The following is a 60,948-nucleotide window of genomic DNA, read 5'->3' as shown; positions in this document are numbered from 1 at the left end:
AATTTCAATATTGCAATCCGATTGGATAAAGCAACGTCATTTCACAACTGATTTCCAAATAACAGCTATTCTTTTATAGAAACGTATGTTGTGAGTTACATTTCTTTCAGAACAAATACTCAATTGATGGAGAAACTGCTATGTTTTAATCGAAATGAAAATTTCAATATTGATTTTTGATGCGTTTATGCTGTATAAACGCAGTAGGGCAATCAAGCAAACAACCAAGAAGCACAAGCGCGCTTCATGGCTTTGTTCTCGAGTACTCTACTGCGTTCATACATCATAAACGTAAGAGCAAGTATGATCAATCCTGAAATAATGCAATCAGAAGAAACTCTGGCATAGATGCACTTTCATACAAGCTTTATATTTTTAGATGTTAATATATTACTTAAAATACTTCCCAAAGTCACTGCCGAAAAGAATAGGATCGTGGTTTTTCATTTGGTTTTCAAAATGTCAATATGGTCGATTATTGTTTTTCACGTTATGTTATTTGGGGAAATCTCGAATAAAACATTTGGGCTGTGACAAAAGATAACGAAAGTTCATTGCCTAAATAGTGCTACCTGTAAGAACGAAATATGTATACAGAATTTCTAAACTTCTTGGAATAGACTTAAAACTTATTACAGATTTATATCTGGTTAATCAAGACTTTTCATCAAAAGAACAGACTGTTAATTCGAATTTTGTTTTCTATTTAATTTTCCTTTCTCCTTAACCATTCACATGCTACCACATCAAACGATATAAAACATAACAATGACTTGTAACAAATGCCTTGATGTCATTTATGAAATAACGCAACTTGTTTACAAGTCAACAAAGAATTGCCACACGCGGCGCATACCTGACGTATTGGGATCAGCAGCGAACTTCCAAGTCCCAACCCGGCAAATACCATTCTCGCTCTCCGGAAGGTCAGATCTGCCTTCCGCTAGCAGTGTTCCTGAACCATTTGTTATTAATATGGAAGAGTTACTGGCAGAAGTCTTTGTTACAAAGATTGAAAGAGTAGAAGTCGAGGGTTTCATTGCTGCATGGTCTCCATAACTTGTTGTTGATTGTATTTTAGATGATGGAGTTGTGGGTAATTTGTCAGTTAGTAAGATAGCAGATGAATGTTGAGTCAGTTTTTTTGCTGGCTGTCGCGATGCTGGTGTATTTTTCCTTGTGTGGAAAGTCGCGTTTTGTTTTCCAATAAGCGTGTTAGTATATGTATTAATAGTGGAGATTCTAGCTGTTGCCGTTTTAGGATTTCTACTAATAACGCTTATCGATGGCTTTATCATTTTAGATATTGTCGTAGACTTCGTGGTTGTGGGGCGTGTTGAAGAGTTCATGGTTGGATTGCTTCTGGTAGATTTTCTAGTTGTAGTACTTGTCGTAGGTTTCCTCGTACTTGTGCTTGCTGTAGGTTTTCTGGCTGTAGTGCGTGTCGTAATTTTCCTGGTTGATGTCCTTGTCGTTGTCTTCCTCGTACTAATGATTGTTGTAGGTTTTCTGGCTGTAGAGCTTGTCGTCGGTTTCTTGGTTGTAGTCCTTGTCGTTGTCTTAATCGTACTAGTGATTGCTGTAGGTGTTCTGGTTGTTGAGCTTGTCGTTGGATTCTTGGTTGTAGTTCTTGTCGTGCGTTTCCATGATGTAATGCTTGACCTAGGTGTCCTTGTTGTAGTGCTTGACGAAAAATGCCTTATTGTCGTGTTTGTCGTAGGTTTTTTGGTTGTAGTATTTGTAGATCTTTTTGTTGTAGCTTTTGTCGCAGGTGTCCTGGTTGCTGTAGATTTGGTCGTAGTAGATGTCGAGGTTGTTGTGTTTTCAATTCGAACAGGTTGTGGACAAAAACTGGGTAACACTGGTGTAACCCTGCATACTTTTCTACAATCCGTTTGTTCATTACAATCTTCTAACGTCAAATTACAAGTTTTCAGGCATTCGGCTACGTCTTCATCTGGGTTACAGCATACAGATTTCTGTCGCTTAGACCATTGAATGTATCCCGGCTTTTCAGGCCCTCCGCAGCAAATGCAGTTCCATGGCAACCATTTACTGAAACAATACCCTTCTCTTTTGCATTCATCCGTTATAGCTTCCACCTGCGCTACAAACACTAGCATGCTTGCAATTACAGCTACTTTCAGAATATTCACTTTGAAACACATGCTAATCATTGCTTTATATTTCTATAATATTGCTTCTCCTACTTTGATATATTCAGTTATGATTATATCGACGAATTGCTTCTGGGGTAAAACTCAGTATGAGAAATGTACAAATATTTAAATAATGATCAGGCTATTTAATTTCTATATCTCTAAAATGCTTAGTAAGCCTCTTATTCAGATAAAATAAGGAAATCAGTCAACTCTGGGATTATTGTCTAACCGCGTTGAGCTCTTCAACAGAGTGAAGTTAATAAAATATTTATTAATTTAACAAGGGAACTTATTAAACAGACGGCGTTATCACTGATCAGTGGTATGCTAACCGTGTTAGGAGTAGACCGTTGTTTATTAATTTTAGTCTGAACGACGTTTAATAATCCTCGGCACCCCAGTGTCAGTGTGTGTTTACCACGTGATAAATTGCGTCATAACAGCTACGTCGGAAGGCAACATTTTGCTTCGAATGAAGACTTTAAACAAAGATAACTTTCCTATTTTATCACCATTTTAAATGAAACATAGCGCAGTCTACGCGGCTTAAGGAGTCCCACATTCGGTCTTTTACCAGAATTCGATTGAGCGTTTGGTTTCTTAAAACTCTTCGACAAACCTTTCACAATACGGCCGTCTGGCGGAGCACTGTCAAAAGCATTATTTTGGAAACATATTTGTCGAAGTGTTTGTTGAAACTTATCACCTAATCAAACTCCGGTAATAAAACGAAGGAGGGGCTCTTTAAGCGGCATAGACTGCCCTTTGTTTCATTTAAAATGGTATAGTAAAAGAAAATCTTTGATCAAGTCTTTATTTTAAGCAAAATGTTGCCTTCCGACGTAGCATATATGATGTAATTTAACACGTGGTATACACACACTGAGTGTACCTATATGATGTAGGTTATAATTCACTGAGGTGCCGAGGATGCGTTTAATATACGCTCGATTTTGTTTTTGAAATATAAGAGAGTGTTACTTGATTTATTATATATAAGTGATAAATTAATATCCTATAAATAGGTCGACAAGAAGCAAACGCTTTTTTAAGACATTGATTGCTAATTCCATTTTACGGATTTTTGTCATTCTTAAAGTCGAGGTAAACTCAATACAGGAATACATGCAAAACCAATACTTGAACATGTATGTGGAAATGTAACATTACAAATACTTTTGTTATGGATAGCAAGCTAACGATAGTTTCTGGTATAGGGTTCCGCCTCTCACCCAAGATGTTGTTGGTTCGATTTCGCTGATCAAGAAATTACTAAAAACTATCGAGCCATTAACAAGGCCCGATTTTGAAACACTACGTTAGTATTAACTATGGTTTAAGTCATAATTCTCTTAAACATGCACCATTACTCCCCGATAAGATTTACCACAATTAATAATTTTGTTTTAATATTCCAACAATGATGAATACAATGTCAAAATCAATGTTACTTATGAAGGGTACCGAGTTTAATTTAAAAGAAGTGAGCATGAAACACGGTTTTTCTACCTTAATAGACTATAGTAGCCCACAGTAAATCTTTTAGCATTCACCAATCATTTAATATTTTTGCGCTTTTTGCTATTAAATACACGGTTACAATCGTGTTATCAGTAATATGTTTTCCATACATGCATTATTCAGTGTATTTTATGGTTTATCAATTGATAAAATTGATGTTTGTTATACAAGTGTATGTATTGATTTTGAAAAAGAGTGTCACTTCAAATCACGAGAAGAAAACAATAAGTATGTTATTTATTGATATTATAAGACATTCATAGTCGAAAACATAACATAACTATTCACTGAATCAGAAGCATATTTGCCATAATCACTAACTAAATCGTTAGTTCAAATAACAGTGTGGACCCGTTATAAGATGAAAAAATAAAATACAAAACCTAAAAACAAAAGCATCCAATGTACATATGTGTACCTAAATATATACATACTATATTTAAGGAATGAATTGCGGGCTTGATGTCATTATCGGGGTATGAAAGCAATTGGGCTGGTCAAAGTGTGTGGAATCCGAAGGACTCCACGAGTACTTTGACCAGCCCAATTGCGTTCATATCCCCGATAATGACATCAAGCCCCCAATTCATTACTTATATTTACACTAAAAGTTCATTATTTAATTCAAGAATTGTTAAAAAAACTTAATTTCATTTAAAAAAACACCCTTTTCAGTAACCCATTCCTACCCATTCTGTAAATAAAACGACCCCGAGCATTTTTTTCAAATGGCGTCACAATATCGCGGGTAAAGATCAACCACTTGAAATCACTTTTAAACGTAAAATTCAAACAGTTATGGCAACTACACATTTAAAATTTAAAAAACTAACACTTTCTAAAATGTTGATTTATATTTCACGGGACCTTCTGACACAATACAAACAATAACAAGATAAATATTTTTCATGTATATTGTTATGCAATGAATTGCGATCCGAACATATCCGAAGATGTTGCGTTCATCGATTGATGAACGCAATTGCCGAAATGACGTTCATCTAAGGAATGGAAGTTGAGGCGTAAATATATAATTATGTTAAATACGTTTTCTTTGTTTATTGTGTTAACTTGTTCTATATTGCGCATTGTTAGAGCACTTTATAAGTTGTAAATATATTTGCATATATCTTCTGTATAGGTGGAAATAAAGATTTGATTGATTGATTGACATACATTTTCGTCCTTCATTATGCTCCTGAAGGTTAAACCGAGTTCAACATTGTTATCTTACAGCATTCTTTATTCGTCACTTGTATTTCAGGTTAAGTAACTTAATGTTTTACTCACCATGTGATGCATAACAGAACACTGATTATAAAATAAATGGTTTGGAAGAAAATAAAATACAGTTTTAAATTGTTCTTCAATGTCTTGGAAGATAAAAAAATGCGACATTAAAGTAAAGACGCCATTTCAGTCGGGTAGGAAATATCAGAATCATGCAACCAACCGGCCATTTTCATCTCGCCGTACAACTGAATATTGTTAAACGATGGTAGTGTTTGTAAACAGAAAGCAAATTGTATTTAAGGTGGAACGCGACTATGAACGAATTTTCGAGTTACTGTCTAAAAAATTGGTGTACGAGTAGAAGAGCATATGCCCAGTTGTATTTAAAAAAATAAAAAAAATAAACGCGCAGCTTTTTTCAAGAATTAAAGAAAGGCGCACTTTTTTCAGCGAAACACGACGCCGTTTTCCCGCGAAAAATGACGCTATAGACGAATTTAAAATAAATGTAAAACAAGGGAAATAAACTATATGTGCATAAACGTTTTCACAAGACGCACTTGGAGTTGAAATTCCATAGCGGTAAAGGAAGAATTGATGAAAATATCGGTTATTGTAGCTGGAATGCAAAAATATGACAGACGTCTCAAAATTGATGTCAGTGACATATTTTGAAGACTCGTAGATTCCAAACTGTTTCGAATATTGAAAAAGTAAAAACAGTCCCTAACTGGCCATATGCTCTTCTATTCGCATACCAATTTTCAGACATTAACTCGAAAATTCGTTCATAGTCGCGTTCAACCTTAATCGTTAACCACTTTCATTAACGATTTTTAAATAAGTGGTTTAACGTCATTAAGGGTCATTGGTTATCATCACTTACTTTCAATAGAAACGGAAGCAAGGGAAATGGATACGATTGGATTTTGAATAAACCTTTATTTAAATAAAATCATAGAAACTGAAGTAATAACAAATATGACTTTACAACTAATAACTATTAAAGTTAGTCTGTTAGCGGTTTCACCAATTTAAAAGTATGTTTCTTGCTGAATTGAAGATAACATACTGGAACTGTATAAATTGTGGTATTTAAATGACATACAATTAAAGTAAATCATATATTGAAATGATTTCGAGTACATCTGGAGTAAGGATTAGCAGCAGAGATGCTCTATTTGGAAAAAATCCGCTTGCTTTTATCATCAACAACAACAACAAACTGACATTTACTGGATATAACGGCGAATATTATAACGCAACAATCACGAGAACAGTATCAGATAATGCACCGGTTAATTGTAACCACGGCTCTTCCAGGTGTGGGGAATAGCGGGAACTTTGACTTTCGGTCCAGCCAAACCCGGGTAAAACCCCCGCCCTGTGGGGACGAACGGATGGTAAAATCCACGCCAAAAGCAACCGCACCCCAGGGACCTTAAGTAAGGCACATTTCCCCGCTATATTTGGCGCGAAAACAAACCCACCACATTCACCCGGCACTGCGGGGCTACCGGGAAAGTAAAAATCACGGCCCATTTCCCCGGCTATTCACTCTCTGCCCCCGGACCTTAGGGGACCGTGGTAAAAATTGACTGGTGCATAGCATTGTATATACAGATTATATCAAGTCCATTAAGTCATATTCACAGAAAGCTTTTCTTGTGCTGGAGTCCCAAATTTGTTGGTTCGACCTTTGCCTTGCATTTTCCTTTTTTCCTCTTAAAAACCACAAACCATATAATGATGCAACAGAAAGCAATTATTCCAAGCCCGAAAAAAGTCAGAGTTGCGATAATGATGTCACATATTGTCGCTGAATTGAAAAGAACAGAAATGCATTGTAGGAAACGAAATTTAAATAATAAAGCTGATTAGTTTTAACCCATCAATCATTTGTATAGACAATTATTATACAGGCTATTTATATATGTATATATTAAAGTATATTCATTTCACAGCAGACAACATATTTATGAACATTTAAAATAATAGAGCCCGACAAAAGAAATATATTTTTTGATCTTGTGCCGATAAGTTCTTTTTAACGAGATACGAAGGTCATGTAAACGAATCTTTATTTCAAATGTCAACAAAATATTGCCACATGCGGCGCATACCTGAATAATTGGGATCAGCGGCAAACTTCCAACTTCCGGCCCTGCACATACCGATGTTGCTATCAGAAATGTTATGTTTAGTCATCGGTTTCCTTGTTGTAGTGATTGTCGTAAATTTTCTGGTTGTAGTGCGTGTCGTAGGTTTCCTGGTTGTCGTAGGTTTCCTAGTTGTAGTGCTTGTCGTAGGTTTCCTGGTTGTAGTGCTTGCCGTTAATATCCTGGCTGTTGTGAATGTGGTTGAAGTCGATGTTGTAGATATCTGAATTCGAACTGGTTGAGGACACCTTGAGGGTAGGACTGGCATTACCTGGCACACCTTTCTACAGTCCGTTTGTTCATTACAATCTGCCAATGTCAAATTGCAACTCTTCAGGCATTGGGGTACGTTTTGTTGTGGGTTGCAGCATACAGACTTCGATCGCTTAGCTAACTGAATGTATCCCGGTTTCTCAGGCCCTCCGCAACACTTGCAGTCCCATGACAACCATTTACTGAAACAAAACCCTTCTCTTGCGCATTCTTGCGATATTGCTTCCACCTGTGCTGTGAACATTAACATGCATACAATTACACATACTTGCTGCAGAATATTCACGTTTGCACACGAGTTAGTCATCTTATTGCTGCTGTTTTTGAAATATTATTTCATTTAAATATATATTCGTGTATGATTAGATCAGCGCGTTTTGAGGGTAAACTATAAATGAGAAGAATACTTATAGATTAGTATATCACAATGTCCATATCGTTCCCACTCTAAATCAGACGAGAGCTAAAGCGCAAGGGCTGATAGAGGTTGAAAAGATAATAAGGGGACGATATGAAATATACCATCGTGTTTAGTTATCATCTAATTTAAAGATTCAACAGTGTAAAATAAATATGTTTCAGTGTCCAGGTCATTTTTTATACCAAATAGTTCCACTTATAATATACAATCATGTTCTATGACATTAATAAAGAAAATTAAACGTCTTGAAAAGGGGGTGTGTACTAAGTGTTAACCTCAAACATTTTATCTTTTGATCAGTCAAACCAACTACTGCACTTTTGAGGTCCCTAAGTACCCAAAACGATTATTTTTATTTAATGCATAATTGAAATAATTTGACTTTAATGATATAAAGCGTATGATTTGGTACAGATAAAGAAATAACAGTGAAAAAGGCGCCAAAATATCGCTATATTTTTTTCGGTACCTAGATTATACGCAGATTTTTGGTTTTTATTTTAAAAGTCAAATGACAAATAAGAATATGTAATTTAATTAGAATTATATTTTTGTATCTTTCTATATTGCGAGCTTTTAAGAACAAGTAAGCATACCCCACCCTCTTCTCAGTTCCCATAAATGACTAACCATACACTTTGCTTTGCTAGTTTCTAAGTTACTGTACAAGTTAACAGAATCTTGTTGTTAATACTATGTTGATAAAAAAATGTCGATAAAAATGACTCTTCATCTTTAGTATGCGTTTTGTTTAAAATAAGCACACACTTTAGTGATCATTATTGTATTTTGATCAACGAGAAAGAAGTATTTCCCAAGATTTTCAATACATTTATTTCAGTAAATAAGCCTTTATTGATTTTAATCAGTTGAAGCGGTAGACATAAACAATCACCGGTCCAGTTAGTGATTAGATTACATAAAAAAAAACGTTGACTACAAGTCTCAAGTATTTTTTCTTAATAGTTAGTTCATTAAAACAGATAGAAGCTGCATCCCATCCGTTTTATTGCAAATATACATAGCTAAGCTTAGTGAAACGATGATCTTAGATATCTAACAAACTCTTATGGCAAGCAAATTAAAAAAGCCACTACGTCGAATTATTTGCTTACTTGAAGGTTTTAAACTAAGATGTTTTATTAATACGGCACCATAACTTATTTTAAGTTAACAACGTGATTAACGACATTATTTTAAAATAGTTGATGTGTTCAAAGAGTGACAAATATCAAGTACAGCTAAACAGTTGTCACAAATCTTGTTAGGCATACTGCAGATCACAAGTATGTCGATTAAACATCCACAGTTTTGTTGTAAAGTTTGAAAAATCAACAATGATAATGTCAGCAACGTCGTTTACTTTACAAAATTCTATCAGATCGACCAACGGTAAAACATTCAAAAGAAACGTGTGATAGTACTGCAAACAATGGACATACTATACCTCCGTCGAACAAAACAGAAAACTCTCCAAATGGTCTGTGGACGACCATAATGTTAACTTTCCACACATGATTTTAACTAAGCATCTGATTAAGAAATAAACTCGTTACTAACAAAACTAATGGGGCAGATGAAAAATGTCTTATTTAATATAAATTTAAGCATTATTTTCACTGTTGACATTTCAACTTGTTTCATTAAACATTGTGTAAATCCGACAAATTTTCCATTGACTGATTTAATTGACGTATTAGGTAATGGGCCTTATGTTGGAAATGTAGGTAGATTCTTTATCATTTACTTTTTTGGTATGCACTTTAACAACGGCTGTCATTTTCCCATTTGTTTGATTATCATGCTGTGTCAAAGAATCACCATCCAATAAAATATGATTCAATCAAAACGCTGCTGCTATTCGCAGGCATTTCAACATTTTCGGCAATGTTGCAGATGCTCTTTTTAAATTGATACTTTGTGATTTAAAATTAAGCATTAGGAAAAGCACAATACCATGATATTAACCCTTTAGCAAGTACTCAAAAGTATCAAATATCAAAACCCTCTCCATATTATACCAGAAATGATTTATTAAAGTTTTGCGCATGCAAACCGTCTTGAATAAACATAGACATGTATGTGACTAAAAGTCCAGTGTCATTTTCAGTTTTGAAATAGTTCAGCGATGTGTTAAGCAATGCCAATTCGTAATTCTAATTAAATACATAGCTATACGTAGCTATACAAAATGTTGTAAATGGTTAAAGGCGATTTAATAAGGATGACCATTGCTTCACACGTGTTTCCAGTATGGTATTATACTTGTTAAGCAAAGTGCGGTTTACAGAATATCATTAAAATAAAACAGCGATAACGTATGTTATTAAGTATTAATATAAGAATGTTTGTGATAGGATTAGAAAGTCCACGCGTTGGTACAATGTACTCAACAATTGTTCTTACTATACCTGACAAGACGGCCTTTTGTTTAAAAAATAAATTACGTGGTACTAAAACATATAAAGATAACAGATAGACGCCATAAAGGCAAAACAGTTGATGAACATTTTTTTAATTTGCACAAATAAAACTTTAAGCGGCTGATTTCTATCAAATTATGGCGTAAGGTGAACGTGTGCGTCTTTTAAAAACACATGCATTAAATGTGTAGTTGAAAAACATAGTAGGTAAGGCAAGGAAAGTACATTCAACATAAAAATAATGACATGCCACCTTGTTAAGGAGAAATAGAGTCAACATGAACTTAAGACCTTTAATTGTGACCTTGCCCTCCAGTCAACGGGTCTTGAGTTTGGGTTGTGCACGTCTTCTCGATGTGTTAAATATTTGTCCCCAGTATCATGAAAATCCTTCAAGGGATTTAAAGGATACGGAGCGAGACGACAATGTGACAAACAGACGGATATACTGGGGAACGGACGGATGAACGGACATTAGCGCGAAAACAATATGTCCAGCTTTGCAAAGCATTGGTGGATCAATAAATAAGAAATAACATGTGAAATGAAGAACAACTGGTATAAAATCTTGCATTATATTTCACCAATACCAATGTTGTATAAATGTTTGCATTCATTAACGAATGCATCATAAACCATAAACAGATTTAAATAATTTTCATAAAAAGCAAAACATATATGAAATATATCTCGAGTACTGTTCTAAAGTTCAACTATTCACTCTGAATTGATTTAGCAGCGGGTGAGCTGCGTCCGAAAAATTAATCCGTTTGTTATCAAAACGAATTTATGTTCATTAAGCCTACTTTTCGCGCAGCAAAGCTTTCATTGGCTGGAGTTCCAACATGTTTTGGTTCCACTTTCCTCTTGCGCTTTTTTAAGTTCCTCTTTAGAACCAGGAACCATATAATCATGCAACAAGAGGTGGTCATTCCAAACCCGATAACAGCCAGTGTCACGATAATGATGTCACATATTGACCCTGAAAAAAGAACTGATATATTACTCATTCCAATTAGGCAAATCGGATATATATTAACAAATGAGCGCACGCACGAACAGTACATAGCCATGCTGTTAAGCAACATTTTGTCTATAACTAAATCGGTTACATATTTGAAAGTAAAAGTTTTATACTGCAGTCAACATTTATTTAAACAATGTTAATAACGCCCAACTAAAAATTATGTTTCCACCAATAAAAAATAAGAGACAATATAAGTCGCAAAGCAAAATATGTCAAAATATAGCTATATTAGTAATTAACATCGAATAAAAGCCATCGTATCTTATCGAAGGACGCACCAGATATTACGGGTATTATTTCAGAAAATGACGCGATATCAAACACGTTAATTAAATTAGTTTTAATATATGGCATGATTTATAGAAAATGTGACAAAATTGTTAATGCAATATACAAGATTCAACATCTGATAAAATTTATCGGGGCTTTCATTTCGATTTCAAGACATACTTGTGTGATGAAATTTGAGTAAAAATATTAATTTGCGAAGTTTTATCGCTTTTATCGCTTGCACGAGTAATCAAAGGGTTGGATTGTCGATTATTATAACAATGTTCCACTTTATATTAGTTGGGGGAAATCTAGACTAGAAAGAAACGTGTCGAACAGAAAAAAATACAAGTAGATCGTGCTTCATTTGAGAACGTTAAATATACACAAGAAAGGTTTCATTTATTCTAAATTTATGGAATAAACAATATAATCGTACAACTGTCTCTTTGCGTCTATGTAAGCCGCATTTGAGGTCCTATGTCAAACTAAGTTGATCTTTGTATATATAACTTAAGGATTATTTCACGAACAATACGATATAGATTTTAAGTATAACTAGTGATGAAACGATTATCAAGTAGAATCGATAAATCGTCGATGACAATGCTATGTCGGCGACAATCAATAGTGGTTGTCCAAACTCGATGTCGCTAATGTTACTTCCGGTAACTACGTATTTTTTTGTTTTGTGGTAAAAGTCGAGTAAATGTAAATATTTCTTTCAGATAAATTCTCGTTGAGTTCTTTTAAACAAGGGAGATGTAGGTCCGGTCTTATCTGCAAATACCGGGGATCCCGGCTCGATGCATTCTGTTTTTGAAACCGTTTTTGGTTTCATTTGTAATTAACTAATTTACTTTTTTGTTAAAAGTTTTATGAAAATAAGATGTTCTAATCAAATGTCAAATTGAACATGTTCACAAATATATAATATGCTTTTACATGGATAAAATTCTAAGATAACTTTACATGATCCAGTGTGCATCATTCTGCAATTAATGTGCAATTATAAAGTATGTGTTGTGTTGAAATGTTTTTCGTTTAGTTGTTAAAAGACAGTTAGGGATTATGGAAATTTACTTTCTGTTGCAAAAAGCATGTCTATAGCATCACACGTACTGAATACAGGTTTAACTATGTATAAATTATGTATTCCTTACTGATATTATGAACTCTCGATTATTGTCCGATAGTAAATCGAAATGCTTGATCCGATTCGGTGCGATTATCGATAGCAAATGGTGTCCGATTTTCAAACACTGATTATAACAATTACTTAATATGATACTGTCATTTATAAAATATTTTTATTTAAAATTTAATCAAAATACTGGCAAACGCAACGCATACCTGATACATTTGGATCACCGGCAAACGTCGAAGTTCCTACCCGGCAAATACCGTTGTTGCTCTCCGGAAAGTCAGATCTGCCTCCCGCCAACAGTGTCCCTGAACCCTTAGCTTCTGACATAGACGGGTTGGTAGCGATTTTATTTTCACTCTTCGTCAGCATGTAGTTTGATTCTGTGTTTGGATTTCTTGAAGAGGTTGGTATAAGAGACGCAGATGGCTTTGTTACAAAGATTGAATGAGTAGAAAAAGTGGGCTTTAATCCAATGTGATCTCCGTAGCTTTCTGTTGCCTGCATTCTGTGTAATAGAAAGGTTGTAAGTTTGTTAGTTATTGTGGTAGATGACGTCTGTTTATTCAGGTTTATTTCTAATTGTCGCGAGGCTGGTGTGCTCCTCCTTGTATAGACTTGGGTGTTTGGTTGAGTCATCAGTTTGTGTGTGTGTGCATTTGGTGTAGATCTTATGGCTGTTACCGTAACCTTTGGATTGCCATTTGTTACTCTCATCGATGGCATTATAGGCGAAGTTATTGTCATGGGTTTCTTGGATGTAGTGCTTGTACTAGGTTTGCTGGTTTTTGTACTTATCGTAAATTTCCTAGTTGTTGTGTCTGTCGTAGGTTTCCGATTTGTGGTGCTTGTCGCAGATTTCCAGGAAGTGCTTGCCGTAGGTTTTTTGGTTGTAGTGCTTGTCCTAGGTTTCCTGTCTGTTGTGTTTATCGAAGGTTTCCTAGTTGTAGAGCTTGTTGTAGGTTTACTGGTTTTAGTTGTGGTCGTAGTGTTTCTGGCTTCAGTGTTTGTCTTGGGTGTCGTGGTTTTAGTGCTTATTGCAGGTGTCCTGGTTAAAGTGCTTCTGAAAGGTTTCAAAATTGCATTGGTTGTAAAAGTTTTCCTGATTGTGGTGTTCGCCGTAGGTTTCCTGGCTGTTGTGATTGTCTTAGGTATTCTGGTTGTAGTGCGTGTCGTAGGTTTTCTGGTTGTAGTGAGTGTCGTAGGTTTTCTGGTTGTAGTGCGTATCGTAGGTTTTCTTGTTGAAGTGCGTGTCGTAGGTTTTCTGGTTGTTGTGCGTGTCGTAGGTTTTCTGGTTGTAGTGCGTGTGGTAGGTTTTCTGGCTGTAGTGCGTGTCGTAGGTTTCCTGGTTGTAGTGGTTGTCGTAGGTTTCCTGGTTGTAGTGCTTGTCGTAGGTTTTCTGGTTGTAGTGCGTGTCGTGGGTTTTCTTGTTGTTGTATGCGTGGTTAAAGTTGATGTCGGTGTTGCAGTCTGTATTCGAACTGGTTGAGGACAACCGGTGGGTAGCACTGGCATTACCTGGCATACCTTTCTACAGTCCGTTTGTTCATTACAATCTGCCAATGTCAAATTGCAACTATTCAGGCATTGGTCTACGTTTTGTTGTGGATTGCAGCATACAGACTTCTGTCGCTTAGCTAATTGAATGTATCCTGGTTGCTCAGGCCCTCCGCAACACTTGCAATCCCATGACAACCATTTACTGAAACAAAACCCTTCTCTTGCGCATTCTTGCGATATTGATTCCACCTGTACTGCAAACGATAACATGCATACGATTCCAACTAGTTGCAGAAAATTCATTTTGAAACACATTTTATTCATTATTTTCGAATCAGCCAAGTAACGCTTCTTCCATTTTGTATTATTCATTTATGGTTATATCAACGTGTTGCGACTGAAGTTGAACTCAGTATGAGAATGACATGTTTGAATACTGTTTTATCTTTAATAATATAATACAATTTCATTTCTGTATCAATTAAATGCCCAGAAAGCCAGTTCTTATGAGAAAATAAGGAAGTCATTCAACTTAAGGATTATTGTCTTTCCGCGTTTAGGCCTTTAATATCCTGAAGTATATGAATGATTATTAATAAATTTAATTTAATTTATAACTTGGAAGAGGTATTTCAAACGTTTTTGTTTCTTTTTGCTTTTCTTTTGTTTTGTTTTTTATCTTGTCTTATTTAAATTTAACGAATGCACGATATTTTGTTTGTTTTATGATCTGACTTCCCTTAGAAAAGAATCCACCTTTTTCAGAGATATTGTTAAAGAGAACAATTGCATTAACACTCAAGATTGTTATCAATTGTTGCTATGCAAGATCTGTTTTCTTTATTTACAAAGTACATTTAATATATACAAACGTTTTGTTCTTGTTTAAAAAAAACTGTTAAAATATTATCGAATGAATTACGCTAGCTGATTATATTCCTATCATAGTTTTCATATAATCGTCGTAACTATGTCAATAATTTTATGATTGTCTTTTATTATAAGAGCAAGTGTATGTAATATTTTCATGTTGGCTCATACATGAATTAAATAACTATTTCTACTAATTTATTTAATCATGCTAGTATTTATTATATTGTGTTCGAATATCCCATGCGGAGGATATTCTGAAATAAAAAAAAATGAATGGAAGAACATTCATATAGCATTTACAAATATTTAATTCAATATTATGAAAACTTAACAAAATGTCAGGGTGTCTTTACAGAATTTAGTAATTATATGGAATTCATCATGCTTGGAGTTCTATCATAATATGTAGGAATTTTTGGAATAATATTTGAATGCCGTGTTTCATTATACCTTGAACTTACTAAAACAAAATGAAATTCATCTTCAGTATCAGTGCTCAACATAATGTATTGTTCAATGATGAGGCGGTATTTTCGAATTTGACAATGCATTTATTGCACTAAACCAGGAGTTAGCCGTTATTAAATGTAAGCAAGTTAGAGAGGAGCCACTAACGATGCATTTTCTATTTTTCTTAAATATATTATATAAAGCATGTGCAAACATCCAAAATATGTATTACGAAAGTAAACGAACATTCCTCGGTAAGGAAAATAATATTCCTGTCCCCTTTTCATCGACGAGCAAAATATATACAATTCCATTTAACAAGTCGAAGTATCATCAAAAAGAACAAACATTCACACAGTTTTAATATTAAAATTATATATAATATGCAATATCATAACAATCTGCATTTTTCAGGCACTTTTCGTAAGCTCTCAGTCTTTCCGCAGAAAGCGTCATTTCCTCTAATTAGTCATACCATGCGATAATTCTACCAAATGGTTTATTAAAAAAGCGTGACACCCGACTCCAATATAATCTAAAACGGAAGTGTCAGCAAATGAAAAGCAAAACCATTTTATGTACAAGCTTTGATTGATATAACATCTGCATAGTATTTATTATTAAAAACGCAGAGAATAGCTATCACCTAATTTATATTTTTGAGATTTATTGAAAGAAGCGTAAATTAATGCTATAAAGGAAGAAGGCGGAAAAGACCGTGGTTTACACATCAATATTGGGCTGTTTCAATTATTTTATTATCCAAACGTTTCTTACCTTCACAGAGGTTCACACGTAAAATACCAAACAGTTTTACTGACTGACAGAAATGAATTTGGAAGATACACGTGAAGGTGTTCCGGATGTGGTTTGTTGCTATTGGGTTTGTCATAATGGATATATTGATGTCAAGATGATACTATTTTACCTTCTGCGTTCGAAGGTGTTTTTGTGGCCATGAGGAATGAGTCAATATCCGTGGTCCAGGCCGCAGTTATAAATCAATGTTAACCGAATATTGCGCATTTACTTGTTATAATGAATATTTTAATATCTATACAATAACAATATTTATTTAGTAAAGCTCAATGAGTTGTTTTATTTTTGTCTTATTTATCTTTGAACAGGCAAACCTGGTTTAAAAACTTCTGCGGAGTTGCAGATAGCAGATTTGAATTTTTAAACAGCTGTTCACCTTTCTCATTGTGATACAGCAAGTTTGTAAATCCACTAGATATAGCATGCAGAGATATAGCATTAACGCTTCTTTCATTAATTCCCCAAGATATATAGGGATATAAAGTTAGGGGATAGCTTTTGTGTGCATTTTTAATAAATAATGTACAGATGTTATATTAAGAAAAAGTTATTGTTACATTAAATGTTTTGTTTGTTTTTCATTTGTTGACCTTTCCGTCTTGGAGTCGGGTGTCATGCGGTTTTTTAATGCCAGGATTTTCTGTACAGTTTACAATAAACAAGCAAAATACCCTCTTATTCTCACAGAAAGCTGACATTGAATAAACTGAAGACGATTTGTTATGCTTTAACATGCTTGTTATTTTGCATCTGTGTTATTGGCAATATATCAAGAGCATTGGTATTAGAGACTATTTATCATGTCCCCTTTTTTTTCACTTAGAGGTCTTTTTTTCAAAGGGGATTATTTAAAATCCTCTTAACTTGATTGAGATATGTAAAAAATGAGACAAAATAGTTTGGCTGAAAAAGTCACAATATGTTTATTTCAATTTGCAAGTTGAAATCTAAGTTCGATTTTTGACACTCGTCTAGTATTGCACTGACGATATTTTGTCATACACTTTGTTGGTGAGATGTTCCCTTGATTCCCTTGATTCTTGTGGCGTTCAACTAGACTTAGTTTAAACTAGTGATGAAACGATTATCGAGTACAATCAATAAATCGTCGCTAGCAATCGATAGTGGTTGTCAATAATCGATGTCGCTAATGTGGTAAAAGTCGAGTTAATGTCATTTTTTCTTTCAGGTAAATTCTCGTTGAGTTCATTTTAACAAGGGAGGTCACTGTCTAACACAAATGCGGTGAATGTAAACATTTTTGCTTAAAAACTCTCAAAATTACAAATTGGTTATATATTCAATAAAACCTCCTTCTATAACTTGTTTCTATATGGTGTAGTGGGTCCGGTCTAACCTGCAAATACCGCGAATCCCGGCTCGATGCATTCTCTTTTTGAAACCTTTTTGGTATCGTTTGTAATTACAAGGGTAGTAATGTCAGGTGCGTCCAGATTTCCTGGTTCGTTGTTTGGGGTGAAAAACGTCCTTGACACGGTGAGTATAACCATTGTTATCTTTATGATAAAACTGCATTTTTAGAAACGATCATATGCACCGAATGAAGAGCAATAAATTATTGCTAATCTACGATGAGGCTTGTTTTAGATGAAAAGCATGACCGTATTAAAACATCTCGTGTAAACAACGCACGTTTGTAATAGGCTTACCGACTCATTCAATGCACTTTATTCTTCAAAACAACGATTTTATTCCGTTCTCTTTCGTATAATTCTAATCTGATACCGTGATATGGTCGATCAAGGTATTGTTACTAATTTTCGGAGGCAGATCGCAAGTTTTTGGAAAAAGATGAGCACATTTAAGAAAATGCTTACTGGTTCACTCTGGTGATTTTAAGAACCCAGGTTCGTCCCAAATCGATGGCACACTTGATAAAACGATGAAAAGGCGTCGATTGTCTTTCCTTATACATGTATGTGTACTGTAACACGCGGAAGAAGGGTCCATCTTTAGCAAGGAAGCCGTGATTCACACATAATAACACGAAAGCGTGATTCACCAACGATAACGAAGAAGCCGTGATTCACCTTAGATAACGATAAAGCCATGATTCAGCTATGATAGCGATGAAGCCATAATTAACCTTCTATAACGAGGTAGCCGTGATTCACCTAAAATACTTCAGAAGACGTGATTCACCTACGATAACGCAGAAGTCGTGAATTACCTAAGATAGCGCGGTAGACGTGCTTCTGAAGACGTGATTCAACATCAATAACGAGAAAGCCGAGGAAGACGTCATTCACCTACGATAACGCAGAAGCCGTGATTCATCAACAATCACGAGGAAGCCATGATTCATATACGATCACGAGGAAGTCGTGATTCATCTACGATCACGACGAAGCCATGATTCATCTACGATAATGAGGAAGCCGTGTTTACCTACGATAGCGCAGAAGCCGTGAATCACCTAAAATAGCGCGGTAGACGTGCTTCTTCAGACGTGATTCACCTGCAATAACGAGAAAGCCGAGGAAGACGTGATTTACCTACGATAGCACAGAAGCCGTGATTCACCTACGATAACGAGGAAGCCATGATTCACCTACGATAATGAGATAACCGTGATTCACCTGCGAAAACGAGGAAGCCGTGCTTTTCCAGGGTTGCCACCGAAGTCTTGCAGACTAGATCATCACAAAATTCAGGCTCAGCGAGCCTGGTAACCTTTTGCAAGGTAGGATTGTATACAGGAATGGCCGGAGTTTTACACAACTAGTTTATGTTATAGAGACTGCTAGATATGAAGTGAAATAAAAGTCACAATTTTACCTTCACATTTCGAATCATAATAAACTTAGGTATTTCTATACAAATATAGTTTCCTTTTTCCTGTTATGATGCATTTTCTGCATTAGGCTAAGCAAATTAATTGTTAAGTTTCTCGGCCACTATATTTCATTTTCATTTCCTTCATGTTTGTATCAATATTTGCCCAAAACTTTATCAACTATTTGCTTAAAACAGTCAATAATAAATAAACGAACATTTTTATACGGTGTTTAAGTATTTCAAATGGTGCTTTATGCGGGGCACAAATGGTGCTTTATGCGGGGCACCGTTACGCGACCTAAATGCAGTGATATGTCTGCCTCATACGGTATGCGGCGGCGTGGTGCCTCCATGTCGCACTGTATATGGCAATGTTTCAAAACTCTTCATGTTTCAAGTGTTTATCTATTATTTTTTTCTGTCAGTATACAACGTACAGTAATATTTTCATTCATGGCCATATTTTCGCACCTTTTATTGTGATGGCCAAAGGCGTTACTGTATATCATTGTTGTTAAAATAATACACTTATTTATAGAATATTTAATAATAATATAAATACACTAAATAAGCAATAAACGGAAGGCATAAAAATAATACTAAATAGCTAAAATAAGGCAATTTACTTATTTTTGAAGAATGGTCATTCCAGTTTAAAGCTCTTAAAATATAATATTATAACATGTAGTGTTTTTTTTCGTACCACTCTATGAATTTATACAAATAACATTTCCACGGAAATGTAATATAAATCTGCCATTTAAACCTTCAAGTTTTGTATTATAATAAAATCCCAGGGTTTCAAATCTTGGATGAATTTGTACGGGAACTAGCGGTGCTAGTTCTCGAGCCTGGCTCGCAGAGTCACCGCTCGTACGTGTGGTCGTGCATGGTACGAGATCTGTCTCCTCTCTTCTGTTTTTCCTTCTGGCTCTATGAGCCACCATCGTACATGTGTATGTGGTCGCACATGTTTCGAGATCTATCAAATCTTGATTACTTTCTTATCTTTGCCTCCCTTCCCCACACTTTATCTTCCCATTACACTACATCCCCTCTTTCTTCTTAAATCTCAAAAACATTCTTATGCGCTTTCCCCCTCTTTCCCTCCTCTCTTTCTCTTCCTTCTCTTTTCCACCCTCTTTTAATGTGATGGAAATTTACTTACTGTTGCAAAAAACATGACTTAAGTATCACACGTACTGATTCCAGGTTTAACCATTTAAATCATCATCATATGTATAAAGAATATATTCCTTACTGATATTATGAACTTTCGATTATTGTCCGATAGTTAATCGAAATGCTTGGTTCGATTCGATTCGATTATCGATAGCAAATATAGTCCGATTTTCAAACACTATGTTGCCGTAGTTTCTCGTTATTCCATTCAATATTTTGGAAAAAATAAACAAAATGAGGAGATGTTTCATTTGGGAAATCATAGTGTTAAAGTTGATATCTTTGCTAAACTCGACAAGTATTGATGAAGTCCATAATGTTGCTATTTATATACAAATTGCTTTTACAATATAACCAGTAAATAAACAATTATAGGATGTCTCTTTCACCGATTTCTAGGATGCGTAGGAGACGGTTAAGGCACCGTAAAATATCTCTGAAATAAGATTTCATGACATTTCGTAATGTGATCATCGTTATCGATGTTTTTTGTCATATAATCATATTGTGATTACTATTCAAAGGTTAACTTGAGCAACAAATTGGCTTCCAAATATGGCCAGTGGGATTTAGGGCCAGACATGTTATTGTAGTTAAACGAGAGATGTTGTGACTGGTTTTAGACAATGTCATATTGTGTTTTTTTATCCGAAACGATTATAAATAAGGCATCATTTCTTGTTTCACGAGTATATCCGTTATAATATTAAAATAGTTATCATCGTGCTTTCAATTTAAACAGCAACAACAGCATCATCATCAACAGCAGCAACGAAACCGGCAACGACCATATTCCAGTCGAAATAAAACAAGCAATGTCCATAAACCTCGTCATTGGATGTCACATTGCTTCAAATATAAAGAATAAATAATTTTTTCTATTCAGCCGAAGATTACATATTAAGGGGATGAACTTTTGCAATACTTGTCATTGTCATTTTTTGTTTACGCATTTTCAGAAACAAGCAACACTGTCCTATCTTAAATAAGTGTGTGATCCATTATTTTCACAATGACTTACAAATATTAACAATTGTCATGTATGAGAGTGAACCTTTAATGTAAACGAAAATGGAAATTTCAAGGTGATTTTTTCAAGACCTTTTATTGTTAAGTGATGCTAAAATATGATAATTACGTAAAATTATTATGATTATTTTGAAGGGACTAGACACCAGATGATACATTTGCAAACAAAATAGCACATTATAAGAAAAACTTATATATCTATATGATATCTTTGTTTTCAACTTATTGACTCTTACTTACTTATCATATCGCTTGCAAATAATGAAGGTTTACAGATAAAATGTTATAATAACCGAATGGGTAGGCGGTGTTATCTCACTGAGTGTATTTATATGCAAAGTAGCCGAACAGTATCATTTTGGTCGATGGATCGATTTCATTGTAATTTAAACGCATCTTTTATTGGGTGACAATAACGATATGAATGATTACGTCAACCTTTCTATATACATGTATAATGTTTTATGGACAAATATTGCACATTTTTGGTTTTCATCTGAAATTCAGCTCTGTATAAGAAATTTGATGTATTTACTTCACATAAGGGGACACCCTTCCTACATTACCACTGCAGCAACCCAAAAGTTTACAGTGTTCTTTTGCAACAGGTACAAAACAACGTGAATATAACTGTTTTTCCCGAGAGCATGAACACATAAAACATATCATCCGCGAAGAATACTATTAGACGTTAGAAACTATCTGATTTGAGGCTAATGTTTGTTTCAGTATGGTAATAAATCGGGTGTTAGAAGGTCCTTTCTATTGTTCTTTGATGTCTCCTTTACCAAGGTTTAGCGCACCTTGATGCATCTTGGATTAAAACAAACGGGCGTAAAATAGCCCGGACCAACCTACCCAGCCCTGCACGTCAATGATTTAATAAGTCTTTAAGATACAAATCGAAATCCGGCCTATTTCATATAACTTGGTACCAACCTTTGTCAAAACATAGGACATTGAAAGGGCATATGTTTTATATGATTGTTGATATCGGATAAGCTCAGATCAAAAAATAAAAATGTAAACATATCAGCGCAGTGAGAAACATGGTATTGTTAGAGGTCGACATAAAGTTGTCAGTAAAGACGTAAGTGAGTCCTTTAAAAATAAAGTACACTATTGAAACTCATGTCCGTCAAAAATATCAAATACCAAGACAGTTATTTAGTGGTTTTACCTGTTTAAATGTTACCATTACATCGATTGGAAATCAGTATGACACACCAAAATAATACTTTTTCATGTCAATTTTATTAAAATTGAATGGGCTTAATTGTATGATTGTAATAAATTGGCACCGAAAAATGTTTTTGTTACATCGATTTAAAAACAATATGAATACTATAAAACACTTATCTCAGTGAGTGCATTCATAGTGTTTCTAAGCGAAACATTGATGCAAGGAATATAATGGTACTTGTTCCATCCATACATCCTATGTTGCATTTTTATATACTATTATATTTTTACCCAATCATTCCACATTAGCTTTCCTCGATAAAATCAACGGATGGCAAATCCTTACTTATAGTTAATATTTAATTAAAACCCGTAATTTAGATGTAATAATATTGGGCCCATATGTTTAATGATTTAAACGAAAACCTGAATATTTGAGCAATCGGTAGTACATTTCAAAACAGTTGTAAAAAACAAAACAATCAAAGGTATTCGAAAATAAATCGGGAAGTTTAAAATTAATGAGGCTGCGCCTGAGAAACTAAACAGTTTTTTCTTCCTTTCTTTAATAAACCTATTTTAACTATTTAAACAACTGTCTGATACCAGAACATTATAAATAGCATTGATATTCTACGCAAAAGTTGCCTCGTGGTTGTTTTGTGTGCTGTCATCAGTCAGTTAACATAATCAATTCTTGAGTATTAAATAAAAAGGCATGTGATAGCGAACATCTTTATTTATTTTAATGGATCAGGGCCAAAAGGAAGGGTAATAGTTTATTGAACCGTTTAATATATATATTATGAGAGAGAGAGAGAGAGAGAGAGAGAGAGGGAGAGAGAGAGAGAGAGAGAGAGATCTGTAACCAAGATCTGATCCAACTGACGCACGCAGTTTAATTATATTGACCCAATCCTCTTTTTTCTTACATAACAATCACTGTTACAAACGATCTCATTTCGCATATACTATAGTAGGAGTTCTTTTTAATTGTCCCATAGGAAATCAAAATATCGCTACCAACAACGTATTGCCCTGAAATAGAAAACAATTAAATAACATCGCTTTCCCCGGAAGCGAAATGTGACGAGCTATATGGTTATCGAAACATTAATGCTGGCATTGAAACAAATAATGTGTTAAATAATTGATATTGGATATTTATCTAATGTCTAAATATATCGAGACCCTCTATGAAAACGAATTTCACCTGAATCTGTAAATCTCTTCCAGTATTGGACTGGCTCTACCAACAGTTGGACGTCATTATAGCAGTAGGCGGATAAAGGGGCGTTTGTTACTGGTTCATTTGGAAAGTGTGAATATATGTCGAGGTAAGTTGTTTATAACTAACAGAATATTTAATTTAAAACACATTTTCTGGATATATTTGTTTTATGTATATAACAATGTCCCTGAAACACAGAGAAATACGATAAAATTGAAACGTTCCTTCGGATATTTTTTTACAATTTAAAATATGTCAGCAAGACATTAATAAATCACCTTTACATAAACATGTTATTTTTAAATTTTGACAATATAATAACCAAATCTGTTTCAGATATCTTTCGGAAAAAACTTGTTTTCGTGAAACGTCTGTAAAAGCAATATCTTTTAATTATAGAGTAGGTTTCCTGGAGACTTCTCGAGAAGTTCAAGGGCAATGGGGGAATACAGCTTGGAATTTGCACAGAGAATTGGGATTTATTTGCATATGTGAGGTGAAATATATTTGGTGCAACGTAGTAAGAAACCTGTAGCATTTGGCAACGGTCAAGGTGCAATTCACTAACATAAATTGATAAATTACCACTGCCTTTCTTTTTCAGCCAGGAATCATGAACGTATCCAATACCAACAACAATATTTCGGACCTCACAAATGTGACAACAAACGTCAAGAACATTAACGCTGTTGGTGCAACAATAATCTCACCTACGTTAATGTTCCTTGCCGGTGTCGGCAGCAACATACTGGCACTCACGATATTATACCGCCGGCGGTGTGATCTCAGAACTGTAAAGTTCTATAACTTGGCCAAGGGCCTGGTTTGGACAGATTTGCTCGGTATAATATTTACGACACCATCTGTTGTAGCTGCGTACGTTAATAGAGGATGGACAGGTGGACACGTTCATTGTAGCTTCCATGGCTTCACTATGACATGTTTTGGACTTGCAACGCCATTAATAATTTGTGCAATGGCGATTGAACGCTTTATGGCTGTCAAGTGTGTTTTCTTCTATTCAAGTCGATGTAAGAATGAAATAGCAAAAAGATGCATTGTTCTTATCTGGGTGTTTGTAATTGGCTTTGGTATGTTGCCCTTTATTGGATTCGGTCAGTTTACAAAACAATATCCGGGAACGTGGTGTTTTCTTGACTTCCATTCACATAACATATTTGGGAAAATATACGCCTTTCTTTATGCATGTATAAACGTTATCCTCATACTACTGATGATATTTTGCAATACGTTTGTTGTGTGCTGCTTAGCACAAAGAAGATTTGTGCGGAAACAAAAACGGAGGAGATTTGTCAGTACAATGGCATCCATGACAACGATGGAAAATGAGGCGCTTACCACATCGAGCCAGCAACGACAGAAAAAACGTTCCATGGACGTGGAGATCTATAGTATTATCTTCCTGTTTGCTCTTAGCCTAGTATTCGCTATATGCTGGGGACCATTCATGGTAATACCATTGCTATATTAATCATTTTACATGAAAAGTATATCACACTTTTTTGGTTAAAATCATGTTTATTAAATGTATTCTTTTAATGTTTATTTCAGTCATTTTAGCTTTAAAGAATATTGATGGAATATCAGAACGTATTCACCATTTCTATTATTTATTTCATTTTTCTTAATGGTACTTTATTATCAATAGCTACTTAATCGAAAACTAAACTATTTCTATGAACTATTATTGTGAATCTCCGTTGGATTCATTTATTTGTAGGTGATGTTTATATCTAGTCGTTTAGTACTTGAAGATATTGCATTAGTTTATACTATACTTTATTGTCCGATTAGGCTTATATTATAAATTTGCATTCAAAAATCTTGCTGCAAGTGTGAGATTGAGTAATCATGAACATCATGTAGTTTAAACCCCTGGTGTATTTCTGTTTAACTGAACGCCCCGGTAACGCCATCAGTTGCTAATACGTCCCTTCAGAGGTATGTGTGTACTATATCGGATGTTTTGTGTGTCCCGTCTAGTGCCCGGTCAAGGGCTTTGACCTTGTGCATTTAAACAGTGACATCGTAAATTGTTTGGCTACCGAGCTTGTTCCTGTAGTTTCATTGTATTATTTAGGTAATCTATCTATTTATCAACAAAGGTCAGCTACTTTCACAACTATCTTTATAAAAACGTAAATATATACGTATAGACGCTTAAATTATTGAGAAACGATTATCGTTCAAGGGAACCTTCTAAACTGGAATGCGTGTTTCATTTAACAACAGGTTGCATACTTAAAGTGTCACTATCATTTGCCAACCACATTCAGTACTCCTATTGTAATACACCTATTCATTCTGCAACTAATGACACTACTTCCTCTTAAATACCAGAATAGACGCGTCGCTTTTGGTATAGGTTTTCGAATAAACAATATCTCAAGTGGCACATTCGGGACACATATTCATGCCTCGTCATGTCATTCCAATTAGCTTTTCTAACTATAACGTACGTCAATACTGTAAATGGATCCGGGGAATTTATTTGCTGGTCAGGCAGCAATTAAGGCTCGCGATGGTGTCAAATAAACAAATAACGAATAATTGCATATTGTCCAAATTCGGGTCAGAAAGTCAAGGCATGTGTTCGCTTGTTGTCATATTGACGTATTTAGTATCAATTACATTGTCTGCTCAGAAAATTGCTGTATGAAATTCTATCACGATGATAGTCAAAGGCGATCCTTAGAATAATTTTTTGATGGCACATTACTAAAAGTGTTTTGAATAATGCAATGTAAGCTTTAGGAACATGTCCAGTAGCTAAATTTTTAGACCCTTGAAAGCAGTCTAGAATTGACAAACGTATAAAAGAAAGAAAATTAGACCAACATAAGCCTGATTTTGTTATTGTTCTCTAACAATAAGAAATTATGTCAGTAATAAACATTACTCATATTCTGCACATCTAATAGTTTTCAGTTTGTATCTGTATTACTCAGAAACATGTTCATTATAGCTAGTTATGTTTATGTTTCACGGAAGATTAGACATTCCAAGAAATGAAGTTGTAATCAAAGTCTTGTTTCGCAAATTAACTTTCTCGGTTCCTAATTTCTTCCAGATTCAAATTTTGCGCACCTTGATAACGGAAGAGTCGGATGTTATTTTGGACATTGCAGCTGTTCGACTGGCCAGTCTTAATCAAATACTTGACCCATGGTTGTATATTTTGTTCAGGCGGTCGTTTATATCAAAGATCAGAAGAAGTCTTGCAGCGATGAAAAACTACTGTTGCTATGAATTCGACATCCTTGAAGAAACAGATGTGCAAAGGGTCGACCCTGTTGTTAGTGCTAAAACGATGTCACGAAATGATATTCATGAGAACTGTGATAACAAGGGAACACATGGGGGTGAGGTGTTTGAAGTCGAAGCTAAAAAGTCATCTGATACAAGTGTGGTTACCAATACGTTATGTCCAGTCGATGAAACAAAAGAAACTCCAGTGAATAGCAACAGTTATGTCAATAAAAGACGCTGTATCTGTGAACTGTATTTTAAAAGAGCACCGCAATCTGAGCATTCCAATGATGGAATCTATGTAAAGGTGTACTATTTCCCTTCAAGTCCCTCCCTTATGTATTACACTCCGGAAAGTACCGACGAAAGCTCTAGAAAATTACAAAAGTCCATTTCTCTTCAATAATACTTTCGTAAAAGGGGGCAACTATTAAGATAATAGGTTGTTTCGGTAAAGCATCTATATTAAGGATTTCGAGCTTATGTGTTGAAATGGAATACAAAACAGAGATTAGAGAAATAACCACTATTGTACTTTTCTTCCAAACAAATAAGATTTCACAGAATGCCTTTATTTTTTAATATGTCACCAATCCTTCAACAACAAGGACAATTAGATAAATAAGATGCACTTTAAAGGGAATTAATGTGATCGTCTTGTCTAATGCAGTAGGGTGAACAACTTTGAAAACCAACAACTGGCATTAATACTGCCTCTGATCAGCATGGCGAAGGCTTCCTAAAATGAAAGCATGATGTTGTGGCTTTTCTGTTTTGCTTAAATTTGCTAGGAAATACGAGACCCTTTGTGCTACTTCTAATATAAAACAGAAGTTATTGAGACATGCAAATAAACAAATACAAATGAGGTATAAGTAGTACGCGCCATCAAATCATTACAAGTTTCGGTAATAAATTGTATGAATAACCTGGTCTCGATCTTTACTGGACGTTTAGTGCACATAAGGAAACATACCTAGCTAGGATACAGTTCGTACAATCAAGGATATCTCTCATTCCTCTCTCTCCCCCCCCCACACACACACTCGTTTGTACATACACTGTGTATCTTAATAGGTATAATTTGTAGCTCGTCTGTTTTTGGCAGAATAATGTCTGCGTCGTCGTTGTCGAGGTTTAAACCTTAACTTTATATCGTGCAATATCATTAAAAAAACGTAAAACACGATAGTTTATCACGGCCGTAAACTTTGGAGTTAGTAATGGTTATCTCATTTCAACTAAAAAACACTATTCGTTTAAAAAATAAAATATATGTATAGATGATGTTGATGAAAGGTCTGTTACTTACCCAACACGGTTTCTTTCTTAAAGAATGCTTTGTTTAGTAAATGACATTAAAATATCACTGTGTCAATTTATCTCCGAAAACGTAAAAAAATCGCTTTCAACCATAACTGTCAAGCACAAACTGTTTATAAATGTTTACCATACTCATATTTATAGCGTTTGTGTTTTAAACAAATAAAATGCGTGAACTATACATTTCTCAATCTTCTAAGCAAGTTAGTGATATAATCAAACTCTGAAAGGTTGAAGTTTTAACATTAACCAGTGCTTAAGAAAACGCTAATTTTTTTTATCTCGAATAGAGTTTTTCATAATTATACAGTGAAACAAAGGTCCTATTTTCAAGAGATACATTAACGTCTGAAAATAGCTGAACGTTTTTTATTATATTATTGAAATAATTATGAGAAATATTAAAACAATTATTTGTTCATATCATATGTTCCTATTTCTGGCAAGTGAAAAACAGCATACCAAATTAAGAAAGAACGAATTATAGCTGAACTCCCTTTGAGTGATATTTATTCACGGTATAGTGTTATCGTTGTTCTGAAAGTAAGTCACTAACTGCAATTAAGCGGCTGTATAACACAAGGGATATCTCTGACAAATCTGATATTTTTAAACATATTTCGCACTTGAAACATAACGAATCTCTATGTACGTGAAGTTAGCGGCCTAGCGGCCTAGCAGCCTAGCGGCCTAGCGGTCTGACGGCCTAGCGGCCTAGCGGCGCGAAGTTGGCGGCCTATTTATATATGTTGTCCAAACGTAATTCGGATGATAAATTCCACCAAACATTGCATTTAGTTTTATATAAATATAGTCCGTTTATGTTTTTAAACATAAATTATTACCTTCAACATTGTTTTTCTATCACAGTCACGAATAACGGTAATTTTATTTACAAATATGGAGTAAAAATCCATATGATACAATCGTTAAATACATTACAACCAGATTCATAATTTGCATTAAATTATCTCTTTACTGCAATGCTGTTGAAAAGATTACAATTTCTGATAATATTGCTAACAGAAAATGCCACCGATCTTGTGAACATTTGACAGTTTACCCAGGGAAAGCTGGTACGATATCATTTATTATCACTGAAACACGAGCGCTTACAAAATAGGTAAACAAGGGTCAAGCAATGTCGGTGATTGAACACTGTTGCACGTTCTCAACAAGTCTACTCTCTGTGCACATAAAACGCCAAAAAAAACCTAACACTTAAAGTTTACTTACTAGCGTAATTATACAACACAGTTGTATGTATAATGAAAAGTAAAAACTATAGCAATAGGTGCATTATAAACAGACGACTCGTTTCAATAGAATGTAAAATGCAATTTTATATTTTAGTTTGGTTTTGTATGGAACGGAATTCACATTTCAATGAATTCTTAACAAACTTCAAGGACACGAATCCGTGGCACTTCAAAAGAATCAATTTCTATATAAGGACTCGAACACATTAAAGATACTGAAACATCAAAAAGCGTCAATTTTTTGGCTTGCTAGGCAAATGCAGATATATTTGATAAATTGGTACTGATATTGAAAGTTTCTCTTAAGTGCCAAACCGCTCCTAGGATTATGTATAAAATGGGAAACTACTACAGTAACTGTTGAACATATTTACAAGGGTAAATACTGTGATAAAATGCTTGTTTATATCATTTTCGAGTTGCACAACGAAAACCTTAATCAGATCAAAAACTATAAATTGCATATTCACTGACAAATGACGTTCTTAAAAGCGCTTATATACTTCATTCTCCAGAATCATACGCTTTGTTTAATACATGAACGAATGCATTGGTTTGTAAATAATTGCAAATAGATTTGTAATTAACGCGGTTGGCTATTAGTGTGCGCTGGACACATGTGACTCGATCGAAACAAACATGTGAGGCAGATGAACCAATTTTACATCAAGTCAAAGACTATAAACCTCGACGACAACTCAAATACGGCTTGGGCTTTGGGAATAATTAGACTATTTATAAACTATTTCACCCTTTTTATTCGGAAAAATCAATGCTTAAGCAGTTGATTTGTACGTAGTTAGAAACACTCGCACACTTGTGCATATTTTAGTAAAATTTTCATTAATTATATAAGTGATTATAATAACAATATTGATACATGTATTTATATATTTATCAAAAGGTGAGAAGCAAATTTAGCCTTTTTTGTAACATCACGCTGATTTTGGGTTAATTGCATTTTTCCATTAAAATGTTTCTCGGTAATATAAAAATATGTTTTTGAGTCAAAATGTTCCACGTTACCCAAGTACCAATGTCTTGAGATTTCTTGATATCGTATTTTCAGACATAATTACTATGCGAAGTAGCTTCTTAACGTTCATTGAATACATGTATATAGGGAAGGTCAAACCGATACCGACACAAGCGTTTATTGTAGAATCAATGTTTACAAAATCGAAAAACTGTTCTATTATGTTTTAGCTAAAGTTGTTTGTGAATTTTAATGTTGGCAAACAGGTCAATCGATCACTAATTCTTTTTTATTATATATGATACTTTATTTGTTTGTGTTTACTACTCGTTTAGATGATATTGTATGTTAAATAATAAAAATAAAATTGCAATTCTCATGCGTCTTTTCGAAACAAATAAAACCAAACGTTATGCACTAGAACTTCAGTTAAGTATATTTTAACAAAACCAAAATAATTGTGCAAAAAGACTTTTCTGAAAGAATGCAATTGCTTTTTGAGCCAAATTCTGAAACAATCTTTGTTGGTAAAATACGCTATGTACCCCTTCAGATATTGTAAATGAATACGTATTAAGCTAACTTATCATTAAAGCTTAAAATAAACATACAAATGAAATATACAACAAAATATGTTCTTTGATCCTTCAAATCTATTTTTTGCGGTGTGAAAGCCCCTTAAAGCGACAACGATAAAGGCTTTACAGCTTGACGCTGAAACGCGCACACAACGTCATTAAAATAAATGTATGAACTAATTATTAGTAAATTTATATCAAACCAATAGTTTCATATGGCACACCATTCAACACTATTTTTTTTTAAATAGGAAATTTTAAAATATATTTATTTGAGTGTGAGTGGCATTTTCTTTTGTATAATGGTAGGGAAACAGCAAGAATATTAACAACAAAACCTGCATTAGAATAAAGATGCAGAATAGTAGAATATAATCCCATATCGACATTTCACATTTCCAGCGATAGCACAATTATCCCTGCCATCAAGAAATACTTATATCATTTGTCGACTGTACTAATCTCATAAAATTAAAATTTATGTTTGCTTGTCGGAAACACCTAACGAATCTTCCGATACCTGTAACAACATCCGTAACAATATCGACCGAAATCCGTGAAGACAATCTTCTTTAAACACGCAACAATGTATTTTCAATATGGATTGCAAAGCATCGAAATGTTACGCATACTTTTTATAAAAGTCCGTGTTGAATTGCAATTCCCGTTTACGCGCGCCAAATGAAACCTTGTGCAATAAGTAATATATTTACGTACACTATATATTTTTAAGAATTTTAATATGTCAATTCATCCATCAATCTCGACATGTTAAATTTTAACTAACTGACGTCTGAAACATTGAAATTTGGACAGTCAAAATCGTTAATGGTGTAACTGAGATATAACACATGCGTTTTCATTCGATATACTTATCTTATTAATGAATCAATGAACACAGTACAATTATAGCTATTCTTCTATGAATGGTGTGTTTGGAAAACCTCGTGAAGACATTTGAAAATATGAAAATATTGCTACATGTATTGTGATGCATGTTAGGTCTGTTTGTTTTGTTTGTACGTTTTGTGTCTATCGTTTAGTGTCGTTTAGGCCCTTATTTTAAAACAGTGAACCGTTGTTATTCTTGATGTGTTTGGCTACATGGTATGTCCCCGTATTTTCAATTGCATTTATGAAGAACATATCATAAGAAGAAATATTTCTAATTTATCGTTAAATGCAAAATGAGTTAGTTTATAAGAAATATGTTGCTACATTTTAAACAATCGTCAAAGTTCAGTTCGGTATTTCTTGATATTGCATTTTGTAAAGCAAAAGTTCCATCTGTTTTTTTTGGTTTAATTTTCAATAGCTTATCCCTAACCTAACGGGATAACAAGGAATATCAGAAACAAAGCCTCAAAACATGTTGCCGAAAAGAAGATAGAAACTTTAAAATATTTTCTCCTGTAAAATGAAGAATGTCAACCCTTTTTGAAAATCAAATAAAACTAATAAAAAAACACCTATTAACATATTTCCAGTTTGATATTTATATATCAGATCGAATATTTTTAATCGAAGCAATGAGTTGGTAGTAAATTAAGCAATTTATATTCGTTGCCTGTATTTATTTGAAATAACAAACCAAATTGAAGAGCAGATTCATTTAAAATGCATGGCAAATTGCCATTTGTTTTTCTAGTGAAATAAAAACGGTATTAATGGCTCTCTTATTTATTTTGTTTTAGTATTGATGATATTCATTAAGGTAAAGAAATATAAGAAGCTTGTCTCTAACATTAACGAGACGGAAGATATCAAGGCGAAACACAATCGGTTCCTATCTTTTGATATGAAATGTAAGCTGTTTTCGTGTGTGTTTTAGGTATCAGAATTGTGGAACAAAATCAAATATGTAAAGCTAGACAAAACCCTTTGGAGATCACCCTAAAAGTCATTTCCATTATAACCACAATAAATTCGTTAGATTTGACGTTTATTTGGTCGAGATCCTGCCGTGAAAACCTCATAGAATGGCATACACACGGATAATAATTTTGTTGGAGATGATTTCGGTAGTTTCAACCATCCCCATTGACATTATTTAACAGCTTACCCTATATTTTTGTTTTATAAACAGTTTCTTGGGTAGCGCTCACAGTTTATTCTTTTATAAACGACAGGGTGATGAAATGAAAACAGAATATGAGCACACAGATTGATTCTGGAATAAGCAAAATCATCATGCTATCGGCTAACATAGATTTTATAAAGTTTATATCCAAGAATGGTCTATAAGAATAGAGTAAACACTTGCAGACGACATTTGCCACTGCATGAACATCTAGGTCAACTAAACCCGATATAAATAAACACTTTATTTTTGGATTATAATTTCACGTAACTAATTCGTCCTGCTACAAAATTGAAAATAATCTGTCGTGTATTGTACTTGAAAGGATATTCATACAAAAAACGGATCTTATTATTGATGCATCATGACAAAATGGCACCAATTCTCATTGAAATCCATTTAAGTCATCGACTATTCCGTTGGTGTTTGTGGCAGATTAATAAAAGACATATGATGTTATTTTATTTGTTTGAAAGCGTAATCAAATATATTTTTTTATTGAACTTTAACTTGTTTAATTACAACGCAAATATGAACGAACACTTGAATATAAATATTAATTAAAACATTAAGTACACTTTTTCACAATAAAAACCTTCCATAAGGAGGATATTTTTATGAAATGTGGAGTAAACACTTAAATTACGAGCTATAATGCAGACAAAATGGATTCGAACGAAAATAGTGCGCCATCACGTTAGATGTAGATGTAGTTCCGTTATGGTCGGATTCATATTCTTGATGATTAGCCGATGTTTGTACCTGTTCGTCCAGTACGTTGTTTCTTATGTGATTGTCTGGTTCAGATTAGGCATATATGTTTAAAAAAAGAAATATAAACAAATCATTTGATTATTTTGTGTATAATATGTATTGACGTAATTCTGTTATGGTATTTCGTTAAGTGTCTGTTGGGCCTTTAAACAGGGTCTTAGATTAACAGGATTAACAAATTTAGGTTCACCGTAGTTTCCATCGTTTGAAGTATTTATGTATTGACGGCTTTTCTTTGTACACTTCATTTGTTAACACACGAAGGCACTTATTCAGAACCCAATATATATAAAAACTAACGTAAATATGAACGAAAAAAATAACACAAAAAACAACACAGGTTCAAGAACAATTTGCTCAATAAGCGTTTAAACACTTCTTCAATCAGATCCAATAAAGACACTTTGTATCGTCATTATAATGCAATTTAACGAACCAATTAATGCGACAAGCAATGGAAACGATGACAACAGATACGCTAATACAAAATCACTAAGAACAGAACAGCCTTAGACATTCTGAAACCGTACATTACAGCACAATGTGACGTATTAACGGTAAGCAGGGTGAGCCGTAATGCAATCTTTTATGCTTTTCAACTGTCCGTATTTTGTATGTACAATTATGACTTTAGCGGACAATAGCTGCAAGCGATCATGCTATTTGCTTTTAAATTATTTTCTTTTATATAAAAGAACAGAATTCTACGATTTCGGGACGACTCTGTGTAACAAATTATGAAAACAGCTGTTTCTGTTTGATTAAAAATTTTCATTGACAATACTGGAGAGTACAACACTGCTCGCTGCCATCATAGGCTTCTGAGATATTCTATTTTCATCCATTTTCAAATAATGGTTCATTACACACTACGTAATTGAGAAAGTGGAATTTGCTGCTATAAATGTAAGACCTTGGAAAAGTCCCTGGAAGTTATGAAGCTACTTAATTTGAAGTTTTTGTTTTCTCTGTTGTGGTTAATGTAACAAATTCAAACCCTCCAGTTCTTAGATTTATCACTGACTATTTGGTAGGATACTATGGAATACGAATGGATTGTAGAATGTTTGTCAGCATAATCCTGTCTCCCAATTTCACGAGGTTTGCCCAGACCGTTCCCCCCACTTGTTGTAGAGGCATAGTCGTAACAAAAAGGTCCAATATTGTATCCTTTTGAACGATGATGTAGAGTAGGAATTCAAACACTGGATTTTATACCACGAGGGTAATTGAGCACTTTGAGTAAGTGTTGACATTTATATTTTGGCTGTGCAGTCGTGAAACCTGAACAAAATGTTTCTGGTTGTTATTCATATTAATACTCTATCAATTATAAAAAGAAAATCGGTTATGTGTTTGTTTTTTTCTTTTGTCCCTTTTCATGTTTTGTTTTAACTATTTGCTCAGATTCCCTAAACATTAAAAACTGATGGTTAGAGCTTAAGAATGAAAACTTTTACGTGAACTTGTACGAGAGAGAATTTTACGAGGATAAAAATCTTCAGTGATAACGGTTGCGCCGACAGCATTTTTGTTGTTGACGTTTGTTGTCACATTTGTATCGACCCGGTTATTATGGTTAGTTTCGGATTCACTGATGACCTTCTGCTGAAAATTGAAAAAAAGAAGCAGACTCAATAAAAATACATAGTAAGTTAAAGTACGACGAAACGTATGACGATCATTGTTTACTTTTCTCAGAATTGATGCCATCATTTATTTTCACAAACAATGAATTAAGACCGTCCCTTTGTGCATTTAACATAGAAATGGATTTAATATGGTAATCGTAACTATCATTCTGCTATTTCCAATAACCCTGTTTAAGTTTTTGCTATTATTAATTTCATTGGTTTGCACAATGAACAGTTTAGCAATCATTATTCATATTCAACCGACATTCTCAAGAAATTTCAAATGAAGTTAACAAAAAATGGATGATCTGATTTACTTCTCTTAAGTTTCCTAATAAATGACATCAATGATTATTATCAGTTTAAGGTTATCTGAAACAATTATATATTATATGTTTATACACATGAATCATGTATATTTCTAGCCAAATCTTCTGAAAACATCCACAATACATATATTTTTCAGAACTGACCTTTGTGCTTTGCAAATTTCATATAAACACTGCGCTCACCAAAATAAGCAACACACAAAAAAATAATAATGATAGCGGTGGTATAACAGTTTTACATTTAATTGATATCACATGAGTACACATATATAGTGTCGAATTGAAATAATATGTAAGTTACAAAGACAACTTACTAACGACTGTTCACAATAATGGGCTATGAAATGTACTAGCAAACCCTCCCTCTGTGCATCTTGTTAAAAGGCAGTCCAACACCTGAATATATCAACAGACACCGATGCAATTCATTTGCAGCGTATGCTTACATAATTTGGACATAATATGATGATGAAATATCCATTATTAAATATATTTGTAACGTCGTTAAACTGATGTGAAAGCTTTAAACATGTTTGTGACATAATTCTTTTCAGCACATTTTTTTATATTTCTGTACAGAGTGTATCTAATATGTGTACCCTACTGTCCAATATTTGTGTAATGCTGGCAAATAATAAATACATATTGACTTCTACTGGGCATATTGGACGATCAAATATAAATGCGACTTGAACAGGACTTTTTTTTACAGTTTAATTGATTGTTCACATACTGACAAAAAAAGAAACACACGCAATTCGCAATTTCTATTTCTTTCAAAAAAACTTGGAAATGAAGCGTTTTCCCGGCTTTAAAAAAGTGCTTTACATTTTTAAATCATACTAAAAACTGAATTCGCGGTTTTCAGACATTTCAGATTCGACGCTGGCACCATCCCGACTTCGAAGCTGCGTTTCAATTAAATCTCTGTTGTTGCTTCACTTGAAACAGTTTATATAATATAATTTGCCAAATTACATCCATTTTATTGTTAAATACACAATTAAGAGCACCACAAACGGATTACATACTCGTATATTTAACTATTAATTTTAAAACATTAATTAATTAAGATCCACGACGATTTTAGAAAATACAATGTCTGATAATTTTTAAGACTTTGAATTGAATTCCTCCGTCTGCAGATAGAGTTTGAATCTCAAATCATAGAAGTACTTGGGGTTTACCTATAAGTTTATTATTAATTCTTTTATTGTTAAGTTTCCTCAAGTAAATGCATATTTTGATAAGATGGGATAAGAGTGAGGTTTGTGCACTTAAACTGTTTTAAACCCCCAGTAAATTTACATTTTACTGACCGTTCTAAGGCGGTACCAAACAATCCTTGATAAACATGCCTAGTTTTTTTTATATAAAGTATGTATACACTGTGCTGTTTGTGGAGTTTTGTGCTGTTCTACCATGTTTCTTGTTTGTGATTTTATGTTTTATGTCTTTGGCGTTAACCCAGTGCCATTAAACAATGAAATTGTTTGCTACTGAGCTTGTTTCTGTAGCTTTCCGCATAAATATTAACACCAACCTTTTACACAAAAAGGCTAGAAATTAACATTTTGATATTTGAACCTTCAATGGTTTGGGCGATATGACCAACTTTTAATAATTGTTGCCCACGACGCCAAAGATACCAATGATATAAGAATACTTCTATTTTCTTTGAGAACAGGCGATCTTATTAAATGTTACATGGCTCCGCATAATAATGTGGAAACGCACTGTTTGAATTTCTGAACAACTTACAATATACTAGGCTTTTAGCACGGATGATATGGTATATTTACTATTGGGGTTTTTGCGAGTTCACCATGTTGATATCGCTCATTGCTTCCACTTGTACGTTTACATTTCTTTTCAGATCGGACAGAAGTTGGTCTGTGAACCGTATTTTCAGATATGAGCTACTCGTCGAATCAAACTATAATGACATCTACATATTTAGTGCATCGAAACTCATGCAAACTCTTCGAATACAAAAAGTTCATTGATTTATTTTCAACTGTATTAACTCATCATGATAATTTTGGATATTTGTTATTCGCTTTTATGCATAATAATACTGATCTGTGTTAGATCATCACCAGAGGTAAATTCGCCAAATTACAATTTTTGAAATGTCAGAATGTTGTTAATTGATTTTATTACATTCCGATATGTTTATTTAAGTTGAACGAAAAATGATCATTGTGTTTATTACATATTAATGTAGCAATGCTATGCCAATCGGCATCCAAGGTCGCTTCAAAAAAATAAACATGTTAAAATGTTTGATTTTGTGTTTCTTTACGACTTTGATTCAGTTAGATATGTTTTTTTTAAAAAAAAAACCAAATCCAACCCGTTTGGGAATTGACGATTGGGGTGCGTGTTTCATTTAACAACAGGCTGGATGCTTCAAAATAAATGTTCAATATAATTTGCCAGCCACATTCAATACTCCCATTATAATACACATATACTTGCTGCAACTAATGACCATACTAGCTATTTAATACCAGAAAAGACGCGTCGCTGGTGGTTTAGATTTCCGAATTAACAATATCTCAGGCGACACATTCGGGACACGTTCCCATGCCCCCGTCATGTCATACCAATAAGCTTATTAACCTATAACGTATGTCAATACTGTAAACGGATCAGGGGAATTTTGTTGCAAGTCACGCAGCAATTAAGGCTCGCGATGGTGTCAAATAAGCAAATAACAAGTAATTGCCCATTGTCCAAGTGCGGTCAGAAAGTCAAGCACGTTGTCATATTGACGTATTTGGTTTTATCAATTGCATTGTCTGCTCTTCTGTATATACTGCGTGAAAGTTTATCACGGTGTAAGTTCAAGGCAATCATAAGAATAATGATTTGATTGCACATTCCTGAAAGTATTTTGAATAATTCAATGTAAGCTATAGGAACATGCCCAATAGCTAAACATGTTTTACCCTTGAATGCAATCTAGAAATGACGAACGTATTAAAAATATAAAGTTAGACCAACTAAAACTTGATTTTGTTAATGTTCTCTTAGAAAAATAACTTGTGTTAGTAATAAACATGACCCATAGGCTGCACATGTAATGACTATCAGTATTTATCTTTAATACATATGTTACTATTTAAATAGTAACACATTTGTGCAGGGATTTTGCGATTATTTGCATGATTCAGCGATTATCAGTTTTGCGTCCCGGGCCGGTTTTCGATTATTATTTTGCGGCCCGTAGAACGTTCGTACGTGAATTCAATTTTCGCCTTAAAATCAATTTTGGCGACTGTAAAATAATGTCTTGACTAAATAAACCAAACTTTATTGATCTGCTTGAACATATTTATTATTGAAATCCTAAAGGCAAACGCGAACGCAGTTTAGGAAGATATGCTAGTGTTTGATAACCGGTATGACCGTTAGGGCAGCGTTTTTTTATTCTGCGTTGACATTTAAAAAACAAAAACAAAGGAAGCGGCAAAATTAAATTTATTAAAACAACAATTTACTTGAAAAACATCAACTGTTGATATAAATTGACATCATTAATACAAGGTATTGGTTTATTTAATTACAAACAGTCGTTCTACTTGCTAAGTGTTCATGTGTATTGAATTGAATTCAGTTATTCAGGACATGAATAGACAGATGTCAGTGATTCGTACAGACAAATTCGGATAGACATGTTGTGGAATTTTAAAGCTGATCAATTGAATTTGGAATGGGAACATAAAAATGACAGTCATATGTTGTTTGCCTGTTTGGCTCACTCTCAAAAACTAAATAATAATAATAAAAATAATTTGAGAGAGAGTTAACTCATCGTAGTCAAGCTGAACGATATGAGAATGCAAAACTACATTGCAGGTAAACTTTAAAAAGCAAATTATACACTTTTAACAAATGAAAATTAAACCTCGTGCTCATAATGTCCCTCGACTACGTCTCGGGCCATTATGAGTCACTCGGGCCAAATATCACTCAACGGCCCGGCTACCCCGTGTATAAACATCTTAGTATTACACAGACACATTTTCATTATAGACAGATATTTTTATGTTTTCCGGAACATACAAAAGTTCACACAATAAAGTTGTAATCATCAAGTTATTTTACTCGGTTCCTTACTTTCTTCCAAATTCAAATTGTGCGCACCTTAATAACGGTCGGATTTTATTTTGGACATTGCAGCTGTTCGACTGGCCAGTCCGAATCAAATACTCAAGCCGTGGAAATATGTTTTCTTCAGGCGGTGGTATATCACAAACATCAAAAGAAGAGTAGCTGCAATGAAAAACTACTGCTGCTATTAATTTTACACCCTTGAAGATACAGATGTGCAAAGGGTCAACCGTGTTGTTACTGCTTAAAAGATGTCACGAAATGATATTCATGAGAACACTGATAACAAGAGAACAGGGTGAGGTGTTTGAAGGTGATACTTTAAAGTTCAGTATATACTTTAAAACAACACCGCAACCTGATCAGTGCAGTGATGGAATACATGTAAAGGTGTACTACTTGCCTTCCAGTCCCTACCTTATGTATTACACTCCGAAAAGTACCGCCGAAAGTTCAAGAAAACTACAAAATTACAAATATTTTCTATACTACTCTCGTTTAAAAGGGTAATCGTTGTGAAAAGGTTGCTCGGGTTTGGCATATTTATTAATGCAGCATGCCTTTCTTTATTAAATATGTCACCAATAGATCAACAGCCAAGACAATTAAAACAATAATGGACTTAAAAGCGAACTGATGCAATCCTATTGTCTAATGGATGTGGGTGAACATCTTTGAAAACAAAACTGGCAATAATACCGCCTCGGATCAGCATGGCAAAGGCTTCCCAAAATAAATGTATACTATTGCGGATTTTATGTTTTGCTTAAATTTGCTTGGGAGATACGAAACCATTTCGTGTTATTTCTAACTTGAGTCAGAAGCTTTTGAGACAAGCAAACAATAAATTGAATATTGTTTGAACATACCGTGTGCCTTTCGCATGCCTCAATCATAACAAGTTCATTTTGTAGGTACAGTTCGTGCATTCAATGGACTCTCTCTCTCACACACGCACGCACGCACGCACGCACACACACACACACACACACACACTCGCGCGCACACACGTACACACTGTGAAAGTAATATGCATAATTTATAGATCGTCTGATTTTTGAAAAATTATATCTGCGACGCTTAAGACTGTTTACTTTGACCATAATTTAAAATCGAGCAATATCTTTAAATATCGCGTAGTACCCATTGTTGTATTATACGCCCACATTAAGCACGACTATTAACTTTGGATTTAATAATAATTATCCGATCTCAACTAAAAACTGTATGCGTCTTTTATTAAATAAATTAAGTAGCAATGAAAGATATGTTACCTACCCAACACTGTTACCGTATTAAAAAGGCGTTGTTATGTTAACGCCATTAAAAACATCACTGCGCTTCTTTCTACTGTATTATAAAAAAAACTAAAGACATATAAAAACTTATTCTGTTTAAGAACACGTTCAATTTATTTATTAATTAAACAATAGCTGTCAAACAAAGATAGGTTGTGTATGTTAGACATGTTTTTATTCTTAGCGTTTTGTTTTTTACATTAATACAAAGGTGTTCATCAAGAATCGTACTCTACAATTTATCAATATCGTCTTAGCAAGTTAGTGATATTATAAAACTCTGAAAGGTTGAGGTTTTAACATTAACCAGTGCAAAATAAAACACTTCAATATTTTTATTATCTCGTTTTTCTTTTATGCTTTTCGATGAAATATGGGGTTATATCAGTAAAATTAACAACAATGAATAATTTTCACTGCAAAATAAGGAGTGAAAATATCAACTTTCAGAACTACTTTTTAAATCCTTTGTAGTTACGTCCCCTTGATCAAAATAAAACATTTCATTTTAAACCAGAAGATGTTAGCAAAATATGTTCAAAATATAAAGAAATGTTTTATAAATTTAAATAAATATATATTTGGAAACTAACAACTTACCGTTTATTACCGGTTATCTAGTTTTTCAAACGTTTTCTTGATCTTGAAGCTGAATGTTCGAACATTAGCTTTCATACCAAACAAATTACAGACGAAAACAACTGTTCGAACATAAATAGAATTTTATATCATCGTTCAAATGTATTTTGAACTGTTTGTCATTGTAATACGTAAAACGAGCTTCCCGGAAAAATTTACACATAAATTTACAGATAATCTGATATATTTTACCCCACTCACACCTCAACAAACTAGCGTGGTATTCACTCTTTACATGGAAAGCAAACCTGTTTTCAAGCGAAACATACTGGTCTCTGACAGTAAGATGACTGAATATTCATGTATCATGAAACACAGTCTAAAATGTTTAAACTCCGATGATTATCCGCATTTGTTTTGCTTACATATTTGACCTTCCAAATTTTCATTCATTAAATGGCGGCGTAATAATTTGGTTATGCATTCATGCCCCGCTTAAATAAAAATGTGTTCATTATTTTTTGGAACATATGTAAAATTATAAAAATTCTTTGATTACTTTTCATAAATGCTTTGCACTAAAAAACGAGCGAATAAGAAACTATAAGAATGAATGGCAGAGGACTTTTTCTCAACAAACCGAAAATAGAAAAGTTGACAGCTTTAATTTGCGTGAAGGGCGCCCCACGGGTAGCGACGTAATTAACACCCTTTTCAAAAAGGTGGTAATAAAGAAAAAAATTGAAATTCTATAAAACTCCGTGTAAGATCGTACTTTATTTCACTCGTGATAATATGTTTTTCTATGACAATCGTGAAATAAAATACGATCTTTCACTGAAATAAACCAACATCCTCTAGTTTATAGGTTTTCATAATAATAGCTCATACTACAGTCAAGAGATACATTGACGTTCAACAACAGCTGAATGTTTCCATATTATATTACTGAAATAGTGAGAAATATTAAAATAAATATTTGTTCACGTCATTTTCTCTATTTCTTGCAAGTAATAACTTGCATATTAAATTTACAATGAACGATTGTGCTGCACTGGGTAACTTTCATAGACGGTTGTGTTATTGACGTTCTGAAAGACAGCCGATAACTCCAATTTAGCGGCCGCATAAATCAAAGGATATCTCCGACAAATATATTATTTCTCTATATATTATTTAACTCAAATCCCACTTGAAACAGTACAAGTATGTTAATGACGCAATCACTAATGAACCATTAATTTTAAATCTATTCAAATATAACATCACTTAACCAGGTGCTGGAGAACAGTTTGCCGGGGAACCGTTTACAGGTTTTCACCTATCACTGCTCTCAATGAAAATCCAAACCAAAAACTGTTACGCTTTCAGCATAAATCTTGTAATCGTGACTATGTCCTTGTAACTGCCTTTCTGCTATGTTTATTTCTCTAGTTCATTGGCATTTGTTACCTTGTCTTGTGCCTCTAAACAGGTTAATTTAAGAATGTTCGTTTTCTGGAATTGTCACTGTAGTATGCAAAATATTATGTACAAAATGTATTACTCGATATTTCATATCCAATAATACTAAAAACCTCTGCAAGATTCAATCGCGAATGATACTGATGATTTTGAAAAGTTCCGACAGTTCTTTAACAATTTTAACAAGACAATAAATGTTATTTAGTCCATTTATTTTAATGAATAATTACATTCAACATCGTTTGATCAAATTATTTCTCTACTGCAATGATTTTTTATTATTATTTCTGATAATATTGCTTACAGGAAATGTTAAAATGCCTCCGATCTAGTGAACATTTGACTGTTTACCCAGGAATAGCATCGTTTATCATCACTGAAACACAAGCACGTACAGAACATGTAGACAAGGGTCAAGCAATGTCGATGCTTAAACACTGTTACACGTTCTAAACAAGTTTACTCTCGGTGCACATATAACGCCTAACAACCTAACATTTAAGACTTAACGTAATTGCACATAGCATTTGTATGTATCATGAAGAAAAACAAAACCTAACTATAGCAATATGTGCATTATAAAAGGACAACTCGTTTTTCAAGAGAACGTAAAATACATTTTAATATTTTAGTTTGGTTTTGTGTGGAACGGAATTCCAAGGTTGGTCAGCTATAAACCTTGATTGCCTGAAAAGTCATTCAAAAGTTTTAATTTTGACGATAACTTCTTTATAAAAAGTAAGCCCATTGCCAAGACGTGATCTACCATTGAAAGACCGAGACAAAACAGTCAGTGTTATTGCTATCATAGGTATTTATGCTCCGATATTTTAGTATCATCCCCGAATTTAATTCTGCTTTTGAACGTTTCTCATAGGTACAATACTGCTCCTAGGATTATGAATAAAATGGGAAACTACTACTGTTAAACATATTTGCAAAGGTAAAAAACGTTGATTAAATGCTTGTTTAAATCATTTTCGAGTTGCACAACGAAAACGTTCTTAAAAGCATTTGCATACTCCTTTCCCTTCCCTATAATCATACGCAAATAGATTTGCAATTTAAGCGCTTGATAGAAGTGTGCGCTTAACACATATAACACGAGCGGAACAAACATTTTAGGCAGATTAACCAATTTTATATCAAGTCCAAGACTATAAACCTCGACGACAACAAAAGTACTGCTTGGGCTATGGAAATAATTCGACTATTTATAAACTATTTCACCCTTTTTATTAGAGCTATCAATGTTAAGGCAATTGCTTTGTACATGCATTGAAAACGCGCACACGTGTGCATATTTCAGTAAAAGTTTCATTAATTAGGTAAATGATTAAAACTAAAATATTAAATGTATTTATACATTTATCAAAAAATTAGAAGCAAATTGAGTTTGAGTTTATTGCATTTTCCATTAAAGTCTCGGTAATATAAATATGTGTTGAATCAAAATGCTCCATGTTACCCTATAACCAATGTCTTGTGATATCTTGATATCGTATTTTCAGACATAATTACTAAACGAAGTAGCTTCATAACGTTCATCGAATATATAGGGAAGGTCAAACCCGATACCGACACAAACGTTTATTGTAGAATCAATGTTTACAATATCGAAAAACTGTTCTATTATTTCTTAGCTAAAGTTGTTTGTGAATTTCAATGTTAGCAAACAGGTCAATCGATCGCTGATTCTTTTTATTGTGTATGGTACTTTATTTGTTTGTGTTTACTACTCGTTAAGATGATATTGTATGTTAAATAATAAAAATAAAATTGCAATCCTCATGCGTCTTTTCGAAACAAATAAAACCAAACGTGATGCACTAGAACTTCTGTTAAGTATATTTAAACAGAACCAAAATAATTGTGCAAAAAGACTTTTCTGAAAGAATGCAATTAATTTTGAGCCAAATTATGAAACAATCTTTGTTGGTAAAACACGCTATGTACCCCTTCAGATATTGCAAAGGAATACGTATTAAGCTAACTTACCATTAAAGCTCAATATAAACATAAAAATGAAATATACAACAAAATATGTTCTTTGATCCTTTAAATCTATTTGTCGCAGTGTGAAAGCCCCTTAAAGCGACAACGATAAAGGCTTTACAGTTTGACGCTGATACGCGCACACCACGTCATTAAAATAAATGTATGAACTAATTATTAGTAAATTTATGTCAAACCAATAGTTTCATATGGCACACCATTCAACCCTATTTTTTTTGAAGGAAATTTTAAAATATATTCATTTGAGTGTGGGTGACAGTTTCTATTGTATAATGGTAAGGAAACAGAAAGAACTTTAACAACAAAATCTGCGTTAGAATAAAGATGCAGAATAGCAGAATACAATCCCATATCGACATTTCACATTTCCAGCGAGAGCGCAATTATCCCTGCCATCAAGAAAAACTTATACAATTTGTCGACTGTACTTATCTCATAAAATTGAAATTTATGTTTGCTTGTTTGAAACACCTAAAGACTCTTCCGATACCCGTAACAATATCCGTAACAATATCGATCGAAATCCGTGAAGACAATCTTCTTTAAACACGCAACAATGTATTTTCAATATGGATTGCAAAGCATCGAAATGTTACGCTTACTTCTTATAAATGCCCGTGTTGAATTGCAATTCCCGTTTACGCGCGCCAAATGAAACCTTGTGCAAAAAGTATTATATTTACGTACACTATATATTTTTAAGAATTTTAATATGTCAATTCATCCATCGTTCTCGACATGTTGAATTTTAACTAACTGACGTCTGAAACATTGAAATTTGGACAGTCAAAATCGTTAATGGTGTAACTGAGATATAACACATGCGTTTTCATTCGATATACTAATCTAATTAGTGAATCAATGAACACAGTACAATTATAGCTATTCTTCTATGAAACCTCGTGAAGACATTTGAAAATATGAAAATATTGCTACATGTATTGTGATGCATGTTACGTCTATTTGTTTTGTTTGTACGTTTTGTGTCAGACTGTTTTGTGTCAGACTGTTTTGTGTCAGACTGTTTTGTGTCAGACTGTGTTGTGTCAGACTGTTTTGTGTCAGACTGTTTTGTGTCAGACTGTTTTGTGTCAGACTGTTTTGTTTCAGACTGTTTTGTGTCAGACTGTGTTGTGTCAGACTGTGTTGTGTCAGAGTGTGTTGTGTCAGACTGTTTTGTGACAGAATGTTTTGTGTCAGACTGTTTTGTGTCAGACTGTTTTGTGTCAGACTGTTTTGTGTCAGACTGTTTTGTGTCTGTCGTTCAGTGTCGTTTATTCTTAAACTGTGAACCGTTGTTATTCTTGATGTTTTTGGCTACATGGTATGTCCCCGTATTTTCAATTGCATTTTTGAAGAAAATATCGTAAAAAGGAATATTTCTAATTTATCGTTAAATGCAAAATGAGTTAGTTGATAAGAAATATGTTGCTACATTTCAAACAATCGTCAAAATTCAGTTCGGTATTTCTTTATATTGCCTTTTGTTTAAGTAAATTTGTAAAGACCAAAATTCCATCTGGGTTTTTTTGTTTAATTTTCAATAGCTTATCCCTAACGGGATAACAAGGATTATCAGAAACAAAGCCTCAAAACATGTTGCCGAAAAGAAGATAGAAACTTTAAAATATTTTCTCCTGTAAAATGAAGAATGTCAACCCTTTTTGAATATCAAATAAAACTGATAAAAAACACCTATTAACATATTTTCAGTTTGATCCTTATATATCAGATCGAACATTTTTAATCGAATCAACGAGTTAGTAGTAAATTAAGCAATTTATATTCGTTGCCTGTATTTATTTGAAATAACAAACCAAACGGAAGAGCAGATTCATTTAAAATGCATGGCAAATTGCCAGTTGTTTTTCTAGGGAAATAAAAACGGTATAAATGGCTCTGTTATTTATTTTGTTTTAGTATTTATGATATTCATTAAAGTAAAGAAATATAAGAAGCTTGTCTCTAACATTAACGAGATGGAAGATATCAAGGCAAAACACAATCGGTTCCTATCTTTTGATATGAAATGTAAGCTGTTTTCGTGTGTGTTTTAGGTATCAGAATTGTCAAACAAAATCAAATTTGTAAAGCTAGACAAAACCCTTTGGAGATCACCCTAAAAGTCATTTCCATTATAACCACAATAAATTCGTTAGATTTGACGTTTATTTGGTCGAGATCCTGCCGTGAAAACCTCATAGAATGGCATACACTCGGATAATGATTTTGTTGGAGATGATTTCGGTAGTTTCAACCATCCCCATTGACATTATTTAACAGCTTACCCTATATTTTTGTTTTATAAACAGTTTCTTGGCTAGCGTTCACAGTTTATTCTTTAATAAACGATAGAGTGATGAAATGAAAACAAAATATAAGCACACAGATTGATTCTGGAATTAGCAAAATCATCCTGCTATCGGCTAACATAGATTTTATAAAGTTTATATCCAAGAATGGTCTATAAGAATAGAGTAAACACTTGCAGACGACATGTGCCACTGCATGAACATCTAGGTCAACTAAACGCGATATTAATAAACACTTTATTTTTGGATTATATTTTCACGTAACTAATTCGCCCTGCTACAAAATTGAAAATAATATGTCGTGTATTGTATTTGAAAGGATATTCATGCAAAAAAACGGATCATATTATTGATGCATCATGGCAAAATGGCACCAATTCTCATTGAAATCCATTTAAGTCATCGACTATTCCGTTGCTGTTTGTGGACGATTAATAAAAGACATATGATATTATTTTATTTGTTTGAAAACGTAATCAAACATATTTTTTTTATTGAACTTTAACTTGTTTAATTACAACGCAAATATGAACGAACACTTGAATATAAATACTAATTAAAACATTTAGTACACTTTTTCACAATAAAAACCTTCCTTAAGGAGGATATTTTTATGAAATGTGGAGTAAACACTTAAATTACGAACTATAATGCACACAGAATGGATTCGAACGAAATTAGTGCGCCATCACGTTAGATGTAGATGTAGTTCCGTTATGGTCGGATTCATATTCTTGATGATTAGCCGATGTTTGTACCTGTTCGTCCAGTACGTTGTTTCTTATGTGATTGTCTGGCTCAGATTTGGCATATATGTTTAAAAAAGAAATATAAACAAATCATTTGATTATTTTGTGTATAATAGGTATTGACGTAATTCTTTTATGGTATTTCGTTAAGTGTCTGTTGGGCCTTTAAACAGGGTCTAAGATTAACAGGGTTAACAAATTTAGGTTCGCCGTAGTTTCCATCGTTTGAAGTATTTATGTATTGACGGCTTTTCTCTGTACACTTCATTTGTTAACACACGAAGGCACTTATTCAGAACCCAATATATATAAAAACTAAAATAAATTTGAACGAAAAAATAACACAAAAAACAACACACGTTCAAGAACAATTTGCTCATTAAGCGTTTAAACACTTTTTCAATCAGATCCAATAAAGGCACTTTGTATCGTCATTATAATGCAATTTAACAAACCAATTAATGCAAAAAGCAATGAAAAAATGACATCAAATACGCTAATACAAAATAACTAAGAACAGAACAGCCTTAGACATTTTGAAACCGTACATTACAGCACAATGTGACGTAATAACGGTAATTAGGGTGAGCCGTAACGCAATCTTTTATGCTTTTCAACTGTCCGTATTTTGTATGTACAATTATGACTTTAGCGGACAATATCTGCAAGCGATCATGCTATTTGCTTTTAAATTATTTTCATTTATATAAAAGAACAGAATTCTACGATTTGGAAACGACTCTGTGTAGCAAATTATGAATACAGCTGTTTCTGTTTGATTAAAAATTTTCATTGACAATACTGGAGAGTACAACACTGCTCACTGCCATCATAGGCTTCTGAGATATTCTATTTTCATCCATTTTCAAATAATGGTTCAATACACACTCTACGTAATTGAGAAAGTGGAATTTGCTGCTATAAATGTAAGACCTTGGAAAAGTCCCTGGAAGTTATGCAGCTACTTAATTTGAAGTTTTTGTTTTTTGTGTTGTGGTTAATTACCCAATTTCACGAGGTTTGCCCAGACCGCCCCCCCCCACTTGTTGTAGAGGCATAGTCGTAACAAAAAGGTCCAATATTGTATCCTTTTGAACGATGATGTAGGGTAGGAATACAAACACTGGATTTTATACCACGACGGTAATTGAGCACTTTGAGTAAGTGTTGACATTTATATTTTGGCTGTGCAGTCGTGAAACCAGAACAAAATGTTTGTGGTTGTTATTCCTATCAATACTCGATAAATTATAAAAGAAAATCGGTTATGTGTTTTTTCCTTTTGTCCCTTTTCATGTTTTGCTCAAATCCCTAAACATTAAAAACTGATGATTTTTGTGAGCTTGTGAATACGAACTTTTACGTGAACTTGTACGAGAGAGAATTTCACGAGGATAAAAATCGTTAGTGATAACGGTTGCGCCGACAGCATGTTTGTTTTTGACGTTTGTTGTCACTTTCTTATCGACCCAGTTATTATGGTTAGTTTGGGATTCACTGATGACATTCTGCTGAAAATTATAAAAAGAAGCAGGCTCAATAAAAACACTTAGTCAGTTAAAGTACGACGAAACGTATGACGATCATTCTTTACTTTTCTCAGAACTGCTGCCATCATTTATTTTCACGAACAATAAATTAAGACCGTCCCTTTGTGCATTTAACATAGAAATGGATTCAATATGGTAATCGGAACTACCATGTATGTTTACATAATTTAGACATACTATACTTATGAAATATCCATTATTCAATACATTTGTAACGTAGAACAAAACTGATGTGAAAGCTTTAATCCTTTGTCTCTTCAGTACTTTTTTATATATTCCTGTACAGAGTGTATCAAATATGTGTATTCTACTGTCCAAAATTTGTGTAATGCTGTCAAATAATAAACACATATTGTCCAACTACTGGACATATTGGACGATCAAATAAAAATGCAACTTGAACAGTAATTGTTTACCGTTTACTTTATTGTACACATACAGACTGAAAAAATGAAACACACTCAATTCACAAATCAAATTTCTCTCGAAAAGCTTGGAAATGAAGCTTTCCTGGCAGTCAAATGGTGCTCAATTTTATTTATCATATTAAAAACTGAATTCGCGGTTTCCAGACATTACAATTTCATCGACGCTGGCACCATCCCGATTTCAAAGCTGCTTTTGAATTTCATCTCTGTCGTTGAAACTTGCAAATCACATCCGTAGTATTGTTAAATGAACAATTTAGAGAACCACAAGCGGATAACATTCTCGTATATTTCGTGTTAATTTTAAAACATATATTATTTTAAGGGGCTGCACTCCGTATGATGAAATAGCGAAAAAAAAAGAAAATTGCCGAAAACTGACATAAACTTGGTATCGACGTGTACAATGCATTGAAACTTACTAACTGAAGTACCACATAGTTTACAATAATATTATTAATTTATTTTTCGCAGTGTTTTCGTATTTTTCCAATAAATAAGATTACTAGGTATGTCTACCTAGTATAATCCATTCCTTATGCGTGATTGGCTAGTCGATGTTATCACGTGACATTACCAAGTTATGTATATATCTTAAATATTCCAACCATTTACGGTAAGTCTTCGTAGCACAGTGGATACAACACTGGACTGCAATTTTGGCGACACCGGTTCGAACCGATACAATTATGATACCAAATAGTAAAACATTTTATTAAATAATTGTCCTTCGATTCGTTACAAAGAGAGCAACACCTTTGTGGTGCCAATCTGTTGTACAGTCCCTTTAAGACGCCGCAGCAATCGGCGACGATTTTGAGAAGACTCAAGGTCTGGTAATTTAAAGACTCATCACCAACCATTTAAACAAAAGGGCTTAACCCCCAGTAAATTTACATTTTACTGACCGTTCCAAGGCGGTACCTTACAATCCTTGATAAACACGCCTTGTTCTTTATATATAGTATATATGCATTGTGCTGTTTGTGGAGTTTTGTGCTGTTGTTCCATGTTTTTTGTTTGTGATTTTTAGTTTTTATGTTCTATGTCTTTGGCGTTTACTCAGTGCCATAAAATGGGGTTTATATTTAAACTTTTGGCTACTGAGCCTGTGTCTGTAGTTGTTCACTTAAGTATAGAAATGAACATATGAGCATCTCTTGTGTGTTTGGTGATATTTGTACGTTGAAGGGTTTAGGCGATATGACCAACTATTAATATGTGCATTTCCACGACGCCAAAGATACCAATAATATAAGAATACTTCTATTTTCTTTGGGAAACAGGCGATCTTATTAAACGTAACAGGGCGCCAAATACTAACGCGGAAACGCACTGATTTGTTGTACTGAACAACTGAAAATATAACTGGCTTTAACCACCAATAATATGGTGTTTTACCATTGGTGGGCTCTCCATGTAGAATTGTGCTCATTGCATCCGCTAGTACATGTATGTTTGTTGTTCTTTTGATCGGACAGCAGTTGCTCTGTGAACCGTCTTTTCAGATATGAGCTGCTCGTTGAATCAAACTATAATGACATCTACATGATATTTAGTGCATCACATATACAGAAACTAGTGCAAATTCTTTGAATACAAAAGTTTTTTTTATTCATAATGATAATGATCTGTGTTCGATCATCTCTAGAGGAAAGCACGCCAAATAACACTTTTTGACATGTGAACGGATCTTTGTTTGCCATATTAGTGTAAATTGATTGAATAGCATAAAATGTATTGTAAATATTCCTAAATGTTTTTGTTGAACGATATATGATCATTGTATTAATTACATATTTATGTAACAATGTCATGTCAGTCGGCATCTAAGGTCGCTTCAGACAAATTAAAAATGTTAAACTGTTGCATTTTGCTTATCTAACTATAACGAACGTCAACACTTGACATGGATCAGGGGAATTTAGTTGCAAGTCACCCAGCAATTAAGGCTCGCGATGGTGTCAAATAAGCAAATTACAAATAAATTCCATTGTTTGCTGTGAAAATCGCTGCGTGGAATTCTATCACGTTGTGTGTTGAAGGCGATGAAAAGATAATTGTTTTCAATGACACATACCTGAAAGTATTTTGAATAATGCAACGTAAGCTATAGGATCATGCCCAGTAGCTAATCATTATAGACCATTTAACCAATCTAGAATTGTCGAACTTATAAAAACGTGAAGGTTAGACCAACTAAAACCTGATTGTGTTAGTGTTTTTTTAGAAAAACATTCGTGTTAGTAATATACATGACCCATATGCAGCACATGTAGTTATTTTCAGCTTGTATCTTTATTATACAGACACATTCCATTACAGACATATTTTTTACGGAACATTAAAAAATTCACAAAATGAACTTGTAATTATAATCTTGTTTAGCAAGTCATTTATCTCGGTTCAATATTTTCTTCAAGATTCAAATCTTGCGCACCGTGATAACGATATGATTTTGTTAGGCAATCAATCAAATACATGACCGGTGGTGGTGTATATTTTCTTCCGGCGGAAACAAAGAACAGAAGAAGTCTAGCTGCAATTAAAACGGATGTTGCTATGAATTTAACATCATTGAATATACCGAGGCTCAAAAGGCCGACCGTGTTGTTACTGCTTAAGAGATGTCATGAAATGATAGTCATGAGAACACTGATAACAAAAGAACAGGGTGAGGTGTTTGCAGGAGATGCTTTAAAGTAATCTGATACAAGTGTTGTTACAAATACGTTATGTTAAGTCGATGAAACAAGAGAAACTCCACTGACTATCAACAGTTCTACCAACAAAAGACGCTGTGTCTGTGAAATATATTTTAGAACAACACCGCAACCTGAACGGTGCAGTAATGGAACAAAATACAAAGAGATTAAATATGAGTCACTAGTTTACTTTCCTTCCAGACAAATAAGACAACTAAACTTGCCTGTCTTTATTGAATATGTCACCAATAGATCAACAGCAAAGACAATTAGATCAATAAGATGCACTTAAAAGCAAATTAATGTGATCATCTCGTCTAATGCATGTGGGTGAAGAACTTTGAAAACAAAACAGGCATTAATACCGCCTCAGACCAGCATGGAAACGGCTTCTAATAATAAAAGTATAATGTTGCGGCTTTTCTGTATTGCTTTAATTTGCTTAGAAATACGAGACTCTTTGTGTTATTTCTAACTTGCGTCAGAAGCTATTGAGACATGCAAATAAACAAGTGAGTATTTGAATGTATTATATAGATAGTGCGCGCCATCAAATCAGTACATGTTTCGGTAGAATTTTGTATGAATGACCTGATCTTGACCTTTATCATTGAACTCATCATGCATGATAGAGTAAAATCGTTTCAATAATCAATCCATTCGAATGTTGTCGGTCCTATCTCGTTCCGTAAAATGCGGCTGCATTGTCTTTTAACAATTAATTATAATATATTCAAAGAACATGATGACTTTCATTTTCCAATTTATATGTGTTGAACCTTCAGTGCACAGAAGGAAACAGTTAAATAAATGTATACCTTTTCAACCAGACCACGTTATTTTAATTCCAATCTCAAAGTCAATATCTTATATCTCAGTCATAGCGAGTTCATACTGAGGGAAACAATTCGTGCATCAAAGGATCTCTCTCTCTCTCTCTCTCTCTCTCACACACACACACACGCACACACGCACACACGGGCACACGCACGCGCACGTGCACACACACACACACAAGAACACGCACAAGCGCGCATATTAAAAAACGCGCATGTTTAGCACGGCCGATGACTTTTGATTTGGTAATGGTTATCGCATTTCAACTACAAAATGAGTTCTTTTAAAAAAAAAAAATATAATGTCATGAAAGATATGTTACATACCCAATAATGTTACCGTCTTGAAGAATGTTTTGTTAAACGCCATAAAAAACACCACTGTGCTTGTTTGAACTGATAAAACAACTAAATACATATAAAAGTTATTCTGAGTAAGAACACGTTTTATTGATTTATTAATTAAAAAATAGCTGTCAATCAATGATAGTCATTGTATGTTTGTCATGTTTATATTCTTAGCGTTATGTTTTTCACATTAATACAAAAGGTATTCAACAAAAAATGTACTCTACAATTTATCAATATCTTCTTTGCAAGTAAGTGATATAATCAAACTCTGAAAGTTTGAAGTCTTAACATAAACCGGTGCAAGAGAAAAAACAAACTCTAAGATCCTTTTTATCTCGTTTAGAGGTTTTCATAATTATAGATCATACTGCAGTGAAACAAAAGTAATATTTTTTAATATAAAAAGCATACCAATTTTACAATGAACGAATAAGCTGAACTCCCTTTGGATTGTTTTCATTCACGGTCGTGTTTTTGGCGTTCTGAAAGTAAGGCATTACCCCCAATTGAGCGGACGCATAACTCAAGGGATATCTCCGACAAATACATTATTTCAAACACATATCCACATGGAAACAGAATAAATCTCTTAATGACGCAATCACTAACGAGCCATATTTTTTAATATTTGAAAATATAATATCGCTTAACCAGGTTCTGGAGAACAGTTTGCTTGGGAGCGTTTATAGTTGTTCACCTACCACTGCTCTCAATGAAAATCCAAACCAAAACTTGTGACTGTTTCTGCGTAAAACTTTTAATCGTGACTATGTACTTGTAAGTGCCTTTCTGCTATGTATATTTCTCTAGTTCATTGTAGTTTGTTTCATTGCCTAAACAGTTTCATCTAAAATGTTGTTTCCTTGCCTTGTGTCTCTAAACAGGTTCATTTAAGGATGTTCGTTTTCTGGTTTTGTCACTGAAGTTTGCAATGAAATATGGACAAAATGTATTACTCGATATTTTATATGCAATTATACTAAAAAGTGCGTATTCAATCGCGTATATATGATACTGATGATTTTGTAAAAGTTCAGACATCTTTTGTAACAATTTTAACAAGACAACAAATAGTTGCCCAAACGTTAGTCTTATGATAAAATCCAACCAAAACTGCATTTAATTAAAAAAAAAAATAATAATCCGTTTATGTTCTTAAACGTCAATTATCACCTTCAACATTGTTTTTTCAATCACAGTTAATAACGGTAAGTAAAATAACTACAAAGGTTGAATTAAAACCTATATGCTACAATCGTTCAATACATTACACCCAGGTTAATAGTTCAAGCCCGGAAACCCGTATGTGGGTTTTTCCAATATTTACGTCACGTGACACCGGTACAAACAAAGTCAATCGATAGCGCCAAATTTAAACGCTGTTTTTAGCAAAACAATCGTAATTTAAGAGTAAATAAACACAACATGGTTACAAAACGCTGCAGTTGGGGAACTTGCAAAAGTGACAGTCGGTATAAAGACAAGCCACACATGAAAGACGTTTATTTTAAGCCATTTCCTAAACCAACAAAGAGCCACGACCGTTGTAAACAGTGGATCAAAAATTGTGCCAGGCCACATCAGGATCTATCGGTTGAGAAAATTGGAAAACATCATTTCGTATGCTCGAAGGTTTGTTTGTAATGTCCTGATGTAAGACTAAATATTAGTTAAATGAAGAATTCGTATCGGAAGTGCAGTTTGCAGGCCTATATTATTGACAGTGGTTGCTTGATATTACTTTTTATGAGTATTAACTCTATAAGACCAGCACACTGTCGTTAATTTTATTTGTCAATGTATTTTGGTAAAAACTTAAATACTTTGTAGCTGATACAACAATGAGTTTATTTATTTTCAGCACTTCCTTGAGGGAGCCATAGATCCAATACCTGCCACCTACCCCACCCACACCTCAACACCCATTGCCACTTCAAGTCGCAAACGACCTTCAGAGAGGAGAACACCTCAACAGCAGTCGAAAAAGTCTAAATTAACATATTCCAACCGTGACAATTTTAGCACTGATAACAGCAGACATGAAAATATCTTTCTATGCAATTTAAACCTATATGTGTTTCAGGATATCATTCAGTGTGAAAATAGCCCAGATGTTAAAATAGAGAGTATTAGTAGCACAAAAGACTTTGGAACACAGACATCTGATAACACATCGGTTGACTTTATTCACTATATTCTAAAAACCAATGCTACATGTTTTCAATATACTGGTTTCCCAACAGTAGCACTTCTTCACTGGCTTTTTGACTGGATATTGCCTGCAGCTCAAAATACTAAGCTTTGGGATGGTAAATACAAGAACACTCCACGTTCCAACCAAACCCGAGGGAGAAAAAGAACATCACAATCATTATTTATAGAAATGTTACTCTGTTTAGTTAAAATTCGAATGGGATTTGGAAACAAACACTTGTCATACCTGTTTGGTGTATCTAATAGTCATGTCAGTAGAATTTTTATCTCTTGGACCAGTTTGTTACACCAGTGTTTAAAGGCTTTAATTATATGGCCTTCAAAAGAAATAGTCAAAGTAAACTTACCCCAATCATTTGCTAGATATCCAAGAACACGTGCAATTATTGATTGTACTGAGTATTTTGTACAAAAGCCATTGAGACCAGCTGCTCAAAAGGCAACATGGTCAAATTATAAGCATTCAAATACATTCAAACAATTAATTGGTATATCTCCATCTGGGGCTATTACATTTATATCTAACATTTACCCTGGTTCTATAAGTGATGCCAAAATTGTACAAGTTTCAGGATTTATAGACAATATTGAAGAAGGCGATGATATAATGGCTGATCGTGGTTTTAATATAAGGCACTTGTTACTTCCAAAGAAAGCTACACTAAATATACCGGCATTTACACATGGAAAATGCCTCAGCAGTAAAGCAATTAAACGTTCAAGATCTATTGGCTCTGTTAGAATTCATGTTGAAAGAGCTATCCGAAGAATGAAGACCTTTAAAATTTTGTCAGGCATAATTCCATTGAAGTTTCGATTTCTGTTAAGGCAAATTACAACAATTGTTGCAGTTGTTAGCAACTTACAGCCATGTCTCGCCTAAAGCAAATGCCACATTCTCTTTTTGCCAAATAGGTTTATGAGTATACATTCTTTTTATGTATAAAAATTAAGCATTTTTATGTACATGTGTTCTTATGTCAGGGAATAATGTATACTTTTGTATAAAACCAAAACCCAAAGTGGAAGTATGAAATCAATATGTATGTACAATACTAATATTTGGTAATAAATGTGTGATTACATTCTTGAACCTGAATTTTGAATTTCCACTCGAGCATTAAAACCTACATCTTGTAGGTAAAGTTGGGTACAAGTACACAACAACAACTGGATTAATTACTCCCTCATTTAATAACTTGCTTTTTTATCATATCAGAAGATAGATGGACTATACAACAGATGCAAACATCGAACAATGTTTAATGGTATTTATACATCAATTATGGTACAAAAGCTCATGCAGAGAGACTTGTATGTTTCAATATGAATATGTTATTCAATAACACATTAATACAAATATGAATTTTGTTCATTTAAAGATTGCTCCAATTGTATTTGAAATATAGAACAAAACAATATTTAACAATAACTTTGCCAGTGTGTAACATTTGTCATAAAAAGCAGGTCAGCATATTGCAATATTGTGATTGTAGATATATTGCCTTTCATGGTTTTCATGTTTGAATATCAGGAAAGCAATATACTTGGTGTACAAATTATACCAAAATAATGGCATCACAAGGCATCAATATCAAATTGATGGAAAAATACAGGAATGCCATTTGTGCACCATATACCTTAAAGATATAAATTGATCTCACAAGAGCAACAATTCTTTTAACATATGTTCTAAATAACAGTTGTAATAAAACTGTTATGCTGTCTACATGAGATGAACACAGACAAGGCATTAGTCCTTCAGTTTGTACAGCATATGTTTTTCAAAAGTGGAAAGTATGCATCAGTGTAAAACTTAAACAATTTATTTTTAGAATTATTCCAAAATGACTCGTCAAAGTCAACTGTTATGGAACAAATGCCTTTGTGTGTGTACCCAACCAACACACATTTTGTGAGGCCAGTTACTCCCATTTGTCCTTGTACTTGGTCAAAATATGTATGTGAACGCCTCAATGTTAAATTATTGTTTTCATCTTCAACACAGACATTTGAAAGTTTCAAGGCATTTTTAGGGTGAAAACACTTATATTTATACATACACTTTATTTCAATCAAAAATTTCCCACATATTTTGCAATCAACTATTCCATCTGGTGAACAAGCTAAAATTGGGTCTTCATTAGAAACAACTAGCCCAGGAACTTTTACAGAACAATGTTTATGTTTAAACCTATGTGTCTTTATAAAAATGTCACGGGCTTTATTTTCAAATCGCTGCCCAAATAATATGGAGTCTGGAATAGAGTTTTCTGCAAACACTGATTTTTTTTGTAACGCAATTGCTGTTCGATTTAAATCAGTTGAATGTGTAATTTTATGAAAATTGGATGCAGTTAATAGTCCTTTTCTCATCCGATGCCAGTTATTATTTTTTGATTGACCTCTTGTTAATTGTTCAATTTGCTCACATTCATTCTCTGAATAAGTAAGATAATAATACATAAATATATTAGAACAGTTACAAGATAAATTTTCACATATATGTTCCTTCATAAATTGTTCAGCTCTTTCCATTGGTGTTTTGACGCTCAGAGGTGATGAAGTACAATTCTTTTTATATGAGCAGTCATACATGGCACGTTATCCGCAGGCTGTTGGTTGAAGAGTTTTCACTTTTTCAAGGAAATCGTTAGGATCTGGCACTGTATACTCATCAGACAATGGCGAATACAGTGGCATTGCTGTCTGTGTGCTGCAAACAGGAAACAAAAACCTTAACTGTAGGCAAGTAAGAAAAGGCCAGAGTATGAAATGTTAAGGTTATTGTCTTAAGATGGGGCTTGTTGGCAGTTTATTTTCATCTTTAAAAATACATCTATTTATACATATATAAATATATATATAACTTATTGATTGGGTTTCAGACAGGGGTGAGGGATGTTAATCTAATATTTTATAGCCTTTAATATTTCATTAAAACATGTTACAAAAATCACAGTACATCAGTTTCCAGTTAATAGGTTTTTTTTTGCATTTTTGGCACATGTAGTATCATGCAGATAATTTTGGGTTAATATAAGTATTGGAAAAAATAATTTATGTGCACACATGTTTATCAAAAAACATACAATGCAGGAGAAATTATTTTTTCCAATTCTTATATTAACTCTAAATAGGTACTTAGCCTGTGCTCATCACTAATACAGACACAGCCTGGTTATTTTTAGAAAACATTTAGTTCACCTATTACCTCTGACTCAATTTCATATGGTGGGTGCTAAATATAGAACTTATCTTAAAGTAAATTAACTCAAGACAAATGAAATATACCTGGGCTCCACCATAATTGAAGTCTCAAGTTGTGAGGCAGGAATAGGTTTGCCTAGTTGATCGGCCTGAGAAGCACGCCGAACCCACATACATGGCCCTGAAGTACAGCTGGTCTTCTTGAAGTCTTGTACAAAGTCAAGGACTTCGAAGAGGGTTGCCACAACATGTCGACAGCATCCATCAATGCTATCAAAAAGCAATGGTATTAAGATGAGCAGCCACAAAACATCCATGCCTAAACAAACTTATAGATAAATATGTGGCATCAAATTATATCTTATAATTTGGAATGGGTTTATATAAGAGTATCAATAAGTAAGCTATGATAAAATATGATCTAAAATAACAAATTAAATATTAGATTATATCTATGGATGTTTTTTGTATAACTCAAGTTCATGGTACTGAACTGTTATACAGATCAGAGAATACAAGTTATCCAGGGCCGGTAATATAAGTTGGTAGATATTGTTTTGTGCACAGGATGTCCTGGGTTCAATCTCCAGACGGGCTTCAAACTTTTCTGAGTATGTGAGAAATTGTGTCCAACAAGGGACCGTGGCCAGTACCCTGCATGTCAGTGATACTGCACTGCAGTTTAACAAATATAGCCAGTGGATATATGGTCCAGCAAGTTAGAGGGAATCTATGTCTCAGTTCTATTAATTGAATTTATCAGTTATCCAGGGCTGATTAGCTCAGTTGGTAGAGCATACAACTTCCAAGAACAGGTCCCTGGTCCGATTCCCAGGACAGGCCACATACTTTTCTGCATAGATCTGTGACAAGTATTAAACATGAAGTGTAGTTAATGAAGAGTAAATTAGACCATTACCCTCCTTTGCAACTGCAATAAGCAGATTGAATGGATCCCTCGTCACTGTTCTTCGTCATGATCCAACAGCTGTAGTAGCCTCTCTTGGATACTGGATCTTTATCATTCGTCCGCGGTTTCACATTGGCTTTCACAGCAACAAAGGCTGCAACAAAGAATAAAACATACATTTTATTCATCATAATTCAATATGCTGCTGAATTGTTTTTACTTGCAATGATAGCATAACAATTAATTAAGCGTCTGATAAAACAATTGAAAAATAACCTTTCCTGTT

General features: G+C 33.8%; 2 protein-coding genes across 2 annotated transcripts in view; one reads left to right on the top strand and one right to left on the bottom strand.

Moving 5' to 3' along the window:
- The first annotated feature begins 24,416 nt into the window (after window positions 1-24,416).
- LOC128215116 (prostaglandin E2 receptor EP4 subtype-like) lies at window positions 24,417-27,374 on the top strand. Its single transcript, XM_052921837.1, has 2 exons — window positions 24,417-25,169; window positions 26,790-27,374. Exons 1-2 carry the CDS (start codon window positions 24,417-24,419, stop codon window positions 27,372-27,374), a joined length of 1,338 nt encoding a protein of 445 aa, XP_052777797.1.
- A 30,946-nt stretch (window positions 27,375-58,320) lies between these two features.
- Window positions 58,321-60,948, bottom strand: part of LOC128214923 (uncharacterized) — a 3,234-nt gene continuing 606 nt past the window's right edge. Inside the window, exons 2-4 of the mRNA XM_052921637.1 lie at window positions 60,672-60,816; window positions 59,837-60,022; window positions 58,321-59,258 (exon numbers count right to left, since the gene is read on the bottom strand). Of these exons, the coding sequence (XP_052777597.1) occupies window positions 59,147-59,258; window positions 59,837-60,022; window positions 60,672-60,816 (443 nt within the window). The 3' untranslated portion in view covers window positions 58,321-59,146. The remainder of the gene's footprint in view (window positions 59,259-59,836; window positions 60,023-60,671; window positions 60,817-60,948) is intronic.

Source organism: Mya arenaria, chromosome 13 (genome assembly GCF_026914265.1).
Source record: "Mya arenaria isolate MELC-2E11 chromosome 13, ASM2691426v1".
NCBI classification, from domain to species: Eukaryota; Metazoa; Mollusca; class Bivalvia; order Myida; family Myidae; genus Mya; species Mya arenaria.
This window is presented reverse-complemented; position numbering and strand designations above follow the sequence as displayed.

Excerpts from the sequence above, each read along its gene's own strand:
- LOC128215116 (XM_052921837.1), top strand. The coding sequence starts at position 24,417 with ATGTTCCTTGCCGGTGTCGGCAGCAACATACTGGCACTCACGATATTA. Across the intron at positions 25,170-26,789 it reads TATGCTGGGGACCATTCATG|ATTCAAATTTTGCGCACCTT; the intron begins GTAATACCATTG and ends AATTTCTTCCAG.